Source organism: Dermochelys coriacea, chromosome 1 (genome assembly GCF_009764565.3).
Source record: "Dermochelys coriacea isolate rDerCor1 chromosome 1, rDerCor1.pri.v4, whole genome shotgun sequence".
NCBI classification, from domain to species: domain Eukaryota; kingdom Metazoa; phylum Chordata; order Testudines; family Dermochelyidae; genus Dermochelys; species Dermochelys coriacea.
Genome location: NC_050068.2, coordinates 4,024,433 through 4,095,744, shown reverse-complemented (window position 1 = coordinate 4,095,744; position 71,312 = coordinate 4,024,433). Strand labels below are relative to the sequence as shown.

Genomic DNA, 71,312 nt, shown 5'->3' with positions numbered 1-71,312 from the left:
CCGGGTAGAATTAGTGGGGGAAGCAAAAGTGGATGGGAATCTGGGAGGCAGTGACCATGAGTTGGTTGAGTTCAGGATCCTGACGCAGGGAAGAAAGGTAAGCAGCAGGATACGGACCCTGGACTTCAGGAAAGCAGACTTTGACTCCCTCAGGGAACAGATGGCCAGGATCCCCTGGGGGACTAACATGAAAGGGAAGGGAGTCCAGGAGAGCTGGCTGTATTTCAAGGAATCCCTGTTGAGGTTACAGGGACAAACCATCCCGATGAGTCGAAAGAATAGTAAATATGGCAGGCGACCAGCTTGGCTTAATGGTGAAATCCTAGCGGATCTTAAACATAAAAAAGAAGCTTACAAGAAGTGGAAGGTTGGACATATGACCAGGGAAGAGTATAAAAATATTGCTCGGGCATGTAGGAAAGATATCAGGAGGGCCAAATCGCACCTGGAGCTGCAGCTAGCAAGAGATGTCAAGAGTAACAAGAAGGGTTTCTTCAGGTATGTTGGCAACAAGAAGAAAGCCAAGGAAAGTGTGGGCCCCTTACTGAATGAGGGAGGCAAGCTAGTGACAGAGGATGTGGAAAAAGCTAATGTACTCAATGCTTTTTTTGCCTCTGTTTTCACTAACAAGGTCAGCTCCCAGACTGCTGTGCTGGGCATCACAAAATGGGGAAGAGATGGCCAGCCCTCTGTAGAGATAGAGGTGGTTAGGGACTATTTAGAAAAGCTGGACGTGCACAAGTCCATGGGGCCGGACGAATTGCATCCGAGAGTGCTGAAGGAATTGGCGGCTGTGATTGCAGAGCCCTTGGCCATTATCTTTGAAAACTCGTGGCGAACGGGGGAAGTCCCGGATGACTGGAAAAAGGCTAATGTAGTGCCCATCTTTAAAAAAGGGAAGAAGGAGGATCCTGGGAACTACAGGCCGGTCAGCCTCACCTCAGTCCCTGGAAAAATCATGGAGCAGGTCCTCAAAGAATCAATCCTGAAGCACTTAGAGGAGAGGAAAGTGATCAGGAACAGTCAGCATGGATTCACCAAGGGAAGGTCATGCCTGACTAATCTAATCGCCTTTTATGATGAGATTACTGGTTCTGTGGATGAAGGGAAAGCAGTGGATGTATTGTTTCTTGACTTTAGCAAAGCTTTTGACACGGTCTCCCACAGCATTCTTGTCAGCAAGTTAAGGAAGTATGGGCTGGATGAATGCACTATAAGGTGGGTAGAAAGCTGGCTAGATTGTCGGGCTCAACGGGTAGTGATCAATGGCTCCATGTCTAGTTGGCAGCCGGTGTCAAGTGGAGTGCCCCAGGGGTCGGTCCTGGGGCCCGTTTTGTTCAATATCTTCATAAATGATCTGGAAGATGGTGTGGATTGCACTCTCAGCAAATTTGCGGATGATACTAAACTGGGAGGAGTGGTAGATACGCTGGAGGGGAGGGATAGGATACAGAAGGACCTAGAAATTGGAGGATTGGGCCAAAAGAAATCTAATGAGGTTCAATAAGGATAAGTGCAGGGTCCTGCACTTAGGATGGAAGAATCCAATGCACCGCTACAGACTAGGGACCGAATGGCTCGGCAGCAGTTCTGCGGAAAAGGACCTAGGGGTGACAGTGGACGAGAAGCTGGATATGAGTCAGCAGTGTGCCCTTGTTGCCAAGAAGGCCAATGGCATTTTGGGATGTATAAGTAGGGGCATAGCGAGCAGATCGAGGGACGTGATCGTTCCCCTCTATTCGACACTGGTGAGGCCTCATCTGGAGTACTGTGTCCAGTTTTGGGCCCCACACTACAGGAAGGATGTGGATAAATTGGAAAGAGTACAGCGAAGGGCAACGAAAATGATTAGGGGTCTAGAGCACATGACTTATGAGGAGAGGCTGAGGGAGCTGGGATTGTTTAGTCTGCAGAAGAGAAGAATGAGGGGGGATTTGATAGCTGCTTTCAACTACCTGAAAGGGGGTTTCAAAGATGATGGCTCTAGACTGTTCTCAATGGTAGCAGATGACAGAACGAGGAGTAATGGTCTCAAGTTGCAATGGGGGAGGTTTAGATTGGATATTAGGAAAAACTTTTTCACTAAGAGGGTGGTGAAACACTGGAATGCGTTACCTAGGGAGGTGGTAGAATCTCCTTCCTTAGAGGTTTTTAAGGTCAGGCTTGACAAAGCCCTGGCTGGGATGATTTAACTGGGACTTGGTCCTGCTTTGAGCAGGGGGTTGGACTAGATGACCTTCTGGGGTCCCTTCCAACCCTGATATTCTATGATTCTATGATTCTATGAATTGTGGAGGGGGTCAGTTATTGGACTGAGTGACTTTGACAGCTGTGCTGCTGGGCTGGTGGTAGCCTTCTGCTGCTGTGGGGGGCCAGGGAAGAGGCGTGGAGCCCTCCCCCAGTCCCACTGCCCCCCGATACATCTTTCTTCACCACCACCACCACCCTTTTCTGCCACCGCCCCCTCCACCAACCCAGCTGACCATCCACACCTGCTGCTCGCCCCTCAACGGGGCTGCTTGCTTCTTCGATCACCACCATCCGGGACTGTTTCCAGCAGCGAGCAAGGACTGGAGTGAGCCCAAAAAGCACTCGTGGGTGCACTCCCCCCCTCTTTTGTTTGGACTTGGCCCTCCTCCCTCAGTTGCATTTGTGTGGGAGGCCTCCCTGCTACCCCCCAGCCCAGTTTTTTTCCTCCTTTCCTCCCATAGTTCCCCAGAAGAGTTTTCCCTGGTTGTTTGCCCTTCCCACCTTGACCCCATCCTAGGTTCCTGGGTTTGTTAGTGTGCCTGCCCCACCCCAACTCTTGCAAGTTTGTTACTTTGCCTGCCCTGCCCTTCCCCAGGAGTCAGGTTCCCACCCCTTTTGCTCTACTTGCCCCGCCCTCAGTTGTATGCTCTTTCCTCTGACTCCCACTGAGCCGTGCCCCACCCAACCAGTAGTTTGGTGTGCCCATGTCCCCTTTCGGAGCACTTGTGCCACCCCACTTTTTAAGTTGTTTATCCTGATCACTGCACTTCCCCGATGCAATTGTAGTCCTTCCCCATCCGAGTGCAGCCGGAGGAGCTGGTGCCCCGTCCTGCGCCCATGATTGTCCCCCTCTCCTTTGTTGTTCCCGTGTCCTCCTGCTATTAACACCCTCCTCCCCTGCCTGCAGTCTAGCGGCTACCACCAGCCCAGGAGGAGTGGTTGCTTCTTCCCTTCCCCCGGTGTCCCCCCTACAGTTCCCCCCTGCCCCAGCCCACACTGGTACACTCCTTCCTGCATACAGTCTAGCAGGGAGGAGTGGTTGGCCCTGTCCCACCTTCCCTATTCCCAATACCCAGTTTGCTGGACCCTCCTCCCCTTCCTGCCATCTAGTGGGGAGGAGCAGTTGTCCATTGTCCCACCCCCAATTTAGGGCTTCCTCCTGCCTCTTTCCACTGTGAAGGAGGATGATGACCCTGCCCCTGGCCCCACCCTTGCCCCTGCTCCTTACCTTACTGCTCCCATAGTTCCTTCCTTCCCCACCCCAGCGGCTACCCTCTTGGCCATCACTAGCCTAGACTCCGCCGCTGCCATGGCTGCCCCTTCCACTGGCAAAAAGGGCCAGGGGAATAAAAAGGGCAAGAAAACTACACCTCCCATTGGTAGGGCTGCCCTCCCTGCCGCGGCCCCAACATCTGCCACAGCCCCTTCCTCCCCAGCCGTTCTCTCCACTAGCTCTGGGGGCGCTTCACCTCTAGCCCCCATCGCGTACGCCCAAGTGGCTGCCACCCCCCCACATGTCACTGCACCATCTGCCCGAACTGCCGCCTCCAGCGCCATTCCTGGCAGCCAGGGCTCCTTCCCCTCGCTGACCAGGAGGCACGGCATTCTCTGCCTCCTGGTGTCCGCCTCGGCCCACGTGGAAAGGTACATGCAGGCGCTGGCAAGGGTGGTAGGGCCCAGGCCACCGTGGAGGCCTCCAAGATGTATGGGAAGGTTGTGTTCTTCCTAGCATTGGAGTCCTCCCCTCAGGAGGTGGTACAGAAGGGCACGGCGGTGGGGGGCATGTTCGTTCCCCTAGAACCTCTGGAGGACATGGGCATATGGGTGGTATTGACCTCTGTCCCGCCCTTCCTGCCCAATTTTTCCCTGTTCCCTGTCCTTTCCACCCTGGGGAAACCCATCTCCATCATCAGCCCTCTCCCGCTGGGCTGCAAGAACTCCGCCCTCTGCCACGTTCTGTCCTTCCGCCAGCAGGTGGAGATTCAAGTGCCGCCGGCGACATGTGGTGGGGTGGCGCTCAAGGGTGCCCTATCAGGGGGCCCATTACCAGGTCCATTATTCAACAGAGAAGGCCCTGTGCTTTCTCTGCTGGGCAACGGGGCATGTCCAGAAGGACTGCCCCCGATCCGGCCTGGAGGAGCGTCCGGGACCCCCGACACCCGGGATTGTTCTGGCCCTGTCACCGACGGTGACCTTGGCATCCCGGCTGCCATTACCGCTGCCCCTCCTCCTGTGTAGGAGAGGGTGGCAAGACCTCTGCCGGTTGAGGGAGAGGGCCCACCCCAGGGGGAGGTTTCCCTTCCTCTCATTGTCCCGCCCTTGCCGCTCCAAGCCCCCAAACAATTGTTCTTGCCCCTGGCCCTGCCCTTGCTGACCAGCCCTCCACCTCCACTTCGGAGGGCTGGGTACTCATCCGGGGGAAGCGTGGCACCCGTAAATCACGTGCTCGATCCCTCTCCTCCAATGAAGAGGGAGAGGAGCCGCCTGAAAAATGCTCCTGGGGGCTGATGATATTACATATTCTGCTGCGCCCCCGGATGGAGCTCAGCAGGAGACACCGGTTATGGCACCCATGGCAGCGGACGGAGATGCCACCGACCCTCTTGTTGAGTCCCCTCCCAAGGAGGCCTCTGTAGGAGTTCCCCCGGCCCCTTTGCCATCTGTGCCCCCCCGCCGCTGCTGATAGCGGGGTATTACTGCCACGGTTCCTGGCGGGGAGGAGTCTGGGGCCATGGGGACAGAATTTAATTCCATATTCGAGGAGATGGAGGCCCTGGGTCTGACCCCGGTCACCCAGTGGGAGGATGACCCCCCACCAGCAGCCAGCGGGCCTCGATCTGGGTGGTGGCTCAGTTCCACCACCCCCTCCTCCTTCTCCCTGCCCCTCACTCCCAACTGTAGCACCTGCTCTGGTCCTGGGGGCACCCCTGGCTCTCCCTATTTGCCCAGCCGCGGATGGCCCGTAACCTGAGGCTGCCGAGCCCGCAGAGGCGACGGCCGATGCTGAATGGTCGGGTGCTAAGCCTGTGGGCAAACCCTCTACTACCCAGATGGAGCAGTTGGCTTCCCCTCCGGAGGGGGGCCCCACTGAAGTTTCTGTAGTGCCTGATGCCGTGGCTGCAGGTGACGTGTTTCTCACAGCTCCCATGCCCGGCATCAGTGTTAGCCCCTCTCTAACCCTGGTCCCTTTGTCCCCCAATCCTGGCCAAGAGGAGCTGCACCCCGATAGCCTAGCTGTCAGGGACCGTGAATCCATCAGTGTCCCCTCTCCTGTTCCTACCCCTGCTTCCGGCCCCTTTCCTGCCCCTGTCCCAATGTTGGCCCTCGTCCCTGATCCTGCCCCTTCTTCTGTCCTCGTGCCTGGTCCCACCCCCACCCTGATCCTATTTCCGTCCCCAATGAGTCTCTCGCCCCTTTCCCCGCCACTGCCCATGTTATTTACACCCCCGAGGTTGTCTCATTCCCTCTGTCTACAGACAATTCTGAGGGGGAGGTTTTCATGTCCCCTCTTCCCAACATTATGGGGGGCTGCACTATTCCCTCTGCCACCCCCTCCTGTGCCAGGGAAGGGGACGGGCTGCCAGGCGCAACTGCACCGGGGTTCTGCTCCATGCTTGCCCATCTCTGCAGGCTGCGGAGATCTTTTAGGGGCCTCATCAGAGGACGGCAGCAGGTTAGCTGCCGTATCCCCCTCTGCGCTGAGGGAAGAGCTGCGTCCATTTCCTGCTGAACACCCGTGGCTCAAAGGGCAAGGTGCAGCTCGCCCTCCAGCGCTGGGGGAACTTCGATCGCATCCTCCGGGCCATGAAGAGCCTTTTGGGGGAGGGGAGAGGGACCAGGAGGCAGGGCCTTGTGGCCTACAGGTGGACCCATAGGTTCCACGACTGCCTGATGACCTTTGGGGTCAAACATGGGTTTTTGCAGGGACCGCTGGAGGCCGTCAATTCCCTTGCCCATGAGCATTCACCCCAGCACTCCCTATGAAGGATACAATCTTTGCTACAGTTTGCCTGGGGCTGTAGTGTGGGTCTCTGCAGGAGCCAGGTGCTCTCCTTCCTTTGGGAGTGGGGGTACTCTGTGATCTTCGTGCAGGAGACCCACATGGCTCCAGCTGTCGAGGCTAGCTGGAGGCTGGAGTGGGGGGACGAGGTTTACTTTAGCCACCTCGGTGCCCATTCAGCTGGGGTGGCCACCCTGTTCTCCCTCGAGCTATGGCCCGAGGTGCTGGGGGTAGCCGGGTCACCTATTGCATGTCTGGGCCTGCGTGGGGGGGCTGAGATTAAACCTGGTCAACGTTTACACCCCAAACACGGGCCCAGAACGAGTGTGTTTCTATCAACAGGCGTCGGCCTTCCTCTACACTCTGGATCCTCACGAGTGCCTGGTCCTGGGCGGAGACTTCAACACCACCCTTGAGGACCGGGATCGCTCAGGAGTCGAGACATCCCAGGCAGTCACGGGCATTCTCATCGAGATTGTGGATCATCACTCTCGTGGTGGACGTCTGGCGCGACCACCACTTGGTCGATGATGTTACCTTTACTTATGTCCGGGTGGATGGGGATCGGTCGCACCACTCCAGTTGGACCACATTTATATCTCGCGTTTGCATCTGGCACAAGCCCATGCCTCCGGCATCCGGCCGGCCCCATTCTCAGATCACCACGTGGTGACCGTGACAGCCTCTCTCACTCCCGAGAGGCCGGGGCCGGCTTATTGGCATTTTAATAACAGCTTGCTGGAGGACATGGGCTTCGTGGCATCTTTCCAGAAGTTCTGGCTGGCCTGGCGGGGGCAGCAGCGAGCCTTTCCCTTGGTGAGGAGGTGGTGGGATGTGGAGAAGGTATGCGCATGGCTCTTCTGCCGTGACTATACCAGGGGCGCCACCCGGCGGAGGGATGTGGTGATAGGCAGTTGGAGCTGGAGATTTTAGAGCTAGAGAGGCATCTTACCTCCGGCCTCGAGGATCCACCCCTCCACGCAGCGTACTGGGAGAAGGGGGAGGAGCTCCGGGCCCTGGAGGACCATCGAGCCTGAGGCGCTTTTGTTCGATCCCGCATCCACCTCCTTCGGGAGATGGATCACGGCTCCCGCTTCTTCTATGCCCTGGAGAAAAGGAGGGGGTCCAAAAAGCATGTCACCTGCCTCCTGGCGGAGGATGGGACCCCCCTCACGAATCCGGAGGAGATGCCTGGAAGGGCCAGGGCCTCCTACACTAACCTCTTCTCCACCGATCCGACTGACGCCGGTGCCCACAGGTTGCTCTGAACTGAACTCCCGACGGTCAGCATGGGTGACCGAGAATGGCTGGAGCTACCTCTCTCTCTGGCTGAGCTCTCGGAAGCCCTCCATCGTATGCCAACTAATAAATCTCTGGCATGGACGGGCTGACTGTGGAGTTCCACCATGTGTTCTGAGACATTCTCGGCCCGGACCTGTCATTGTCTGGGCTGAGTCCACGCAAAGCGGGTTCCTCCCTCTCTCATGCAGGTGAGCCGTACTTGCCTTATTGCCGAAGAAGGGGGTGTCTGCGACTTACGGAATTGGCGTCCTGTCTAGCCCCTCAGCACGGACTACAAGGTCATAGCGAAGGCCATCTCCCTGTGGCTGGCATCTGTGCTGGCGGACGTGGTCCATCCCGACCAGACCTACACCATCCCAGGCTAGACTATCTTTGACAACTTGTATTTGGTACGGGACCTCTTGGAGCTGGAGCATAGGGATGGTCTGTCATTTGCCCTCCTGTCCCTGGACAAGGAAAAGGCATTCGACAGGGTGGACCATGTGTATCTCTTGGGCACCCTGCGGGCATTCGGCTTTGGGCCCCACTTTGTGGGCTTTCTCCAGGTGCTGTGTGTCGACGCGGAGTGTCTGGTCAGGCTGAACTGGACCCTGACTGAGCTGGTCAGCTTCGGACAGGGAGTGCGGCAGGGGTGCCCCCTCTTGGGCTAGCTGTATGCTCTGGCGATCGAGCCCTTCTTCCATCTTTTCCACCGGAGGTTGATGGGGTTGGCGCTTCGGGAGCCGGAGCTGCGGCTGGTCCTGTCGGTGTACGCCAACGACATGCTTCTCATGGTCCAGGACCCCGATCTCCTCCGCCCGTGTCAACTTGGATATTAGGAAAAACTTTTTCACTAAGAGGGTGGTGAAACACTGGAATGCGTTACCTAGGGAGGTGGTAGAATCTCCTTCCTTAGAGGTTTTTAAGGTCAGGCTTGACAAAGCCCTGGCTAGGATGATTTAACTGGGACTTGGTCCTGCTTTGAGCAGGGGGTTGGACTAGATGACCTTCTGGGGTCCCTTCCAACCCTGATATTCTATGATTCTATGATTCTATGAACTTGGTCAAGAGCTCTGGCCTGGTGGTTGGGGACGGGTGGCAGGAAAGTTCCCTCCCACTCACGCTTCAAGTCATCCGGTGGAGCACGGGTCCGCTGCTCTATCTTGTCATTTATCTATTCACCACACATCCTTCGCTGCCGGAGAACTGGCAGGATTTGGAAGCCAGGGTGGGTGAGTGGCTGAGGGGATGGATAGGACTGTTCTGGTGTCTCTTCCTGCAAGGAAGGGTGCTAGTGCTGAACCCATTGGTCCTGTTCATGCTCTGGCACCGACTCAAGACCCTGAGACCGACCCCAAGGATCCTGGCCAGGCTCCAAAGGATGGCTCTGGAGTTCTTCTGGCCGAGACTGCACTGGGTCTCTGCAGGGCTCTGAGTCTTTCCCTGGAGGAGGGGGGAAAGGGTGTGGTTTGCTTGAGCAGCCAGGTCCATGTCTTCCACCTCCAGGCCCTTCAGAGGCTCCTTTACAGTGCAGGTAGTCCGGCGTGAAGAACGTTGGTGCACTCCTTCTTCTGCCGCCTCCGAGGGCTCCGATATGACTGGCAGCTGTTTTTTCTCCATCCGAGAGGCCTTTCACAAGACCTCTCTGAGCTGCCGGTCTTTTACCAGGACCTCCTCCAGACCTGGAAGCTTTTTTCGGTGACCAGGTCATTTGTGGCCACTGAGGGAGCGGACCTCCTCGTAGAGCCCCTGCTATCTCCGTGTGGAGGTGGTGGGGTCTCCCTCGGTGTGTCGGAGGTTGGTCCTGGCAGAAACCATCAGAGTCAGAGACCTCCTGGACTACGAAAGGGGGGATTGGGTGGAGCCCCGCGTGCTGAGATGACGAATGGGGTTTTCCACCCTTCTGACCCCTAGGCGCGTACTTCAGATGATGAAGGCTGCCTTGTTGCCCAATTCTCTCACTTTCCTGCCGAGAGACCTGTAAGAGGGCGTTCCCTGTCCACCCCTCATCCTTGGCCCTCCACACATTTTTCTTTGGCCCCTATTCTGCGAGACCCCCGGCCTCCCCGCCCCCTCACTCCGAACTGGCTGTGTACCCTGCAGCCAGTCCATTTCGAACCGCGCCCAGAAACCATCTGTACATTGCATTTCCTCACCCTCGTGTCCCACCCCGACACCAAATGTCGGAACTATCTTCCACCTAAAGAGGGTGAAGAGCCCCAATAGGACAACCTTTATTCCAACTTGGTCCCACAGCCCGCCGGGGACATTAGTTGGTGGCTCCTTCATGGAGCTGTGAGCATGGGCGTGCACCTGGCATGGTTCACCCCTACACCTGAGGCCTGCCCCTTTTGTGGCATGAGGGAAAACCTGGTGCACACCTATTGTGAATGCACCAGGTTGCAGCCCTTATTCCAGCTCCTCCAGAACTTTTTATTGAGGTTCTGGCTGCATTTCTCACCAAACTTGTTGCTCTTTGCACACCTTATCCGTGGCCGCACGAAGTCGCGAGACCTCCTCGTCAACCTCCTCCTGGCTCTGGCCAAAGTTTCCATCTATAATACCAGGAGGAGGATGTTAAATGAGGGGGTGTTTTTACCTGTTTTTCATTAGTTGTTCCCCACAATCAGTTGGTCCGTGGGTCCAGTGGACTCTTCCGCTAGGCTGGGGGAGTGGCCTTTAGCAGTGGGTGAGCTTGCACCCGCCCATCTCCTGGGTTTTTCCAATATGAGCTGGAGCTCTCCCTCTCCCTCTTCCTCTCTGGCTGCCCTGTGCTGTTGTTGCGGCTGGAGCTATCTCCTTCCCTGGAGGACTGCTGCGGCTGCTGCCACTGCTGCTGAGTGAGAGGGGGGCCTACCACCATCTCCCATCACCTCTGGGGGAAAAAGCCAGGACCCCACTACTGCCACCTGTGAGGAGTCCTTCGTGCCTGGCAGCCAGGGCTGCTGGAGCTGCTGCTGTTGCGTTTGTCCTGGGGAACTGCTGGTGCCTGGTGCAGAAAGAGGACTAGTAGGACGATTGGCTGCTGGGGGAGCGCACGAGACTGGGACCAGTGTGGAGGGGGTCACTGAGGACTGAGTGATTATCGAACTGTACTTTTGTGGTGGGGGACCTGACTGTGTTTTAGGGGACATAGAGTGTGTGGCATGGAGCCTGCCCCCGGTCCATCTTTGTCCAGCCCGAACCCCACCACCACCGTTGCCCCCTCCACTACCCCCACAAGCGACATACCATCTGCCTCAAGCTCCTGCCTCCAGGACTCAGCTACTTGCTTGGCCTGCCATGCCCGTTTCCACCATTTGGGCCTACAGCAGCAGGCCGGTGACTTTTCACAAGCACACCTGGGTGCATGTGCCCCCCTTTTTGGATTACAGCCCCTTGCCCCCCCCAGCTTCTTTGCCTAAGCCCTTTGCAAGCCCAGTTTGTTTGCCTGCTCACCTTTTTTCTTCTGAGGTTTGATTTGTTTGTCCCACCCCAGCCCTACAGCTAACCCCTTGGTTCCCTACCCCACCCCCAGCCTGGGTGCTTCCTTTTCTTGCGGCCCCCCTTGCCCTGATTGGCCCTCCCTTTGTATGCCCATGCCCCCTCCCATGTGCTTGGGCCCCCCCATTTTGGTTGATCACTGCACCCCCCTGATGTTATTGTGACCTTCCCTCCCCTAGCACAGCTAGAGGAGCTGGACTTCCATCCTATGTTGCTGACTGACCACCCCCCAGTCCTTGATAGCCCCCCTAATTGCCCCCCACCCATTTTGGTGCCATTCTCCCCTCCCTGTGTAAAGGGATTGTTGCCCCCTTACTAACATTCAGTGGGGGTGTTTTACTGGCTAGCTCCCAGTATTCAAAGGGGAAGCGTCGATGGGGAATCAGGACCCTGACACTGACAGCTCCCAGGAACAATGGGGAGAGGCCAGTGCTCCAGGTCTGCCTGAATGACAGGGTGAGCAGGCTGATCAGCGAGTCAGGAAGCCAGAGAGGTCCCGTCCTCTGTGCGAGCTGGATTTGCCTGGGTCAGACAGAGTGGGGCCGAGCTAAGGAGAAAGCAGGGAACCGAGCTGAGCTGGGGAGCAGAGCTGTGCCAGATCAAGAGAGAGCAGACCCTGTCCTGGGAGCAGAGCTGCAGCTCCAAAGCCAGAGGCACAGCCCAGAGAGCAGACTTGTGCTGGGAGCAGAGCTGCAGCAACCAGAGCCAGAGGGGCCAGGGAAGCAGCCCAGGGAGCTGGAGGCAGAGCAGCAGCAGCAGTGCAGAGACCGAGTGGTGGAGCTGGGGCTGGAGCAGTCTGGAGCTGTGTGCGGTGAGCAGCTTGGGAGAGCTCAGGCTCAGCACAGGGAAACACCTCAGCTAAGAGGCTCTGTAGGCCAGGATTCGATCGTAACCCCAACAGGGCGGGGGCGACACTGGGAAGAAGGGTCCTACCACTTAGAGCCTGAGAGCCTGTGGCCATCACCAGAGCAAGTGTCCAACCCACAGCATCCCTGCAGCACAGTCAGGGCCTGAGCAGGAGGCCTGGGACTTACAAGGAACAGACTGTGAACTGTTCGGTCGTTCCAGAGACACTGTTGGTGATGTTCCCTGCCACAGAGCGGGCTGATGTGTTTCCTTTAACCTTTCCCATTTTTCCTTATTCTTTTTAAAATTAATTGTTGATAAAATAACTTGCATTTGCTTTAAATTGTATGTAATGGTCACTGGGTCAGAAAAGTGCCCAGTGAAGAGAGAGTACCCTGGAGTGGGGACACCCTAGTCCCTGTCCTAGGTGACCATAGCAGGATTGGGGGTCAAATCCCCCAGGAATCCTGAGCCCAGCCTTGTTGGTGTTACAAGGACTCTGCCAGACAGGAGAGTGGAAGGGGAGTGCTCAAGGGCAGGGAGGCCACTGGGTAAAGGAAGTGGGAGCGAGGACTCAGATCCTTTCGCCTGCCTACTTCACCAGGGAAGTGCAGAAGCCAGGAAAGTTCCCCACAATCGTAGGACTATTCCCCAGCTTACACCTGCAGCCTAGGCAGGGAGGAGTGGTTGACCTGCTTCCCCCTCACCCTTTTCTCCGGTGTTTTTCCCCTCCTTCCCCTCCCTCACAGCTCATCATGGCGGGAGACACAATGGGTGGTATCCTTGAGGCAGACCCTGCCCCCCCGCCTCCCTCCCATTGCCTCTCCCCAGCCTCTATTTCAATCGCCGCTGCCGAAACACCAGCTATCGCTCCGGCTGGGGCACCAGCAGCAGCAGGCAATGGGATGACCTCCGCTGCTGCCACGTATCTCACCCCCTCCGATTCTGAGGGAGCTCCCCAAGCTGGCGGGATGGGCCGGGGCAAAATGAAAGAAAAGCCTCACTAAAAACACTAGGCTCTCCATGTCAGGGGATGCCCCCACTGCTGCGGCCCCACCATCATCTGCAATGTCCCTCCCTGCTGCTCCCTCCACCAGCACCACGGGCACCTCCCCTCCGGCCACCAGAGCATATGACAAGGTGGCGGCGGCCCCCCGCGCCAATTACTACATCATCTCTCCCAGCCACCGCCACTGTTACCATCCCTAGCAGCCCTTCCCCACCTTGACCAGGAAGCACAGCTTCCGTTGCCTCCTAGTGCCCGCCTCACCCCACTATGTGCGGGCGTTGATGAGGGTGGTGGGGCCCACAGCCATTGTGGCAGTCTCCAAAATGTATGGCAAGGTCGTCTTCTTCCTTGCCTCAGAGGCAGCAGCCCATAGATGGTGGAGAAAAGCCAGGCAGTGGGGGGCATGTTTGTCCCCCTGGAGCCACTGGACGTCCTGGGTGCCCGAGTAGTTTTGAGTAGTTTTGCCCGAGTAGTTTTGACCTCCGTTCCTCCTTTCTGCCCCAGTGCTGCCCTGCTGCCCGCCCTCTCTACCCAGGGGAAACCAATATCTGTCATCAGCCCTGTCCTACTGGGCTGCAAAGACCCCGCCCTCCATCACGTCCTCTTAGAATCATAGAATATCAGGGTTGGAAGGGACCCCAGAAGGTCATCTAGTCCAACCCCCTGCTCAAAGCATCCAACCCCCTGCTCAAAGCTCTTCTTCCATTCTGGGCTGAGTTTTTGCAAAGCAGGGTCTTTGCTTGCGTTACTGCTGAAGAAGGGGGACCTCCGTGACTTACAGAACTGGCATCCCATCTCACTCCTCAGCATATATTACAAAATCATAGCGAAGGCCATCTCGCTGCAGCTGGGATCCGTGCTGGAGGACGTGATCCATCCAGAGCAGACCTACACCGTCCCAGGCCGTACCATCTTTGATAACCTGTATCTGGTCCGGGATATCTTGGAGCTGGTTGTAGCAATGGTCTGTCCCTGGATCAGGAGAAGGCTTTCGACAGGGTGGACCACGGGCATCTCCTGGGCACTCTCGAGTGTTAGTTGATTTGGATCCCAGTTTGTGGGTTTTCTCCAAATGCTGTACGCTTTCTCAGAGTGTCTGTTCAGGCTTAACTGACCCTTGGGGACCCTTAACTGACCCTTTGGGTGGGGAGTATGGCAGGGGTATCCCCTCTCAGGCCAGCTGTATGATCTGGTGATGGAGCCCTTCCTCAGTCTCCTCCGCAGGAGGTTGACAGGGTTGGTGCTTTGAGAGCCGGAGTTGCGGCTGGTCCTGTTGGCATATGCCGATGATGTGCTCCTCGTAGTCCAGGACCCAGGCAACTTGGCGCAGGTGGAGGCTTGCCAGGCCATCTACTCGGCAGCCTCCTACACCGGGGTCAACTGGGTCAAGAGCTCTGGTCTGGTGGTCGGGGATGGGAGGCAGGTGAGCTCCCTTCTACCCACTGTTTAGGCCATAGCATGGAGTGTGGGTCCGTTGCTTTATCTTGGCATTTACCATTCTGCCATGCGTCCGTCTCCACCAGAGAACTGGCACAGTTTATAGGACAGGGTGACGGAGCAGCTCCGGAGACGGACAGGACTACTCAGGTGCCTCTCCCATCAAGGGAGGGCACTGGTACTCGATCAACTAGTCCTGTCCATGCTCTGGTACCAGCTCAACACCCTAGTCCTGACCCAGGTTTCCTGGTCGACTTCCAGATGGTGCTTCTGGAATTTGTTTGGCCAGGAGTGCACTGGGTCTCTGCAGGGGTCCTCCATCTGCCCCTTGAGGAGGGAAGGCAGAGTTTGAAGTGCCTACGCACTCAGGCCCATGTCTTCCACATCCAGACCCTGAGGAGGCTCCTTTATGGTGCAGGTAGTTCGGTGTGAAGGGTACTGGCTCATGCCTTCCTGCACCGCTTCCGAGGGCTCCGATATGACTGGCAGCTCTGTTATCATGATCCGAGAGGTCTTCCTCAAGACCTCCCCATGCTACCGGTCTTCTACCAGGACCTCCTCCGGACCTGGAAACTTTTCTCGATGACAAGGTCCGGGGTGGCCACCGAGGGGGCAGATCTCTTCGCGGAGCCCCTGCTTCACAACCCCAATATCCGTGTGCAGGTGGCAGAGTCCCCTCGGTGTGCCAGAGGTTAATCTTGGCAGAAGTCACCAGAGTTGGAGACCTCCTGGATTATGACCAGGGAGACTGGCTGGATGCTTACTCAGCATATGGGGCTCTCCCAGTCTTGTACTCCTCGGCGCGTACTTCAGGAGGTGAGGGCGGCTTTGCCGTCCATTGCTTGCATTTACCTCGACCAGGTCCTGCATGAGGGCATACTCTATCCACCCGCCACTCCAGGCCTTCCGTACCTTTTCATCAGGTCTCTGCCCCGTGCACCCAAACGGTACCCCGCCCTTTCTCCATGAGCCGGCTGCATGACTTGCAGTTGGTTTGTTTCCAGACTAGACCAAGGAAACACCTATACATGCTCGTGCTCCACACCCTTTACTTCCTCACCCTTGTGTCCCACCCTGACACAAAGTGGTGGGACCTCCTGCCACCTCTATACTCCACACTGGTCCCAAGGCGCACCAAGGATATCAGCTGGAGGCTCCTTCATGGGGCCATGAGCACTGGCATATATTTGGTACAGTTTACCTCTATCCCAGACACCTGCCCCTTCTGCAGCATGATGGAGTCTCTACCACACGTTTACTTGGAGTGCGCCCGGTTGCAGTCTCTTTTCCGGCTCCTCACAAATATCCTGTTACGTTTCTGGCTGCACTTTTCCCCTCACCTCCTTCTCTATGCACTTCCTATCCCTGGCCCCACAAAGTCACGGGGCCTCCTGGTCATCCTCCTCCTGGCTCTGTCTAAAATGGCCATCTATAAAACCAGGGAGAGGAGGTTGGCTGATGGAGACTCCTTTGACTATGGGGCCTGTTTCCAATCTTCTATCTGTTCACGTATCCAGGCAGAGGTCCTCTGGGCAGCATCCAATGGTTCCCTTGACTCCTTTGAAGAGCAGTGGGTGCTGTCTGGCGTTCTCTGCTCGGTGTCCCCGTCAGGATCCCTTCTTTTGACCCTTTGACCACACTCCTTTCCCTGTTATTTCATCAGTTGTCCCATGGAATCATTTGGTTTCCAGGTCCTGTAGATCCTCCCTTTAGGCTGCGGGGTGTGGGGTCCTTAAGCAGTGGGCGGGCTTCCAATTGCCCACTTCCCAGAACCCAATAGGAACAATATGATACCAGTCTCTGGGAAGCAATCTTGTGCAGTGATGTTACATTCACCTTACGCAGAAAGTGTGCTCCCCAAAGTTACACTTTTCAGATTTTATTATTTATATGAAGTATTCACAACTTACACATCTCTTTACCCATCACTAAAATTCAACCCATATGTTTGTCCCAGTTCCCTAATGGAAGTGGGGAACTATTGTGGGGAACTTTCCTGGCTTCTGCATTACCCCAGGGGAATTCGCTAAGGACAGGCTATGAGTCAAAACTCACACTCCATTTTCTCACAGGTCTACCTGACATCAAGGACTCCCCTTCCATTCTCCTATGTGGCAGAATCCTCATAATAGTGACATGGCTCTGCCCAGGATTCCTGAGGGGCTGAACCCAAAGTCTCATCATGGTCTCTTAGGATAGGAGCTAGAGTGAACCCACTCCAGGGTACTCCCTTCACATTGGATGCTTCTTTGATCCCCTGATCACTATATTAAGTTCAATCCAAATATAATTTATTAAACAGCAACTGTAAGAAGAATAAACTAACAAATGGGAAAGGTTCATGGAAACAAGAAACCCTGCTCGGTGTGCATGGGGATATCACAAAGAGCCCTCTCTAGGATGCAAGGAAACTTCATAGTCTGTTCCACTCCAAAATTGACTCCAAAAACAACTGCACAGAGCAGTACATTATTTTAACTCAAAGGTGATGTCATTGTTAAATACACAGTCCAGTTCTCAAAAACACAACGTTTCCTAACTCTCACCAGTAAGCTCTATTAGAATGTCCTCAATTTCTGTAGCATCTTTCCTATATTAGGACTTTCCCACTGAAACATTAGCATTATCCTCCAGGATTTGTGATGGATACAACATAGAAAAATCAGGTACATTTTGCTCAGCGAATCACTGTCCATATGATAAAGAACTTCAGCATTGCTGTTTCTTTCTTTTTCTCTTTGGCTATCTGAAAGTGTAACTTCTGTTTGTAAAACTGGACAAGAACAATTACCACAGAGGGACTAATGGAAAACGACTTTGCATCAAAATGCTACAGTGTCTTATCGTAGTCTTAGGGCATATCTACAATACGGCTGTGATCAATGATCTGAAATCAGTCCACCTGCAGTCGATTTAGTGGGTCTAGTAAAGACCCGCCAACTCAACTGCAGATCTCTCTGCAGATGACCCCCAACAAGAAGAGTAACATAAGTCAATGGGAGATTTTCTCCATCGACAGCCTCTCCCCCCGCTTCCCCACAATGTAGAACCCTCTGTAACTTGACCTAAGGAACATCGATTTCAGGTGCCTTATTCATATAGCTGGAGTTGCATAGAGTAGGTTGACAGGACTAGAATAGGTTGACACCGTGGTAGTGTAGACATAGCCTTAGAGTCATGGAAAGGCTAAGTAACAGGGTTTGTGGGGAGGGAGACAGATGGGTGACAATGAAGAGGTCAAGTGATGGTCAGGGAGAGGTAACTCAGCAGTGGAAAGAGCAGTGCTTAGTGATGGACTGATAAGTTATTGGTTGGGAGGAAATTCTCAGACTGTGAACTTCCACAATGTTTAGCTCAACCAAACTGGGACAGTGCACCCTTGATTCATGGGGAGATATGCTTTTCTCCTCTTGTCACACAGGTTTCAAGTCAGTGGCCCCAGGTAATCACCTTTTGGCAGGTGTATTTGCCTATTTTATCACGAAGCTCTTTGGTTTTGATCCCATAAATGATAGGGTTGAGCATGGGAGGGATGAGGAGATAGAGGTCAGCCAAAATGATGTGAACATGTTGAATGATGCCTTCACCAAAGTGGTTTGTGACAATGGAGAAGAAGCCTGGGGTATAATATGTCAGCATCACAAAGATGTGGGCTGTGCAAGTGTTAAGGGCTTTCCGGTTGGTATTCTTAGAGGAGATTCTGAAGACGGCCCTGATGATCAGACCGTAGGACAGGGCAATGAGTGTCAGGTCAAACCCATTGATTACAAACATTAGCCACAAGCCATAAATCCTGGACACTGTGATGTCCCCACACACCATCTTCACCACAGCTCTGTACTCGCATTGCGTGTGGGGGATAATGCGGTTGGCACAGTACGGCTGCTGATTCAGGAGCAGGGGTAGGGGCAGAATGAAGAGAACAGCTCTTATCAAACCTAAAAGCCCTAGCTTAGCTAGTTGTGCATTGCTGAGGATGGTGCCATATCTCAGAGGGTTACATATAGCAACATAGCGATCAAAGGCCATTGTGACGAGAGTGGATGAGTGCATAACAGAAACCATGTGGAGGAAGAACATCTGGGTGAGGCAGCCAGCCACAGTAATGCCTTTCAAATTGAACCAAAATATGCCCAGTGCCTTTGGCACGACGGAGGTAGGTGTGGCAATGTCTGTAAGTGCCAGTATGCAGAGCAGCAGGTACATTGGCTTCTGCAGAGTTTGCTCCTTAACTACAACAGACAGAAGCGTGAAATTTCCCAACAGGCTGATAATGTAGAATGTAAAGAAAGGGATGGAAATCCAGATGTGGGCAGCCTCCAGCCCAGGGATTCCTGTTAGGATGAAAGTTGAAGCATCTGAATTGGTGAAGTTGAAAGCTGCCATGAGGCAGTTGATGTGTCTATCTGACTCAGAAATGTTGAAGGTGCCTGTAAAGGGAGAGAAACAGAGCAAGGGGGTTTCATGCTTTGTAACAAATAATATGGTAAATATCAGAATAGCTATCAGAGAACATAGGTAACACAATACAGCACAAAATTTGTAAAAGCCAGTTTTTTGGATTTTTTAACTCTTGGGTGTAAAGTTCGTTAAAAACAGAGAGGTTAAGATGACAGAACTCAAGGCAGAAAAGCCAAAGAGGCTGCCCACAGGAGAGGAATGGAGGCAAAGAAAAAAGAAATTGAGATAAAGGAAAAAGAGAGGAAGCATACACTGGAGATGGAGAAGGCAAAGGCTCAGCAGAATATATCAAGAAACCCTAGCAATCCCTCTCCAGGTACCACTTCACATCCCAGGAATTTCCCCACCAACAAGGCAGGCGATGATACCGAGGCCTTCTTAGAAAACATTGAAAGGGCCTGCCTTGGGTACAGCATCTCTACAGACCAATACATGGTAAAGCTGAAGCTGCAGTTCAGTGGACGCTTAGCAGAGGTGGCTGCTGAAATGCCTAAGGAACACATGAACCAGTATGAACTGTTTAAAACCAAGGCGAGAGTCAGAATGGTGCTAAAACCTAAGCATTCCCATCAGTGGTTTAGAGCCCTAAGGCGGAAACCAGACGTGTCATTTACCCCACATGCCTACCACATTGTGAAACATTGGGATGCCTGGATATCGGGAGCAAGTGTTAAATCTCCAGAAGAATTGCCCTTCCTAATGCAAATGGAGCAGTTCTTAGAGGGTGTTCCTGTGGAAATAGAAAGATACTTCCTTGATGGGAAGCCCAAAACAGTAATCGAAGCGGGGGAGATTGGAGCCAAATGAGTGGAGATTGCAGAGAGAAAAAAACTGGTTGCAGTTGGAGCGGATACCAAAAGGGATAACCTCAGACCACACCCTACTACCGGAGGCAGCCCAAGGCCCCAGCTACACACCAAAGAACACTCCAGACACCTTATTGTCCCGCCACACCATTCTCCAGCAATCCACCTCACCGCAGTGACCTGACAGCTGGATGATGTTTTAAATGTAATGAGCCGGGGCATGTGGGGGCCAACTGCCCCAAGAACCCCAACAGATTACAGTTCATTGCACCGGAATTACACCAGAGGTCCTCAGGCCTGGATGCCTCCCAGATACCCTCAGAGCGGAGAGAAACTGTGAGTGTGGGCGGGAAGAAGGTCGCCGCGTGGAGGGACACTGCAGTGCAGGTGTCGGCTATCCATGCTTCCTTAGTTGACCCCAATTTAATCAGCCAAGAGATCCAAGTAACAGTTCAAACCTTCAAATCCAACTCTTTCAATTTGCCTACAGCCAAGTTGCCTGTCCAGTTCAAGGGCTGGTCAGGAACGTGGACTTTTGCAGTCTATGATGATTATCCCATCCCCATGCTGTTGGGGGAAGACTTGGCCAATCATGTGAAGCTAGCCAAGAGGGTGGGAAGGGTCACCACAGCCAGGCTAAGCAAGCTGTCACGCCTAGATCTCTTCTGGAAACTTCTACCAGGACCCAGTCAGAGGTGATGGAACCAGACTCCATGCCAACATCTGCAACAACAGCAGTGGATCCAGTCAAGAGACCCAGACAGAGACAGTCTAAAGGACCGGAACCGGCAGAACAACCAGCACCAGACCCATTGCCAACACTGAATCCAGTACTTGCAACGCCAACACCAGAGGGCCCAACCAAGCTTGCACTGGCAGCAGCTGATAACCCTACAAAAGAGGCTCAGGCGGAGCCTGAACCCCAACATAGTGCACCAGCGGAGAGCGGTTCACAGTCAAAAGAAACAGCCCCATCACCCACATTGCTTCCAGAGACACCAAGCCCAGATTCACAATCCAATGAAGAACTGATGTCTCAAACCTCAAGGGAAAAGTTTCAGACCGAACAGGAAGCAGATGAAAGCCTCCAAAAAGCTTGGACGGTGGCATGGAGTAACCCACCACCTCTCAGCTTTTCTAATCAATCCAAGTTTGTTGTAGAAAGAGGACTGTTATACAAGGAAACTCTTTCTGGTGGACACCAGGACGACTGACATCCTCAGAGACAGTTGGTAGTTCCAACTAAGTACCAGGTCAAGCTATTGAGCTTAGTCCACAATCATCCTAGTGGCCATGCTGGGGTGAACAGGAGCAGAGAAAGTTTGGAGAGGTCATTCCACTTGGAGGGAATGGGCAAGGATGTTTCTACCTATGTCCGGTCTTGTGAGGTATGACAAAGAATGGGAAAACCCCAAGACCAGGTTAAAGCCCCTCTCCAGCCACTCCCCATCATTGAGGTTCCATTTCAGAAAGTAGCTGTGGATATTCTGGGTCCTTTTCCAAAAAAGACCCCCAGAGAAATGCAATACATACTGACTTTCGTGGATTTTGCCACCCGATGGCCAGAAGCAGTAGCTCTAAGCAACACCAGGGCTAAAAGTCTGTACCAAACATTAACAGACATTTTTGCCAGGGTAGGTTGGCCCTCGAACATCCTCACAGATGCAGGAACTAATTTCCTGGCAGGAACTATGGAAAGCCTTTGGGAAGCTCATGGGGTAAATCACTTGCTTGCCACTTCTTACCACCATCAAACAAATGGCCTGGTGGAGAAGTTTAATGGAACTTTGGGGGCCATGATACGAAAATTCATAAATGAACACTCCAATGATTGGGACCTACAGTGGCAGCCATTGCTCTTTGCCTACAGAGCTGTACCACATCCCAGTTTAGGGTTTTCACCATTTGAACTTGTATATGGCCACGAGGTGAAGGGGCCATTACAGTCCAAGAGTGCCTGGGAGCTGTTAATTATCTCCTAGCATTCCCCAGCTCCAACAGAAAGTCTAAGGTATACCATATTCATTCTCTTAAGCCCTTTTATTCCAGATAATTAATGGTTTGTCAGTTTACAGCCCAGGGAGGAGATGACGCTGAGTGGCCTGAAGGTGTCTACTATGAATGGAAAAGTGCTGGTGGCGTGGAAGAGGTGAAACTCTCCATGACCCTTGGGCGTATGAAGCAACAGCAGATCAAGGAGCTGTGCACTAGCTACATGCCGACGTTCTCAGCCACCCCAGGACTGACTGAATGGGCATAACACTCCATTGACTCAAGTAATGCTCACCCAATTAAAGTCCAACCTTACCAGGTGTCTCCTCAAGCTCAAACTGCTATAGAATGGGAGATCCAGGATATGCTACAGATGGGTGTAATCTGCCTCTCTGGCAGTGCATGGACATCTCCAGTGGTTCTAGTTCCCAAACCAGATGGGGAGATACTTTTTTGCATGGACTACCGTAAGCTAAATGCTGTAACTCACCCAGACGACTATCCTATGCTATGCACAGATGAACTATTGGAGAAACTGGGATGGGCCCAGTTCATCTCTACCTTGGACTTAACCAATTGGTACTGGCAGGTACTGCTCAATAAATCCACCAAGGAAAGGTCAGCCTTCACCTCACATGTCGGGCTGTATGAATTTAATGTGCTCCCTTTTGGGCTGCAGAAAGCACCCGCCACATTCCAAAGACTTGTAGATGGTCTCCTAGCGGGATTGGGAGAATATGCAGTCGCATACCTTGAGGATGTGGCCATATTTTCAGATTTCTGTGCAGAACACCTGGAATCTACAACAAGTCTTCGACCGCATAAGTGAGGCAGGACTAACTGTTAAAGCTAAGAAGTGTCAAATAGGCTGAAACAGAGTGACTTACCTTGGACACCAGGTGGGTCAAGGAATTATCAACCCCCTACAGGCCAAAGTGGATGCTATCTAAAAGTGGCCTGTCCCAAAGTCAAAGAAACAGGTTCAATCCTTCTTAGGCTTGGCCGGATATTACATGCGATTTGTACCTCAATACAGCCAAATTGCCACACCACTGATAGACCTAACCAAAAAGAAACAGCCAAATGCCGTTCAGTGAACTGAAGAGTGTCGGAAGGCCTTTAACCAGGTTAAGGCGACTCTCATTTCTGACCCTGTACAAAGGGCCCCAGATTTTGACAAACCGTTCCTAGTAACCACAGATGCATCCAAGTGTGGTGTGGGAGCAGTATTAATGCAGGAAGGACTGGATCAAGAATTACCCCCTGTAGTGTTTCTCAGCAAGAAGCTGTCTGAGAGGGAAAGCAATTGGTCAGTCATTGAAAAAGAATGTTATGCTATTGTCTACGCTCTGGAAAAGCTACGCCATACGTTTGGGGATGGCATATCCACCTGCAAACTGTGAAAGTTTCCCAGAATCAACTGGTTAAAATCGTCCTTGAGATGTGGAAAATATCGTTAGTCTTAATATAATTGGTAGTATATTTAGATGTCCTTGTGTCTTATTAATTCTGTTTTCTCCCAGAGCTCCAGGAAGAAATCATAGCCAGTATTTCACCCTATCTGTGACTTGGGGAGAGTGTCATAAATATAAAGGGAAGGGTAACCACTTTTTTGCATACAGAACTATAAAATCCCTCCTGGCCAGAGGCAAAACCCCTTCACCTGTAAAGGTTTAAGAACCTAAGATAACCTCGCTGGAACCTGACCAAAATGACCAATGAGGAGTCAAGATACTTTCAAAGCTGGAGGGGGATGGAACAAAGGGTTTGTCTGTCTCTGTGATGCTTTTGCCGGGAACAGAACAGTAATGGAATATTAGAACTTGTTAGTAAATTATCTAGCTAGAAATGCGTTAGATTTCCTTTTGTTTAAATGGCTGGTAAAATAGCTCTGCTGAATGGAATGTATGTTCCTGATTTTGTATCTTTTTTGTCTCGTAAGGTTTTGCCTAGAGGGATTCTCTATATTTTGAATCTGATTACCCTGTAAGGTATTTACCATCCTGATTATACAGAGGTGATTCTTTTACTTTTTCTAAATGGAAATTCTTCTTTTAAGATCCTGATTGCTTTTACCTTGTTCTTAAGATCCAAGGCTTTGGGACTGTGTTCACCTATGCAAGTTGGTGCAGATTTTTTATCAAGCCTTCCCCAGGAAAGGGGGTGTAGGGCTTGGGGGGATATTTTGGGGGGTAGACATCTCCAAGTGGGCTCTTTCCTGTTCCTTGTTTAACACTCTTGATGGTGACAGCATAGGGTTCAAGGAAAAGGCAACATTTGTACCTTGAGGAAGTTTTAAACCTAAGTTGGTAAAAATAAGCTAGGGGGTCTTTCATGCAGGTCCCCACATCTGTACCCTAGAGTTCAAAGTGGGGAAGGAACCTTGACACGCACAGTCTAAGCTCTCAACTCTATTAAACTGGGCCCTCAGTCCATGTGCTTGGGGGGCAGAACTCCAGGCATGTTTGGGGGGCACTGCTGAGTCTCTCCAATTAAGGTTGACCAATTCCCTTTATGGGCCTCATTGCATTGGAGCTCCCTTGCTGGACAATGGCTGTTGATGGGCTCTTTGACACCCTGCGCAGGGACTGGTCACTTTCCTTGCTGTTGCCTCTAATATCTGGCTGATTCCCCAACTTCCAGCATCTTTTAGTGACCACCATACAACACCATTCTCATAACTCCATATACATTGATGATACACAAGTATGGAGAGAGACATGACTTTCAGCTGATCATAACCATTTCCCGATACCTTACAAGGCATGCTTTATATGTAAAATCATGTTTATATGAAAATGAGGACTATGGCTGTTACAGTACGCTCCCCGATGATAGAGAATGTCTCACCTCCCCCCTTAGTTTGCTGCAAGAGGGTTAGTTACTGACTAGCTCAAAGGCAGTGTGTGTTATAGTTCTCTTGGCACCCAGCCATCAAGGCCATGAGGCGGTGTGCCTCAGTTTCACCCATTCAGGGTGAAAGCAGATTCCTCATACCACTAAATAAAATCCATGTATTGTGGGAAGGTTTGGAAAGTTTTGACTGTGGAGTAATGGAACACCTCTTAGTCGACCTGCTCCGTGGTCATGTTTTTTTCTGTGTAGCTCAGCTTAAAGTATTTGCCTGCCACAGGAGGGAGTTTTATGCTGGGAGCCCTGAAGGAAAGGGTAAGATCTCAGGAACTGCTGAGAGAATTGGAGACTGTCTCCTTGATTCTTCTTCAGTAGGGGGAAACCACATGTTTCCAGGTAGAAGGGTGGCTGAGACCAACTCCTGCACATCACATCAGGAAGGGATGGGGTGTAATAAATGCCAGGGAGATATCTGTCCAAGTTGTTAGCTTCCAGCAGGTCACAGCTGAACCAGAGACAAACTCTAGGGAGCATAGAGAAATGTGTCCCAGAGGAGAGCCTAGAGAAGGGGCAGGGAATCTCAGAAACCACTGAGGTGAGTGAGGATTCCTGTCACTCTGTAAGAGAGGGAAGCAGGGTGCTTCCAAGTATGGGAGGGGGCTGAGACTACGCAACATGTCCTCAGGTGCAGAGGTAGGGGAGATGTTGTCAGTGAGTAAGGAAATTGTCCCAGTTGTTAGCTGGCAGAGTTTTGCAGCTGAACAAAAGAAAGAGCCCTTCCTATGGAGCACAGAGAAATGTGCCTTAGGAGGGGGCCAAGAGGAGGAAACTGGGGAAGGAATAGTGGGGATACAGGAATGTATGCCCACTAGTCAACTGGGGCATGATGCCGAGGACACTAGAAGGAAGGCTGCATCAGCATCTGTGAACTCAGGTATTTAGCCTGTGTCATAAATATAAAGGGAAGGGTTAGAACCTTTATGTATGTGGTAACATAAAATCCCTCCTGTCCAGAGGTACAGAATCACTTTACCTGTAAGGGGTTAAGAACCTCCAATAACCTGGTTGGCACCTGGAGAACAAGTCCAATAAGGAAAGAAGATACTTTCAAAGCTAGGGTGGCGGGGGGGAAGAGGTTTTTTTTGTGCTCTTTGTGTATTCCCTCTCTGGACACAGAGAGAGAGAAAGACCAAGCTGGTAAACAAGCTCCTGAAAAGATACCTGAAATGATATATCTAAAATTACAGAAATTGTAAGTCAAGACAAGGAAATGACTTTGTTGTCTTTTGTTTTAGCTTGACAATTTTCCATGTGCTATGAGGGAGTTTTATTCCTGTTTTTTGTAACTTTGAAGCTGAGCCCAGACCGGAATCCTCTGTGTTTTAATTTTTTTATTTACTCTGTAAAGTTTCCTTCCATCCTGATTTTGCAGGTGTGATTCTTTTACTTTTTTTTTTAAATAAAGCTCTTCTTTTAAGAACCTGATTGATTTTCAGGGTCCTAAAACCCCAGGGGTTTGGTCTGTGCTCCCTTTGTAACCAATTGATTAGTATATTATTTTCAAGCCTCCCCAGGAAAGGAGGTGAAGGGGTTTCTGGGGAATATTTTGGGGAAACAAGAACTCCAAGTGGCCCTTTTTCCTGGATTTTTGCCTAAATCACTTGGTGGTGGCAGCAACACTGTCCAAGGACAAGGAAATGATTTGTACCTTGGGAATTTTTCACCTATGCTGGTAGAAATAAGCTTAGGGGGTGTTTCAGGTGGGACCTCACATCTGTACCCCAGAGCTCAGACTGGGGAGGGAACCCTGACAGCCTGTGACCCAGGTTTTGAGAGGGAACTGTGTAACTGACATCCTGGAGGGGAGCAGTCAGACAGCTGACTTCATAGGGACAGAAAAGGGGGTGGCAGAGGGTACCATAATCCAGGTCCCAGTTTTTCAGGATGCTATTTTTGATAAGTTTTTTTTTTTTGAAAGTATCTGTGTCTCTTTATGGCTAGATGCAGTTCCAAAGTCTGTGATAATGGAGGAATTGAGACCAGGAAGTTGCCAGGTGGTAGTTTGTGAGAATACAGATGGCCTACTGACAGAGAAGGGGATGTCTTCTCCCATGTTGGTGAGACACAGAAAGCAGTCATGAGAAAGCTGCTGGGAACAAGGTGTATCTGATCAAAGGGTAAACACACATAGCCCACAGAGCTCAGATCATAGTCCTCTAAGAACAGGAGGCAAAGGGCCAGCCAGTGTGCAGGATCCCCCTGAAAAACTATCTTGCCAGACCCTGAGGCATCAAAATTCCAGAAAGATGATTAAATTAAGAGCCCACACATAAGGGAACACTGGAAGAAAAGACAAGCCATTGACTGATTACTTGGGAGAGAGTCCAAGGACACCATGAGTAATGAACAAACTAACCTAAAGCTACAGTATCTGAACAGAGGGCATGGTAGCGTAAAGATACTTCTAAACTCCTTTCTGTGATTAAAAAAAATTGGTATTAATGTAAAGTTTTGGGATAAGAATTTTATTGCTGATGTTAAACCTTATGGTAAGTCTAGTTCATAGTTAATAGCTGTAAAAAGATTTAAATCTGATCACAGCAGAGAAACCTGGTTTACAGTGTCTGAATGGGGAAACTGAGGCACACCGCCTCATGGCCTTGATGGCTGGGTGGCAAGAGAACTATAACACACACTGCCTTTGAGCTAGTCAGTAACTAACCCTCTTGCAGCAAACTAAGGGGGGAGGTGAGACATTCTCTATCTTCGGGGAGCGTACTGTAACCATCATAGTCCTCATTTTCATATAAACATGCTTTCACCCAACCCCACAATCAGGTAGCATACTGGCCTTTGGGACCACACTCTGCTTAATCAGAGAGATTTGGGCCCCTGTATCCCTCTGCCCCTAAAACTTCCTGCCATCAATTTGGAGAGCCTTAACATGCTCCGTATCTGGTTCTGCGGAGGCTAATCTCACAAAACCAATATGTTAGGTTTCGATTGCTTTGGGAGTTTCTGTGGTGAGGACAGGAGAACTAACATGAACTATTGGTTGCCTGCTTCCTTCTAGCACAGGGCACTTATTCCTCAGGTGATCAATGGAATTACACTGATAGCACCTTTGAGCTCTTCTGCTTTTACAGGAGATTTGGGATGGGGGTTAGAGGAATGTTTTTGGGTAAGAGAATGTTTAGACTCCCATCCCCCTACTGTCAGCTAAAAAAGCCATCTCATCCACAGACTCTATCTTTGTCCACAGACTCCACAGTCTATCTTTGTCCCATAGACACTGCTTTACTTCAGCCGTACATATGCTTAGGAAATGCTCTTCAGCAACAAGTCCAACCATTCCTTCAAAACTTGCCACATATTTACCCCTCACCCGTTTTCCCAACAAATCTCTGATCTTGTTTACATATTCCCCATTATTCATCCCAATATCCCTCTTAAGATTCCTAAATTTAACTCTATATGTTTCAGGGGTAATCTAAAAAATTCGTAAAACAGTATCTTTAAATTTACAATAGTCTCTAAAGCATCTTCGATAGGCATTCCATTGAACACATATTTAGCTTTCCCAGTGAATTTCGCAATCAGGGTAGGAGCTCTCTTACCAGCAGGGATCTCATGTATCACACACGGCCTGTCGAAGGCAGTCAGATATTCAGCAATACCGTCCTCCTCACTGTATGCAGGACATGAGTGTTCCCATTTGGGGATTTTTGGAGTGATGGGAGTCAGTGGGGTCAGGGGCCCCTGGTTCTGCTTCTCTATCGAGTCCATTGGTGTTTGCACTTTCTCTTTCTTCCTGCCCTGTTTCTCTCTCTGTCTCTCTTTTGCTCTTTTTCTTCCATAGCCCTGCTGTGTGCAGCCTCCTCCCTGGCTGCCTCTTCCGCCATAGCCCTTTGGTCTGCAGCCTCCTCTTTGAGCCTCATTTGAAACTCATGGTACTTTCCCTTCTCTGCTGCTTCCAAACTGGCCAGCTCTAGTTTTCTAGCTCCCCTCACTGGTTGTCACTATTCTGCTTTCTTGTGCCTATGTCCCTCAACCAAAATAAACAAACAGAAAATAACATAACGGTGACCTCCTCCTGACTTTTCTTAGCCACTGCACTTAAGACTCACCTAAAATCACAAATATCAGTGATTAAAGTGTGAACTACACTTGGAGTAAGAAGCTGCACATATTTCAGGTTTCAGAGTAGTAGCCGTGTTAGTCTGTATCCGCAAAAAGAACAGGAGTACTTGTGGCACCTTAGAGGTTAACAAATTTATTTGAGCATAAACTTTCGTGGGTACAGCCCACTTCAGCGGATGCAAAGAATGGAAGGTATAGTAAGAAGATACATATATACATACAGCGAGCATGAAAAGCTGCACATACACCACGTTCTCTGCGCCACTGTGATGTTCCCCTTGTGTTATCTGGACCCATGATCTGCTAGGTCACTTTCCTTTCTGTTGCCTCCGGGGAGCTAATATCTGGCTGATTTCTCAACTTCTAGCATGTTTTAGTGACCACCGTACAACACAATTCTCGTAACTTCATATGCATTAATGATCACCAATATGGATAGAGACATGACTTTCAGCAGATCATAACCTTTCCCCTGATACTTTACAAGGCATGCTCTATATGTATGGTCAGGATTATATGAAAATGAGGAAAATGGGGGTTACAGTACGCTCCCCCAAGGTATAGAGTGTCACAGGACCCACAAATCCTTAGTCTGTCACTGTACATCCCCTGCCTGCCTCCACAACGCTCAGCAGTGCCCACTTCTCTGTGTACACCCCCTTCCTGCCCCCACAGCCTCCACAACAGCCAGCCTGCCTGTGTACACCCTGCTCCCTGCCCCACAACACCTGGTGGTGGTTACCTGTCCATGTAGGTCCCCCACCTTCCATCCCTGCCACAGAGGGATACCCCTCATCCAGGACCAAAACCAGGTGCCACACAACACAGGGACATCTCACAGAAATATCTCCTCAGACTAGGTTACACTCAGTGTCTGCCTGCCTCAGAGAAAAGGGGGAGATGAGACTGAACAGCCTTTCTGGGGGCAAAGGAAACCAAAGCAGCAGCTCAGCCTGTGCAGGGAAGGAGAGGGGGACAGACTGGCAGGAGGGAGAGAGGATGTGGAGGCTAAAAGGAGAGAGTATGAATAACTCTTTGTCAAAATGAGACAAAGCTTTGATGTATTGCAGCCAGTTAGAAACCTCGATGCACCTTCCTTAGGCTGCTTTTCCATGCTGGTGATTGCTGACATTGCCTTGAAACTGTAGTGGGATTTCTCACAGGATGAAGGATGGTCCGGATGGGGGACAGTGTCAGAGACAATCTGTTACAGCGTGGTCCACTTTACATTCCAGTCTGAGACACCTCCCGGATCCAGGAGGCCTCATGATGCCTTTTGGTCTGTGCATTGGGGAGGACGTCCATTCCCCATTTTGTATAGTTTCAAGACTCTGAGTCACTCTGATCTGGATACTGCATGTCATAGAATATCGGGGTTGGAAGGGACCTCAGGAGGTCATCTAGTCCACAGTGTCCCACTGTCCCACCCCCAGCCTCCCACACACTGTGTGTTACTGGACCTCCCCCGGTGACATTTGCAACACTACCTCTAAGCCAGAAATATTCTTTTAATTTACTGTCTTTTGTGTTTCTCATCCTCTCCAGAAACAGAGATCCAGGAGCTCAGAGAGAGCCAACCCCTCTTCCCCCTTGAAAAAAAATGTTATCCTCTTTGTTTTGAAGGTTTAAGCCTGTGATATTGAGATATCAGCAACTTTCCTGTCAGTTCTTCTTGGGTCCTAAGAAGCTCACCCATCCTTAGAGGCTACAGGAAAACTCCACATGAAGTCACTGGAGACTCAGTGCCGATTTAAATCAGGGCATTTATTTAAATCACTACATGTGGATTTAGGGGGAACTCCTGGATCTGTTGGGAATTTGGCCTTTGATCTGCAAGGGGACCAGATTCACCCTGAGTGTTTAACTTTTGGCTCCCGGCAGTGAAAATCACGGCTTTGGGTCCTGCTGCAGAAAGTGCTATTCTGTTAGGGTGCTGAAAGAGTCTGAGGGAAACCCCCAGTTCATGTGGTGTTCTGAGACTGGGAATGAAAGTTGGGAATTTCAAAACACAGGGGCCCTGATTTTACTCTCAGAGAAGCCAGTGTCAATCTGGAGTGACCCACTGAAGATAAAATGTGAGAGCACAATATTGCCAGTGTGTGGCCCATTCTTGTTGTGAACCCCCTGGTAACACAGATACCCACTGCAGAGTCTTTGGCTGAATTTCCTAACAGGGCAGTGACGTTGCTAAACTGAAAAACTTGAGCAAACCAGAGGAAAAACCACACAGCACAAAAAAAGGAGGTTACTGAGACAGAGAGAAGGACACAGTAAGAGACAAGAAACTAAATTTAAAAACAAATATTGTCTAAACTATTTCCAATACATTTGTAGTTCCAATTTTATCAGGTAAATCCCTTGGTCTTTCTGAGAGCATTAAACAATTCAAGTCACCCTGGTGGCCCTGGATCCCTTCCTGAGCCATCAGCATTAACTTTAATTCAGAAACAGGCAACTCACCGAAATCCCGCTCAGCAGAGAAAGGAAATCTCCTTACTGCTACTGCAAGGCTGAGTCTTGAGAATCAGTGTGTGAATGTCACATGTCTGACACTTCACATGCTGCACAGCGACTTTTATGATCCCCCTGAGCACTCCCCAGGTTGGCCAGTACCTGTGCAGAATTCCCTGGGCTCTGTGAGCAGCAGGAAAAGCAGAAAATAGACCCTAGAGAACTTCAGCCTGAGAGCCCCCCCGGGAGTGAAGAAATGATTTGCCAATAACAGGGGCTCAGATTTACAGAGCAAAACTGTTCAGTGCAGCAAATGATAGATTTCTTTCCTGTGTGTAGTGCACTGCCACCTGCACTCTGTGGGAATGCTGCCACAAGATTTGGGGCCAAAAACAAATTTCCGTTGACGGTAGTATTGTACCGCTGCATACCACCCATGCAGTTGTAATAGCCATTCCATTCGCCTCTGAAAAATGAGGGCCACCCTGCAGAGCCCAAATTACATGATCCTGAATTTCTGCAAGCTGAAATGCATGTAAAAGGCTTTCTTCTCACGGGATTCTGACATCAATGGTGTTTGTCAGTGGCCTTTGGGAGGTGTTAATTTGTTTATATAGCTGACAGCTACCAACTGTTTTAATGGTTAATCTACTCTCTGCATCAGGGAGGCATCACATTTCAATTTTGTGTTTTTAATTTTTTACAGATTGGTGCAGAAACAAGTTATGATATCCTGGGTCAGAGCTAGTACAATGGGACTTCTCCACTGACTGTGTGATTCCTTCCTCTCTTCCCATGCTAAAATGGCCCGGAATTCATCTCACAAGTTTCCCACATTTTAAGAGAGAACAGCCATGGAATTTGCTTGATCTATTGCCCAGGGGCTATTGGAGTGTGTAGGGTTGGTTAGGAACTCAGGAGGTCATCTAGTGTAAACCCCTGCTCAAAGGTCAGTCAGTAGGTGTGCCCTGCTTGGGTGAGATTAACAAAGTGGCTGATGCACTCTGCCCTGAAAGTTTCCCAGCATCAACTGGTTAAAATCGTCCTTGAGATGTGGAAAATATTGTTAGTCTTATACTTGGTAGTATATTTAGAGGTGCATATGTCTTATTAACTCTGTTTTTTCCTAGAGCTCCAGGAAGAAATTCCAGCCAGCGTTTCACCCTATCTGTGATGGGGGGGGGCGTGTCATAAATATAAAGGGAAGGGTAAACACCTTTAAAATCCCTCCTGGCCAGAGGAAAAACCCTTTCACCTGTAAAGGGTTAAGAAGCTAGGATAACCTCGCTGGCACCTGACCAAAATGACCAACGAGGAGACAAGATACTTTCAAAGCTGGAGGGAGGGAGAAACAAAGGGTCTGTCTGTCTGTCTGGGTGATGCTTTTGCCGGGGACAGAACAGGAATGGAGTCTTAGAACTTAGTAAGTAATCGAGCTAGAGATGCGTTAGATTCTGATTTCTTTAAATGGCGGAGAAATTAGACTGTGCTGAATACAATGAATATTCTTGTCTTTGTTTCTTTCTTGTAACTTAAGGTTTTGCCTAGAGGGAGTCTCTATGTTTTGAATCCAATTACCGTGTAAGGTATTTACCATCCTGATTTTACAGAGCTGATTCTTTTTACCTTTTCTTCTATTAAAATTCTTCTTGTAAGAAATTGAATGCTTTTTTCATTGTTCTTAAGATCCAAGGGTTTGGGTCTGTGGCCACCTATGAAATTGCTGAGGATTTTTATCAAGCCTTCTCCAGACGCGGGTGCAAGGTTTTGGTGAGGATTTTGGGGGGAAAGACGTTTCCAAACAACGCTTTCTCAAAAATAAACCAAGATGTTTGGTGGTGGCAGTGGAAGTCCAAGGGCAAAGGGTAAGATAGTTTGTACCTTGGGGAAGTTTTAACCTAAGCTGGTAAAAGTAAGCTTAGGAGGTTTTCATGCAGGTCCCCACATCTGTACCCTAGAGTTCAGAGTGGGGAAGGAGCCTTGACAATACATGTAAAGGTTTATTTCACCACTGCGGCGCCTGCTCCTGGTTGTTGGGAATTAATGCCTCCAGCCTCCAGAGCACCCTCTGCAGGCCAGTGATCTGCTTTACCACCGGCCCCCATGTCCCTACCAGGACCCGGTGCCCCTTTCTCTGGGGTGCTGTCCCCTGGCAGGACCCCCACACTCTCAGCTTCTGGGTCTCCCCACTCAGGGGAACCCCCAGCCTCTAACCCCACCGCACTGCAGTCTGGACTACTGCCAGTCCCCACTTAGTCCCTTGTATCGGGGGCAGACTGCAGTGTATATGCCACTCAGCACCAGCAAGGGGGGTTTGCAGAGGGAGACTGACTGGGCTCCTGGCTCACAGCCTCTTATAGGGGCCAGCTGGACGTGATGGAGCCTGGGCTTTTCCCCACAGCCCCAGCCCTCTCCCTGGGCCAGCCTCAGTCTGTTAGGGTTGCCCTGCTGGCTGGAGCTCTCTCCCTCCCTGGACTGCTGCTGTTAGGCTGGAGCTCTCTGCCTCCCGCCCCGGAGGGCCGCTGCTGGCTAGGACCCCTTCTGGGAGCCACTGCTGCTGTTGCTGTGGAGAGGGGGGGCCTTCCCGGCCTGCCCCCCCATCCCCACCCCTCTGGATGGAGGAGAAGCGAGAACCCCCCCAGCACCACCACCGTTGTCACCCCTTCTGCCTGGGTCCTCACCTGGCTGGCCACCACCTGCTTGCTGCTGCTCCTAAGCTTGCTGCCTCCTCGAGGAGGGGGAAGGCCGCTGCGATGAATTGTGGAGGGGGTCAGTTATTGGACTGAGTGACTTTAACAGCTGTGCTCCTTGGGTGGTGATAGCCTTTTGCTGCTGTGGGGGGGCTGGGGGAGAGACGTGGAGCCACATCTTCCTTCACCACCACCACCTCTTTTGCCACCGCCCCCTCCACCAACCCAGCTGACCCTCAACACCTGCTGCTCGCCCCTCAACGGGGCTGCTTGCTTCTTCGCCCACCACCATCCGGGACTGTTTCCAGCGGCGATCAAGGACTGGAGTAAGCTCCACAAGTGCTCGTGGGTGCACTCCCCCCCTCTTTTGTTTGGACTTGCCCCCCCTCCCTCAGTTGCATTTGGTTGGGAGGCGTCCCTGCTACTCCCCAGCCCGGTTTTTTCCTCCCGTAGCTCCCCGGAAGGTTTTTCCCTGGTTGTTTGCCTGACCCACCCTGGTCCCATCCTAGGTTCCTGGGTGTGTTAGTGTGCCTGCCCCACCCCAACTCTTGCAAGTTTTTTACTTTGCCTGCCCTGCCCTTCCCCAGGAGTTAGGTTCCCACCCACTTTGTGCTCTACTTGCCCCGTCCTCAGTTGTTTGCTGTTCCCCCTCACTCCCGTTGACCCGTGGCCTGTCCAACCCGCAGTTTGGTGTGCCCATGTCCCCTTTCAGAGGGCTTTTGCCCCCCCCTTTTAAGTTGTTTACCCTGATCACTGCACCTCCCCTGATGCTATGGGAGTCATTCCCCGAGTGCAGCTAGAGGAGCCGACGCCCCGCCCCACGCCCATGATTGCCCCATTTCCTTTGTTGTCCCGTATCCTTCTGTTGTTAGCATCCTCCTCCGCTGCCTGCAGCCTAGTCGAGAGGAGTGGTTGCTTCTTCCCTTCCCGTGGTGCCCCCCATAGTAATTCTCTCCCCGCTCACGCTGGAACCGTCCTTCCTGCTACAGTCGAGAGGGGAAGATTGGTTGGCCCTGTCCCACCTTCCCTATTCCCACCACCCTGTTTGCTGGACCCTCCTCCCCTGCCTGTCATCTAGTGGGGAAGAGCAGTTGTCCATTGTCCCACCCCCAATTTTGGGCCTCCTCTTGCCTCTTTCCACTATGGAGGAGGACCCTGCTCCTGTTTCTGTTCCTGGCCCTGCCCCTGCCCCTACTGCTCACATAGTTCCTCCCTTACCACCACCCTTGCCCACCCCAGCGGCTACCCTCTCGGCCACCACTAGCCTAGACTCTGCCGCTGCCATGGCTGCCCCTTTCACCAGCAAAAAGGGCCAGGGGAATAAAAAGGGCAAAGGCCTTGCCCAGAAAACAAAACCTCCCATCGGCAGGGCTGCCTTCCCTCTTGTGGTTACAACATCTGCCGTGGCCCCTTCCTCCCCAGCCGTTCCCTCCACCACCTCTGGGGGCGCTCCATCCCTAGCCCCCAGAGCTTACGCCCAGGTGGCCGCCGCCCCCCCGCATGGCGTCACGCCATCTGCCATGACTGCCACCTCCGGTGCCATTCCTGGTGTCCGGGGATCCTTCCCCTCGCTGATTAGGAGGCATGTGTCCACTGCCTCCTGGTGTCCGCCTTGCCCCACGTTTAAATGTACGTGCGGCTGCTGGCAAGGGTGATAGGACCCACAGTCATTGAGGCGGCCTCCAAGATGTATGGTAAGGTGTTCTTTCTAGCGTCAGAGGTTGCCAGTCAGAAGCAGTAGAGAAGGGCACGGCGGTGGGGGGGGGTGTTCGTTTCCCTAGAACCTCTGGAGGACTTGGGTGTACAGGTGGTATTGACCTCGGTCCTGCCCTTCCTGCCCAATGTTGCCGTGTTGCCTGCTCTCTCCATCCTGGGGAAACCCATCTCCATCATCAGCCCTCTCCCGCTGGGCTGCAAGGACCCCGCCTTCCACCACATTCTGTCTTTCTGCCGGCAGGTGCAGATTCAAATGCCACCTGCGATGGGTGGCGGGGTGGCGCTCGAGGGGTCCTTCTTGGTGCCCTATCAGGGGGCCCATTACCGGGTCGATTATTCAACAGAGAAGGCCCTGTGCTTTCTCTGCTGGGCAGTCCCTCCGGACATGCCCCCTGGCCCGGCCTGGAGGAGCGTCCGGGACCCCCGACACCCGGGATTGCGCCGCCCCGGTCACCGCCGATGACCCTGGCAGTCCGGCTGCCACTGCCGCTGCCCCTCCTCCCGTGAAGGAGAGAGTGGCAAGACCTCTGCCAGCTGAGGGAGAGGGTCTGCCCCAGGGGGAGGTTTTTCTTCCTCTCCTTGTCCTGCCCTTGCTGCCTCAAGCCCCAAAACAATCACCCTTGCCCCTTGGCCCTGCTCCTGCTGACCGGCCCTCCACCTCTACTTCGGAGGGCTGGGTGCTCGTCCGGGGGAAGCGCGGCATCCGTAAATCATGGGCTCGATCCCTCTCCTCCGACAAAGAGGGAGAGGAGGCCCCCCAAAAAATGCTGTGGGGGGCTGACCATGTTACATCTTCTGCCATACCCCTGGATGGAGCCCAGCAGGAGATGCCGGCTATGGCAGCCATGGCAGCAGACGGAGGTGTCACCGCCCCCCTTGTTAAGTCCCCTCCCGAGGAGGCCTCTGTAGGAGTTCCCCCAGCCACTTTGCCATCTGTGCCCCCCCGCCACTGTCGATAGCGGGGCTATTACTGCCCCGGCTCCTGGCAGGGAGGACTCTGGGGACGTGGGGACAGAATTTACCACCTCTTCTGCCTTCTCCCTGCCCTTCACTCCCTACTGTAGCCCCCGCTCTGGTCCTGGGGGTGCCCCTGGCTCTCCCTATTAGCCTGGCTGTGGATGGCGCCTCACTTGAGGCCACCGAGCCCATAGAGGTGACATCTGATGCCGAGCGGTCGGGCCCCAATCCTGTGGGTGTGCCCTCTACTACCCGGACGGAGCGGTTGGCTTCCCCTCCGGAGGGGGCCCCACTGAAGTTTCCATGGTGCCTGACGCCATGGCTGTGGGTGACGTGTTTCTCACAGCTCCCCTGCCTGGCATCAGTGAAGGCCCCTCTCTAGCCCTTGTCCATTTGTCCCCCAATCCTGGCTGAGAGGAGCCGCACCCCGATAGCCCGGTTGTCAGGGACCGTGAATTTATCAGTGTCTCTGTTCCTGTTACTACCCCTGCTCCCGGCCCCTTTCCTGCCCTGGTCCCAATGTTGGCTGTCGTCCCTGACCCTGCCTTTTCTTCTGTCCATGTCCCTCGTCCCGCCCTTGATTCTATTTCCATCCCCAATGAGTCATTCGCCTCTTCCCCCGCCACCATCCATGTTATTGCCCCCCCCGAGGCTGTCTCGTTTCCTCTGTCAGTGGACAATTCTCAGGGGGCAGTTTTCATGTCCCCTCTTCCCAGCATCATGGAAGCTGCACTGTTCCCTCGGCCGGCCCCTCCTGTGCTGGGGATGGGGACAGGCTGCCTGGCTCGATTGCGCCGGGGTTCCACTCCATGCCTGCCCTACTCTGCAGGCCGCAAAGATCTTTTAGGGGCCTCACCGCAGGACGGCAGTGGGTTGGCTGCCGCATCCCCCTCTGTGCTAAGGGAAGAGCTACTCCGTTTCCTGCTGGACACTCGTGACTCACAGGGCAAGGTGCAGCTCGCCCTCCAGTGCTGGGGGGACTTCCATCATGTCCTCCGGGCCATGAAGGGCCTTTTGGGGGAGGGGAGAGGGACCGGGAGCAGGGCCTCGCGGCCTACCGGCGGGCTCGTAAGTTCCGCGACTCCCTGATGACCTTTGGGGTCGAACACGGGTTGTTGCATGGCCTGCTAGAGGCCGTCGATTGCCCTGCCCGTGAGGATTTTCCCCAGCCCTACCTATGAAGGATACCATCTTTGCTACGCTGAACACCAGGGGCTGTAGTGTGGGTCTCCACAGAAGCCTGGTGCTCTCCTTCCTTCGGGAAGGGGGATACTCTATGATCTTCCTGCAGGAGACCCACACGTCTCCAGCCGTCAAGGCTAGCTCACGGTCGAAGTTGGGGAACAAGGTTTACTTTAGTCACCTCGGCGCCCGTTCGGCTGGGGTGGCCACCCTGTTCTCCCCTGAATTACGGCCCAAGGTGCTGGAGGTAGCCAAGGTGATGCCAGGTTGCCTGTTGCACGTCCAGGCCTGCGTGGGGGGCTGAGATTAAATCTGGTGAACATTTACACCCCGAACACAGGCCCAGAATGAGTGTGTTTCTATCGGCAGGCATCAGCCTTCCTCGGCACTCTGGATCCTCATGAGTGCCTAGTCCTGGACCGGGACTTCAACACCACCCTCGAGGACCGGGATTGCTCAGGAGTCGAGACATCCCAGGCAACCGCGGACATCCTCAGGGAGATCGTGGATCATCACTCCCTGGTGGATGTCTGGCACAACCACCACCCGGATGACAATGTTACCTTTACTTATGTCTGGGTGGAGGGGGATCGGTCGCGCCACTCCAGGTTGGACCGCATTTATATTTCACGTTTGCATCTGACACGAGCCTACACCTCCGGCATCCGGACGGCCCCATTCTCAGATCACCACTTGGTGACCGTGACAGCCTCTCAGTCCGGAGAGGCCGGGGGCGGCCTATTAGCATTTTAATAACAGCTTGCTGGAGGACATGGACTTCGTGGTGTCCTTCCAGGAGTTCTGGCTGGCCAGGCGGGGGCAGCGGCGAGCCTTTCCCACAGCGAGGCAGTGGTGGGATGTGGGGAAGGTGCGTGCATGGCTCTTCTGCTGTGACTACACACTGAGCGCCACCTGGCAGGATGCAGGGCAGTTGGAGCGGAAGGTTTTAAGGTAGAGAGGCATCTCGCCTCCGGCCCCGATGATCCACCCCTCCGCGCAGTGTACTGGGAGAAGCGGGAGAAGCTCCGGGCCCTGGAGGACCATCGACCCTGGGGTGCTTTTGTTTGATCCTGCATCCATCTCCTTTGGGAGATGGATTGCAGCTCCCGCTTCTTCCATGCCCTGGAGAAAAGGAGGGGGCCCAAAAAGCATGTCACCTGTCTACTGGCGGAGGACAGGACCACCCTCACAGATCCGGAGTCGATACATGGAAGGACCAGGACCTTCTATGCTAAACTTTTCTCCCCGGATCCGACTGACGCCGGTGCCCGCAGGGTGCTCTGGACTGAACTCCCGATGGTCAGCGCAGGTGACTGAGATTGGCTGGAGCTGCATCTCTCTCTGGCCGAGCTCTCGGAAGCCCTCCGTAGCATGCCCGCTAATAAATATCCGGGCATGGACGGGCTGACCATGGAGTTCTACCGCAAGTTCTGGGACGTCCTCAGCCCAGACTTTGTCATTGTCTGGGCTGAGTCCTTGCAAAGTGGTGTCCTCCTTCTCTCGTGCAGGCGAACTGTGCTCGCCTTACTGCCGAAGAAGGGGGACCTCCATGACTTACTAATTGGCGTCCTGTCGCTCTCCTCAGCATAGACTACAAGGTCGTAACAAAGGCCATCTTGCTTCTGCTGGGGTCCGTGCTGGTGGACGTGGTCAATCCCGACTAGACCAACGCCATCCCAGGGCGGACCATCTTTGACAACTTGTATTTGGTACGGGACTTCATGTAGCTGGGGCGTAGGGATGATGTGTCGTTCGCGCTCCTGTCTCTGGACCAGGAGAAGGCGATTGACAGGGTGGACTACGGGTATCTCCTGGGCACCCTGAGGATGTTCGGCTTCGGGCCAAAGTAGGTGGGCTTTCTCCAGGTGCTGTATGCTGATGTGGAGTGTCTGGTCAGGCTCAACTGGACCCTGACCAAACTGCTCAGCTTCAGGCAAGGAGTACGTCAAGGGTGCCCCCTCTCAGGCCAGCTGTATGCTCTGGCGATAGAGCCCTTCTTCCATCTCCTCCGCCGGAGGTTGATGGGGTTAGCGCTTTGGGAGCCAGAGCTCCGGCTGGTCCTTTCGGCGTATGCCGACGACGTGTAGCTCGTGGTCCAGGACCCGGACAACCTGGTGCGGGTGGAGGCCTGCCAGGCCGTTTACTCAGAAGCCTCCTTTGCCCGGGTCAACTGGTCAAAAGGTCTGGCCTGGTGGTTGGGGACGGGTGGCAGGAGAGCTCCCTCCCACTCACGCTTCAAGTCATCCGGTGGAGCACGGGTCCGCTGCTCTATCTTGTCATTTATCTATCCGCCATGCATCCTTCTCCACCAGATCATTGGCAGGATTTGGAGGCCAGGGTGGGTGAGCAGCTGCAGAAATGGACAGCACTCTTCCGGTGTCTCTCCCTGTGAGGAGACTTTATTCACGATTAATTATTCACGAAAGCTTATGCTCCAATAAATTTGTTAGTCTCTAAGGTGCCACAAGTACTCCTTTTCTTTTTGCGAATACAGACTAACACGGCTGTTACTCTGAAACCTAGTTCCCAGTGTATGTCGTTTCTGAAAGTTATCAAGTCACCCCTTAACCATCTTGATTAAACTACACAGATTCAGATTTTTGAGTCTATCACTATAAGGCCTGTTTTCTAATTTGTATTAATTATTGTTACACTTCTCTGAACCCTCTTCAGTGTATAAACATCCAGCTTTAACTGGAAGACCACAACTAGGATACAGAGGATTCAAGAAGCAGTCACACCAGTGCCAAATAAAAAGGTAAACTAACTTCTCTAACTCTCCTTGAGATTTCAGTGGTTATCATCCAATGATCACATTCGCTCTTTCGACCACAGGGTCACACTGGAAATTCATGTTTAGCTAATTATCCCTTCATACCCCCAAATCTACAAAATTGTTTTCTTCGATCTTATTTACCAACCAATACAGATTGCTCTGAATCAGTGCATTATTTACAATCCCCCAATTTTTTTTGTCATCTGCAAACGTCATTGATATTTAGGCATGAGAAGGGTTAGCAGCTGAGTTGCCGGCACCTGTTTCTTCTTACATTTGTCTGTTAACATCTGTAACTTATCCCTCAGACAAACCTGGGTGCCTGCAAGAAAGTGTCTCACCAAAAGAAACAAGGGAGGTGTCAGGGTTCCCTTGCCCCTCTGAACTCTAAGGTACAGATGCGGGGACCAGCATGAAAGCCCCCTAAACTATTCTTACCAGTTCAGGTTAAAACCTGGTAACCTGCCAATACCAAGCGATATAACAAAGAATCAGGGAAGAGAACACTTGAAGACGTCTTTCCCCAAAATATCCCCCCAAGTCCTTACACCCCTTTCCTGGGAGGCTTGAGAAGAAACAAGATGAGCACAAACCAGCCTTCATTTTTAGGACCCCAAAAACCCAATCAGATTCTTAAAAAAAGAACTTTATTAGAAGAAGAAAAACAGATAAGAGAACAACTCTGTAAGATCAGAAGGGAAGATAATCTTACAGACAGTCAGATTGAAAACATAGAGAATCCCTCTAGGCAAAACCTTAAGTTAAAAAAGACACAAAAACAGGAATACACATTTCGACCAGCACAGCAAATTTCACATGCCAAAACAAAGAAAACCAAACACATTTTCTAGGTAGATTATTTATTAACTTTACAGGAGTTGGAGGGCTTCCATCCTTGACCTATTCCCTGTAAAGGTATCACACAGACAGACCAAAGCCTTTCCCCCCGACTCCAAATTTGAAAGTATCTTGTCTCCTCATTGGTCATTTTGGGTCAGGTGCCAGCCAGCTTACCTGAGCTTCTTATACTGGAAGGTATAAGGACCTTCCTTTACAGGTAAAAGGACTTTGCCTCTGGCCAGGAAGGATTCTAGAGCACTGTCAGCAGAAAAGTGGGTACCCTTCCCTTTATATTTATGACAGGATGTAATAGAGGTGCAGACCTGTAGCCCTAAACACCAATAGCCTTGTGGCCTTCCTGCTCATTCTGTTGAGTACAAAGTCATAAAGATTATATCTTTTTTTTATGGGGGAAATGTGGCTCCTTTCCAACGTAGGAATAGCATTGTGGATCAGACCTCTGGTTCATCTAGTCCAATTTCCTCTCTCTGATAGTGAAAGCCCCAGGTGCTGCAGAAGAAGGGGTAAGACACCAAGCAATAGGTGGATAGGGGGATGACTTATCTGTCCTGACTCTGTCATCCTAATGCCTAACAGCTGGAGATAGGCTTATGCCCTAAAGCATGTTGGAGTATAGGCTTTCCAAAATATGTCTTTAGCTGTAACTATTGTAACTGGATACTTTCACTCTCAACGTAAATGTCCAAATCTTTCCTGATTCTCAGTTAGCCCATGGCCTCACCTACCTCTTTTTGCAACGAGTTCCTCAGTTTAATTAGGCATTGAGTCAAGAGAGCACTCTTTTTTAATTGGTTTTGAATTTGCCATGTTTCACTTTAATTGAATGTCTTCTTGATCTTGTATTAGGAGACATGGAGAACCCATTCTCAATCTACTCTCTACCAGTCAGTATGTTATAGATTTTCACATCTCCCCTCTAATTGATCTCCTTTGTAAGGTAACAATCCCACACTTTTTACGCTTTCTCCATATGAGAATTTCATAGAATCATAGAATCATAGAATATCAGGGTTGGAAGGGACCCCAGAAGGTCATCTAGTCCAACCCCCTGCTCAAAGCAGGACCAAGTCCCAGTTAAATCATCCTAGCCAGGGCTTTGTCAAGCCTGACCTTAAAAACCTCTAAGGAAGGAGATTCTACCACCTCCCTAGGTAATGCATTCCAGTGTTTCACCACCCTCTTAGTGAAAAAGTTTTTCCTAATATCCAATCTAAACCTCCCCCATTGCAACTTGAGACCATTACTCCTCGTTCTGTCATCTGCTACCATTGAGAACAGTCTAGAGCCATCCTCTTTGAAACCCCCTTTCAGGTAGTTGAAAGCAGCTATCAAATCCCCCCTCATTCTTCTCTTCTGCAGACTAAACAATCCCAGCTCCCTCAGCCTCTCCTCATAAGTCATGTGCTCTAGACCCCTAATCATTTTTGTTGCCCTTCGCTGTACTCTTTCCAATTTATCCACATCCTTCTTGTAGTGTGGGGCCCAAAACTGGACACAGTACTCCAGATGAGGCCTCACCAGTGTCGAATAGAGGGGAACGATCACGTCCCTCGATCTGCTTGCTATGCCCCTACTTATACATCCCAAAATGCCATTGGCCTTCTTGGCAGCAAGGGCACACTGCTGACTCATATCCAGCTTCTCGTCCACTGTCACCCCTAGGTCCTTTTCCGCAGAACTGCTGCCGAGCCATTCGGTCCCTAGTCTGTAGCGGTGCATTGGATTCTTCCATCCTAAGTGCAGGACCCTGCACTTATCCTTATTGAACCTCATTAGATTTCTTTTGGCCCAATCCTCCAATTTGTCTAGGTCCTTCTGTATCCTATCCCTCCCCTCCAGCGTATCTACCACTCCTCCCAGTTAGTATCATCCGCAAATTTGCTGAGAGTGCAATCCACACCATCCTCCAGATCATTTATGAAGATATTGAACAAAACGGGCCCCAGAACCGACCCCTGGGGCACTCCACTTGACACCGGCTGCCAACTAGACATGGAGCCATTGATCACTACCCGTTGAGCCCGACAATCTAGCCAGCTTTCTACCCACCTTATAGTGCATTCATCCAGCCCATACTTCCTTAACTTGCTGACAAGAATGCTGTGGGAGACCGTGTCAAAAGCTTTGCTAAAGTCAAGAAACAATACATCCACTGCTTTCCCTTCATCCACAGAACCAGTAATCTCATCATAAAAGGCGATTAGATTAGTCAGGCATGACCTTCCCTTGGTGAATCCATGCTGACTGTTCCTGATCACTTTCCTCTCCTCTAAGTGCTTCAGGATTGATTCTTTGAGGACCTGCTCCATGATTTTTCCAGGGACTGAGGTGAGGCTGACCGGCCTGTAGTTCCCAGGATCCTCCTTCTTCCCTTTTTTAAAGATGGGCACTACATTAGCCTTTTTCCAGTCATCCGGGACTTCCCCCGTTCGCCACGAGTTTTCAAAGATAATGGCCAAGGGCTCTGCAATCACAGCCGCCAATTCCCTCAGCACTCTCGGATGCAATTCGTCCGGCCCCATGGACTTGTGCACGTCCAGCTTTTCTAAATAGTCCCTAACCACCTCTATCTCTACAGAGGGATGGCCATCTCTTCCCCATTTTGTGATGCCCAGCACAGCAGTCTGGGAGCTGACCTTGTTAGTGAAAACAGAGGCAAAAAAAGCATTGAGTACATTAGCTTTTTCCACATCCTCTGTCACTAGCTTGCCTCCCTCATTCAGTAAGGGGCCCACACTTTCCTTGGCTTTCTTCTTGTTGCCAACATACCTGAAGAAACCCTTCTTGTTACTCTTGACATCTCTTGCTAGCTGCAGCTCCAGGTGCGATTTGGCCCTCCTGATATCTTTCCTACATGCCCGAGCAATATTTTTATACTCTTCCCTGGTCATATGTCCAACCTTCCACTTCTTGTAAGCTTCTTTTTTATGTTTAAGATCCGCTAGGATTTCACCATTAAGCCAAGCTGGTCGCCTGCCATATTTACTATTCTTTCGACTCATCGGGATGGTTTGTCCCTGTAACCTCAACAGGGATTCCTTGAAATACAGCCAGCTCTCCTGGACTCCCTTCCCTTTCATGTTAGTCCCCCAGGGGATCCTGGCCATCTGTTCCCTGAGGGAGTCAAAGTCTGCTTTCCTGAAGTCCAGGGTCCGTATCCTGCTGCTTACCTTTCTTCCCTGCGTCAGGATCCTGAACTCAACCAACTCATGGTCACTGCCTCCCAGATTCCCATCCACTTTTGCTTCCCCCACTAATTCTACCCGGTTTGTGAGCAGCAGGTCAAGACCTCTGCTCTGGCCCTTGAGCCTATTTATTGCCCTTTCCTGAACCCCTCTAGTTCTGCAATTTCCATGTGAGTATGGTTCCTAGCCCTACACAGAGGAGTCCAGAGGAGGGTGAAACATTGCCTGACTGATCTCATGGCATTGTATTTACTGTATGCTTTCCCATCCCTCTCCTCCTGGATGCCAATGTTTTTCTTAGACTTTAAAGTTCATCTGCCATTATGCTGCCCATTCATCTGGCTTGGTTAGCTCTCTCTGAGGACTTCTCTGGATTTGACTAGGACCTAAATAATCTTGTGCCATCTGCATACCTTGCGCCCTCACTGCTCAACACCCCCTTTTTAGATTGGTAATAAGTATAAAATATTTGCCATACAGTTTGTTATAAATTGTGTAACACCCGCACCCCCACCCACTTGCTGTCTTTCACGGGCACCTTGATCATTTCTGACCCTGATCGACACATGAACCACCTCATGGCAGTTTCCAACCTCACACACTTTGATGCTTCAGCATTCTTTCTAATGGGCATCCCTGACCTGGAAGCTGCTTATGTCTGGATTTCCAACCCTTTCTCTGTTTTCAACATTATGGGCCTGATAAAATGATACAAAATCTAATGTCAAGATTTTGCACCAATGAAAGAATGATTGCACTAGTTACTGCTGATATGTATGACTAGAAGCAGAAGCATTCTACTTTCACATCCCAGCTCTTGATAAGTGAGTTCTTGCCAGACAGGATGCTATCAAACTGAGTTTCCATTTACATCTTCTAGACACTTCCCTTTCTGGAGGCGATAGGCACTATCAGGACAGGATTGTATCCTAACAGCCCAATAGCACCTTATTTCAATGAGACAGATATATTAGCCAAAAGTTAAACAAAATCCCTGTTACCAGCAGAAGAAAATGGCAGCTGCTCCAGGTGATTTAAGACATCTGGGGCCAATTCAGAGCTTTCAAGAAGGCAGGGAGGACAACTAGGTTGATTGGGACACCTGACATCAATCAGGGACAGGCTGAAACTAATTAAAAGCCTGCCAGTTAGTCATGTGGGGGCAGGTATCAGGAGCTGTAAGAGGAAACCATGCTGCTGCAGAAACTGAGCAGTACAAACCATATCGGGCACAAGGAAGGAAACACTCAGGTATGGATGAAGAAGATATTGAGGAAGTGGGGGCTGCTGTGGGAAAGTGGCCCAGGGAATTGTATAAAGAAAAGGAGTACTTGTGGCAACTTAGAGACTAACAAATTTATTTGAGCATAAACTTTCGTGAGCTACAGCTCACTTCATTGGATGTATGTGTCCTGTTTCCACAAGTTAGCCACCATAGCTGACACTATTACGGTCTCTGGGCTGGAACCCGGAGTAGAGGGCCCAGCATCCCCTCTTCCCCCACAAATTAATCAGTGAGACTGGCAGACAACGGAGGTTCTGCAAGAGAGGCTAGCTTCTCCTCATCTCCCTTGCTGGCTTATGAAGAAAATATCTCAGTAGACTGTCACTCTTGCCTCTACAGAGAGAAGGGCTATATAGAGGGTCACAGTGAGCCTCTGAGGCTAGCAAAATCTTCCAGGAAGTGTGGGACCCATAGAAACAAGGTCAAAGCTTTGTTACAATGCTCAAAGTCTCTCCCCCTCCCACCTAGCTGCCAGGAAGCTTTCATTGAGACCATGAAGCTTTAAGCTTTAAGCATAAGCTTTCATTGAAGTGGATTTTTTTTCCCCACAAAAGCTTATGCCCATATAAATCTGTTAGTCCACAGGGTTCCACCAGAGTCCTCATTGTTATTGAGACCCTGCTTAAACATATATTTTGGATGTAATCAACACCAAGTTCCCTTTGGACTAATAAAGGAAATCTGGTGTGGAAACTTAGTTGTGCAAAACCTTAATAAACTCCCTCAGAAAATTATTCCAATATCTGCCTTTCTGGTCATACTGGGGAGGGACAGGAATCACATTGGTGAAGTCATAAAGAAACTGGGGAAACAGCTGACTGAGAAGATGGAAGCTGACAGCCCGGTGGGAGGATGAATAGAACTGACAGAGTTGATAGGAATAGGGGAGGACAAATATCGTCTCTTGTGTCTGCAGAACTTTGCATGCTATGTGAATCATACTAAGAAAACACACAAATCAATTTTCTGCCCATTCTTCACCAAACTGAACGCTTCAATAAATCTTCCGCAGGGTGGCTCTGACAGTCCCAAAAAACTGCTGAGGAGCATTCTCCTGGCGTTTTTTACAACAGATGCCTTTTTCCATCTGCATGCCCATCTTGGGTCACATAAATTAGACAATTCCATTTCACTCCAAGTGTTTTCTGGCCCTCTAAGTAAGCATAGTGTATGCCAGGCTTTGGCAAGATGATAAGCAAGCCCTCTAGAGTGTAAAAAACATCCTGTTGCTTTCCAGTTTACTTTTCAGGCTTCAACTAAAACCTAATATAATTTATGAACTATGCAGTGAGTATATATAGCAGTGGGGTGATCTTGCACCATTTTTGCTGTTCTCCACTTACATGACCTGCCACGACAGCCACGCCTTCATAACTCTCTGCTGCGACCGGCAAGTTTGCAGTCCTCGATACTTGTAAGAACTGCTTAATGTTGCGATAGATGGTGCCAGAATCCCCTTGCTCAGAGGAATCAACAAACGCTAGAGATCCTTCCTTTATTTCCCAGTTTTCTGTCTCATACACACTGTCATTTCTTCATGTTTAAAACTGAGTGCTGCATCAACAAGACCCATTCTCCTGAACGTTCTGAATGATTGTGCTTTTCATAATAGCAGCAGCAACTCATAAAAGCTTGTTTTGAGCTGAGTGGCTTGTAAGACTCAAATAATCACTGAAGGCTTTTTGTTTGTTTCTTGTTGGGTTTTTTTTGCAAATGCTTTATCATACTCGAAATCAAATTGCATAATTCTACAAACTTTCCATGTTTTGCAGAGTTTTCTCTCTCTTCCTGTCCCTGCATTGCAAATCCTTGCTTAGCCAGGTAAAGCATTGATGATTCTAGCAGCATAGCCACTGTTTTCATGTGATGCCAGCATTTGAGAATTTGACAACTCTGCCACTATGGAGCCAACTTCTTTTAACTGGTTTTTGTTTTGTTTTTTCAATGCCACTTTTCAGAACACTGCTTGTGTATGGCAGATTGTATAAGTTTTCTGAAGTTTTTTCCCTATATATTTCCTAACTCTTACTCCATTTTCAGTGACCGCAGGTTCTCTGAAAAAAACTGGAAAACTGTCTGCAAGGAAAGCAGAAAACTGTATCTGCCAGTTCACTGTACTCTTAAATTGAAGTATCTGGTAATATTTCGATGTAAATGAGAAAGATTGTGACACAATTTTGCTGATTCTAGTGTCCCCAATTCATTTTCTCTTCCTCTTTGGACTTTGCACCACTTAATCACTGATGGCATATCCATGCCTCTGGTCTTTGGTTGATGTCTAGCTCCTATACCTGGCCCAGCTGAGTGACTCCTCCTGCTGTTATGCCTTGAGATACTGGAGCAACTCAGTAAGGGGGCTGGAATATGGAGGGCCAGGAGGCCAGGGCCCATTTTGAAACGTGGTTCTGTTTTTCACTGGCTAACAGCAGGTGTAGGGGCCTCAGGGGCGGGGAGGTCGGTCTGTAGGGGAAGAGGACTCAGCAGGCGGTGGGCAAAGGGCCCTGGGGAAAGGAGAGTGGAGGAGAGGAGGGATTCAGTGAGCAGTAAGCAGGGAGTGGAGGAGAGGAAGGATTCAGCCAATGGCAGGTGTGGGGGGAATGGGGGAAGGGGATGGAGGACAGGAGGGACTCGGCGATCTGTGGGTAGTGGGGCCACGGAGGAGGGGGTGGTGGATAGGAGGGAGTCCAGACTAGAGCCAACACCGTGGGGAACGGAGGGCCCCACGGGGCGATGGAGAAGGGGAGAGGCTCGGTGAGTGGTGGGCTGCGGGGGCCTCTCGGGGGAAGAGAGGAAGGATTCAGCTATAAGCAAAGGGGGCCTCGGCAGGGGGTGGAGCAGGGATAAGAGGAGGTGGAGTGTGGGAGTCCATGGGGAAAAAGCGGGAGGGGGCATCGGGGTGGAGCGCAGGCCAGGGCCTAGGTGTCCCCTCTCCCAAAGGCGGCAGGTTGGGGGCTGCACAGCTGAGGGAGGTTTAGCCTCCCCTGGCCTATTATACCTGCTGCCTACCTGGGCCTCTTCCTACCACCTCCCTGCGAAGGTCCCAAGGTGTCCGTCTGGGGTAAAGCAACAGGACGGGTGTCTGCTCACCCCAAGGAACCTTCTGGCGGTGGCATGTAACAAGCTCTCACTCCTTTCTTCTCAGGCAGCAACTGCCTCTTCCTGTGACGTGGCCCAACCTCCCAGGGCCAGCTCAGTCCCAGGGCTCTCCCCTGCTGGGGTAGCCCCAAGAGCAAATAAAGGGGATCAGTCAAGTCCAGCATTCATGTGAGAGACGACTGCTTCCCTCCCGGGGTGTCCCTGCAGCAGGCCCTCCCTTCCCTCAGGGAGGGATCTTTGGGCCGTTGTTCAGGGGCAGATTCTGCCTTCCCTCCGATCCTCTCCCCTGCACCTGCCTGTAGCAGGTGTGCTCTGCTCCCTGGTCTGCCACAAGCATATATCCTGTAGACTGTGATGTCCCCAAACACCATCTTCTCCACAGCTATGTACTCATATTGCGATTGGGGAATAATGCAGTTGGCAGAGAATGGCTGCTGACTCAGGAGCAGGGGTAGGGGCAGAATGAAGAGAAGAGCTCTTATCAAACCTACAAGCCCTAGCTTAGCTATTTGTGCATTGCTGAGGATGGTGCCATATCTCAGAGGGTTACATATGGCAATGTAGTGATAAAAGACTATTGTCACGAGGGTGGATGAGTGCATAACAGAAACCGTGTGGCGGAAGAACATCTGGGTGAGGCAGCCAGCCACAGTAATGCCTTTCAAATAGAACCAAAATATGCCCAGTGCCTTTGGCATGACGAAGGTCGGTGTGGCAATGTCTGTAAGTGTCAGTATGCAGAGGAGCATACAACAGCTTCTGCAGAGTCTGCTCCTTACCTACAAGAGACAGAAGCGTGAAATTTCCCAACAGGCTGATAATATAGAATGTAAAGAAAGGGATGGAAATCCAGATGTGGGCAGCCTCCAGCCCAGGGATTCCCGTGAGGATGAAAGTTGAAGCATCAGAGTTGGTGAAGTTGAAACCTGCCATGAGGCGGTTGATGCATCTATACGACTCAGAAATGCTGAGGTTGCCTGTAAAGGGAGCGAAGCACACCAAGGGGGTTACATGCTTTATAACAAATAATATGGTGAATATGTTATAGTTATTAACATTCTCGGAGTCTTCTAGAGTGAGGAGTGAAGAAGCACCGAGGATGTCACTCCCTGCTTTCTATAGCTTTAGCATATGGCAGGAACCCGTCGTTTCAAAACTTGGTTTCCTGACTACTTTGTGGGAAAATTACAGACTCCACAAAACGGAGTGCAGAGTTATGTGGCTTGGTCACATGGCCTTGTAGAGTCAGAGCATCCACTACATATAGGCTGTCTGAAGCATTCTCAGGGAGGCTCACCAGGTAGGAGATAAGTTTCTCTTCAGACCTATTGTTTCGGCCAATGTCTCCTTGCCTTGAATAGGCCCTTCCCAACTAGCTATCTAGACTGAAACCAAGTTCCCTAGTGGGCGTTACCCAGTTTTAACTACATTTGAAATGCAGAGAAGTAGTCAATATTCTGAACTTTACTGTGCTCAGGCACTGCACATTCTCAGAGGATGAAGGATGGTCCAGACGGGGACGGGGTCAGAGACAATCTGCGTCAGTGTGTCCACTTTTCATTCCAGTCTGTGACACCTCTCGGACACAGGAGGCCTCATGATGCCTCTTTGGTCTGTTCATTGGGGAGGACGTCCATTCCCCATTTTGCATAATTTCAGGACTCCAAGTCACTCTGATCTGATCTCAGAGAGAGCAGACCCCTCTCCCACCTTGAATAAAATGTTATCTAATTGTTTTGAAGGTTTAAGCTTGTGAGTTTGAGATATCAGCAATTTTCCTGTCAGTTCTTCTTGGGTCCTAAGAAGCTCACCCATTCTCAGAGGCCACAGGAGAACTCCATATGAAGTCAGTGGAGACTCAGTGCCGATTTAAATCAGGGCATTTATTTAAGTCACTACATGTGGATTTAGGGGGAACTCCTGGATCTTTTGGGAATTTGGCCTTTGATCTCCAAGGGGACCAGATTCACCCTGAGTGTTTAATTTTTAGCTCCCGGCAGTGAAAATCATGACTTTGGGTCCTGCCGCAGCAAGTGCTATTCTGTTAGGGTGCTGAAAGAGTCCAAGGAAAACCCCCAGTTCATGTGGTTTTCTGAGAACGGGAATAAAAGTTGGGAATTTCAAAACGCAGGGGCCCTGATTTTTCTCTCAGAGAGGCCAGTGTCAATCTGGAGTGACCCACTGAAGACAGAATGTGAGAGCAGAATATTGCCAGTATGCAAACTGTTCAGTGCAACAAATGATGATAGATTTATTTCCTGTGTGTAGTGCACTGCCACCTGCACTCTGTGGGAATGCTGCCACAAGATTCAGGGCCAAAAACAAATTTCAGTTGATGGTAATATTGTACCGCTGCATACCACCCATGCAGTTGTTATAGCCATTCCATTCGCCTCTGCAAAATCAGGGCCACCCTGCAGAGCCCAAATTACATGATCCTGAATTTCTTCAAGCTGAAATGCATGTAAAAGGCTTTCTTCTCCCAGGATTCTGACTTCAATGGTATTTGCCTGTGGCCCTTGGGAGGTGTTAACTTGTTTATATAGCTGACAGCTACCAACTGTTTTAATGGTTAATCTACTCTCTGCATCAGGGAGGCATCACATTTCAATTCTTTGTTTATCTGTCACAGATTTGTGCAGAAATGCGTTATGATATCCTGGGTCAGAGCTAGTACAATGGGACTTCTCCACTAATTGTGTGATTCCTTCCTCTCTTCCCATGCTAAAATGACCCAGAATTCATCTCACATGATATCCACATTTTCAAGTGAACAGCCATTTAATTTGCCTGATCTATTGCCGGGGGCTATTTGAGTGTGCTGGTATTTTCACAGAATCATAGAATATCAGGGTTGGTTAAGATCTCAGGAGGTCATCTAGTGTACATGGTGGTACAGGAGTCTTTTGAAAGCCTAGGCGGGGATCCTCCTTATAAACTCTCTGGAACACTGCCCCCCATATTCTTCATATTTGTATGATTTTGATATAATTCTGGCATATATGATACATTTTGTACAAATATGTCTTGAGAGTTATCCCACCGAGTGAGCCTTTCTGAGAACTCTCCATAGAGACTATGGATAATGGCTGCTATGAGTCAGCAGGGCAGTCAAGGTTGTGTGACCAGAGCAAGTGAGACTGAATTCCATTTTGGGTACCTGTATTTTTCCACAAGCTGGTCTGGGAACTGATTTGGAAGACAGGATACCTATCATGGATTAAAGCTATATAAGGTGGGGTGTGACATCATCTAGTGGCCTCACTCCCCACACAAGAGAACTCTTGGAAATACGTAAGACAAAAAGATTGAACTGGGAACATGTCACACTCAAAACTCTCTTGTGCCCAAATTAGGCCCCCAGGCACCTGTGATGCAAGGATGGAGGAGAGACTGTAGTCTGAGCAAAGATCAAGATGTAGCAGTTGTTTGATTCCTTTACCACCGTGTTCATATCCAGCAGGGCACACCTACCTAAAATACCACCACCCTGAAATGTCCCCAGGGCAACAGATCAGGCAAACTCTCTGGCTTTTTCCTTGTATAATGTGGGATACCGTGTGAGGGAATATCAGGTCATTTTTGCCCTGCTGTGGTGAAGGAATCATACAGCGAGTGGAGATGTCCCATTCTACTAATGCTGATGCAGGATAGCAGATCCCATTTCTGAACTGATTTCTGAAGGATCAACACAGTATTGAAATTTGATGCTTACCGAATGTATAGAGTAGATGAAGTATTAGAACAATTGGGAGCTGCCAGATATATATTCACTTTTGACCTCATAAATGGATACTGACCAAACCAAATAAGCTTGGTACCAAAATGCTGGGAGAAAAAAGCATTTTCCAAACCTTTGGCTTCCATGAATTCAGGATCTGATCATTTGGCCTCCGCAGTGTAGCAGTGACATTTCAGATGATAATAGAGTGGATATTATAAATGCAATCATCCATTAAAAGTGGTTTTTAGTCCCTTCCCATGTGCCAGCATTCCCAAACATAATGCAGATGGCAGTACATTACACACAGGGAAAAAAGGCCATTGTCAATTGTTAGGTTGCACAGTCTGAAAGACTCAGTTTGCACTGATAATCTGAGACAATGGTATCGGCAAATCATTTCTTTACTCCTAGGGGAGGCTCGCAACCTGAAGTTCTCCAGAGTCTATTTTCTGCTCTTTCCACTGCTCACAGAGCCAAGGGAATTGTCTGTGAATCCTGGCCGACCTGTGAGTCCACAGGCAATGTACAGGGGAATCAAAAAGATTGGTGTCCAGCCCCCTGAGTGCAAGGCATGTCAGATTTATACACTGATTCTCAGGGCTCTGCCTTCCTGCCGCAGTAAGGAGATTTACTCTCTCTCTGCTGAGTGGGATTTTGGTGAGTTGCCTCTTTCTCCGTTAAAGTTAGTGCTGAGGGCTCAGGAAGTGTTCCTGGGTTCAAATCAGGAACCATCAGGGCAGGAGTTCACCAACGCCACAACTTGAACTGTTTAGTATTATCAGAAACACCAAGGGATTTACCGGGTAAAATGGGAACTACAACTATGCTGGAAATAGTTTAGACAAATATTTGTTTTTAAGATGAGTTTGTTGTTTCTTACTGTGTCCTTCTATCAATCTCAATAGCTTCCTTTTTTGGGCTGTGTGGTTCTTCCTCTCATTCACTCAATTTTTTCAATTCAGCAACTTTATTGCCCTGTTAGGAAGTGCAGCCAGAGCCTCTGCAGTGGGTATCTGTGTGACCAGAGATTTCACAACAAGAATGGGTCACACACTGCTCAGATTCTGCTCTCATATTTTGCCTTCAGTGGGTAACTCCAGATTGACACTGGCCTCCCGGAGAGGAAAATCAGAGCCCCTGTGTTTTGCTATCCCTGTCTTTCATGCCCGGTCTCAGAACGCCACATAAACTGGGGGTTTCCTTTAGACTCTTTCATCACCCCCAACCGTGTAGCGCTCCCTGTAGCAGGACCTAAAGCCATGATTATCACTGCTCAGAGATGAAAGTTAAACAGGAAGAGTGATTTTTTTCCCCATTGAGATCAATGGGAAAACTCCCAAGGTGGCTAGGAGTTCACCCTAAATCTACATAGAGGGACTTAAATGAATGGCCTGACTTACACCAACCATGAGACTCCAGTGACTTCAACTGGCATTATCCTGTGGCCTTGAAGGATGGGTGATTTTGTGTAGACCAAAGAAGTACTGACAGGAGAGTAGCTGAAATATCCAACTCACAGGCTTACAGGGTCAAAATAATTAGGAAAAAAACTAAGAAGGGGAAGGAGTTTCTCTTTCTCTGAGCCCCTTCCTCCCAGCTTCTGGAGATGTGAAGAAACCCTAAAAGGCTGTAAAAAGAAAAGCAGGTTTCTGGCTTAGAGGAAACCAGGCGGTGTAGGAAATCTCACCCGGGGAGACCCAGGCCATATTGTGACTGCGTGTGTGCATGGTGGCAGGAGGGCGGGAAGTGCAGTATCCAGATCACAGTCATGCAGAGTCCTGAAACCAGCAGAAATAGCAATGCACATCCTGCCTAATGTACGTATGAAAGAGCTGTAATGAGGCCTCCTGGGGAAGCGGGGTGGCTCAAACAGTAATGTAACATGGACCACATTGTAGCAGTCTATCTCTGATACCATCCCAAATCTTGACCATCCCTCCTCCCATGAACAACCTCACTACAGCCTCGTGGCAATGTCAGAAATTGCCAACATGGAAAAGACACAGACAGGCGGGCAGAGCTGTGGATTGTGGGGGAGGGAGAGGGTGTACAGGAACTGCTGGGAAGCGCTGGAGGTTGCGGGGGTGCAGAGTGGCCTGTGGACAAACAGGTGGGAAGTGCTGCTGAAATTAAAGTTTTCTTTGTGCTTATTCGTTGGGACCTTTCTTGGCCCCGAATGAGTTTGGTCGGTTCTTATGGTCACTTTTCCCTGGCAAGCCACAGAATTGAAGCCTTGGTCTCACAACCTTTACTCGGTTTGGTTTCCAATTGTTGTTGAATGTTATTTACATAACTTCAGACTTTTCACTGGTGGAAAGAACCACTGATCTTTGCACCTCAGCTGCTTCAATCTCCCACCATATCCTGGACCCACTGTCTGAACTCTCCTTCCCCATCTCAGGCTGCCTTGGTTCCAACATCATGCTGGTTGCCGGTGTCTTCTCCATACTCCCCAGTCATCTGTGGCTCCCACAACCTCCAAACTGCCCCACGCTCCCCACAGCTCTTCCTCTGCAGGGGGTGAGATGCCTCCCATCACACCTGGTCCCTTGGCAGGGAGGAGGGATACACCGGTCAGAAATCTCACACAAATGCCAAGGAACCTATGCTTCTTCGCTTGTTACACCGATACACAGCACATGGTGCTTCAGGGACTGCTGCTCAGGAACAACTCACAAGCTGAGAATTAGGCACATTATATAATGAGAGCGGGCAACCCTGGCACATGTGAGGGTTTAGATCAATACAGCTGCCACATGCAGGAACCACTGGTAGCTGACTGAAACAGTGGGCCATTGTGACACAGATGTTAAACCCAGGATGGTCTGGGACGATTTTCTAGCCAGCTCTGTTACTCATGAATGGTGAGGGTTGTACGTTCATCCTTAGTGCAAAGATTTTATGGGGTGAAGTCATTATTTTTCGCACCTAAAACCTTCATGCATACAGCACCTTATGGGATCCCTCAGCTTCATGAAATACGTGTGATGAACACACAGAGACCATTTCTTCTGTCCCAGAGATGGCTGTTTGTGACCATGGGGTTCCTTGTTTCTTTGAACTTTCCTATTTATCCTTAATTTTCTTTCAGTTGCTGTTTAACACATTATAGTTGGTTTGAAGTTAATGCAGTGATCCCTGGGTCAGGGAAGAGTCCAGTGTGAAGAGCATACCTCAGAGTGGGAACACCCTACTCCCTGTCCCAAGTGACCATGATGAGACAGGGGATTCAGTCTTCGAGGAATCCTCGCCTCAGCCATGTCGTAATTATGAGGACTCTTCCACACAGGAGCGTGGAAGGGGAGTCCTTGAGGTCAGGCAGGCCTCTGGGAAAAGGGACTGGGGACTCGGACTCTTTCACTAGCCAATTCCCTTGGGGTGACGCAAAAGCCAGGAAAGATCCCAACAATAGTTCCCCACTTACATTAGGGAACTGTGAGAAAATGATGGGTTGGATTTTAGTGATATATAAACAGATGTGTAATTTGTGAAATCTTTCAAGAATTGATAAAAGCCAAAATGTGTAACTTTGGGGAGAACATAAGAACCTAAGAATGGCCATACTAGGTCAGACCAAAGGTTCATCCAGCCCAGTATGCTGTGTACTGACAATGGCCAATGCCAGGTGCAATGGAGTGTGTGAACCTAACGGAGAATGATCAAGTGATGTCTCTCCTGCCATCCATCTCCACGCTCTGACAAACAGAGGCTAGGGACACCATTCCTTACCCATCCTGGCTAATAGCCATTAATGGACTTAACCCCTCCTTAATTTATCCAGTTCTCTTTTTAACCCTGTTATAGTCCTAGCCTTCACAACCTCCTCAGGCAAGGAGTTCAACAGGTTGACTATGCGCTGAGTGAAGAACTTCCTTTTCTTTGTTTTAAACCTGTTGCCCATTAATTTTAGTTGGGGGACCCTAGTTTTTATATTATGGGAACAAGTAAATAACTTTTCCTTATTCACTTTTTCCACACCACTCATCATTTGATAGGATTCTATCTTACTCCTGCCCCCGCTTTAGTCTCCTCTTTTCCAAGCTGAAAAGTCCTAGCCTCTTTAATTTCTCCTCATATGGGAGCTGTTTCAAACCCCTAATTGTTTTAGTTGCCCTTCTCTGAACCTTTTCTAATGCCAGTATATCCTTTTTGCAATGAGGAGACCACATCTGTACGCAGTATTCAAGAATGGGCATACCATGGATTTATATAAGGGTAATAAGATATTCACCATCTTATTCTCTATCCCTTTTTAAATGATTCCTAACATCCTGTTTGCTTTTTTGACTGCCGCTGCACACTGTGTGGACGTCTTCAGAGAACTAGCCACGATGACTCCAAAATCTTTTTCCGGATCAGTTGTAGCTAAATTAGCCCCCATCATATTTTATGTATAGTTTGGGATATTTTTTCCAATGTGCATTACTTTACATTTATCCACATTAAATTTCATTTGTCATTTTGTTGCCCAGTCACTTAGTTTTGTGAAATCTTTTTGAAGTTCTTCACAGTCTGCTTTGGTCTGAACTATCTTGAGCAGTTTAGTATCTCCTTTCTCCATATCTTTTATGAATAAGTTGAATAGGATTGGTCCTCGGACTGACCCTTGGGGAACACCACTGGTTACCCCTCTCCATTCTAAAAATGTACCATTTATTCCTACCCTTTGGTCCCTGTCTTTTAACCAGTTCTCAATCCATGAAAGGATTTTCCCTCTTATCCCATGGCAACTTAATTTACGTAAGAGCCTTTGGTGGGGGACCTTTTCAAAGGCTTTCTGGAAATCTAAATACACTATGTCCACTGGATCCCCCTTATCCATGTGTTTGTTGACCCCTTCAAAGAACTCTAATAGATTGGTAAGACATGATTTCCCTTTTTACAGAAACCGTGTTGACTTTTGTGCAACAATTTATGTTCTTCTAGGTGCCTGACAATTTTATTCTTGACTATTGTATCAACTACTTTGCCTGGTAATAACATTAGACTTACTGGTCTGTAGTTGCCGGGATCCCCTTTAGAGCCCTTTTTAAATATTCATTAGCTATTTTCCAGTCATTCGGTACAGAATCTGGTTTAAAGGACAGGTTAGAAACCATAGTTAATAGTTCAGCAATTTTGAAATTTGAATTCTTTCAGAACTCTTGGGTGAATGCCAGCTGGTCCCAGTGACTTGTTCCAATTAAATTTATCAATTAATTCCACAACCTCCTCTAGTGATACTTCAATCTTTGACAATTCCTCAGATTTGTCATCTACAAAAGATGGCTCAGTTTTGAGAATCTCTCTAATGTCTTCAGCCATGAAGCCTGAAGTAAAGAATTCATTTAGTTTCTCCATGATGACTTTATCATTTTGAAGTGCTCCTTTTATATCTCGATCGTTCAGGGGTCCCACCAGTTGTCTAACAGGCTTCCTGTTGGGGCTCACATACCTGACAACCACAAACAGTCCCAGCCATTGAACCAGTAATTTGAAGAGCAAGCTTGGTTGTAACCATAACAGTCCATCACCCAGTCTGAACACTCACAGCTGGACCCCTTTGTTATCGGCCTTCTCTTCTACCTGCTGTGCATTTAGCATAATTATTCTAGCAAACACACCAAGTCTCGAGGCAATTTCTTAATTGAAGAATGTATTGGACTCCGTTGATTACCTGGGGACTTCCCAGACAACAGTTCAAAGGGAGAAAACTTGAAGGTTTGAAGTATCTCCCTGATTGGGTAAAGGAGGTGGGGGAAGAGTTGATCGCAATGTTTGTAATCTAAGGCTACAAAATTCATTAATGTCTCCAGAACAGTTCCTTGAAATCACTCTACCAGCCCATCGGTTTGGAGATGGTAGATCAACATTCTTCATGTCTTTACCCTCAGGAGTCCTTGATGTCTAAGGATTTATTGGGGTATTACCACCCAGGAAAGGACTTTCATAAGGTAATTCACTCATTTTGCTCATACCCAGAGTGATGGAACTATGCCTCAAGGGAAATAAACCTCTCTGGGTGCCTTTGTCATCGAACCAGGCCTGCGGTCTTTCTTTCTGAATAACATCAAGGTCTGCTGAATTAGTAGGTTGCCTTCCCTAACAATACTGATCATATTGGACCTCCAAGGAGAGAAGCACTGAACCGTGTTACAGAGGCAACAAGATTCTTGGTCTTACCAACAGCTAGATGAAACTCTGTGTCTAGGGATGAACAATTCTACTGTCTGGGGCAAGTCAGTGATTGTTTTGCCTCCTGCACATAGTATTGCCACTGTCTCAGTCACTAGGGTTCCACCACTTCCCTATTCACCACAGAGAGTTGTTTATAGACATGGCTCAGGATAAGATTAAGTCATGGAAGTCACAGATTCCTTGACTTTCAGAGACCTCTGTGACATTTACCACTTCAGCCCTGGGGCAGCGGGTGGAGGCTCCTGAGCTCTCAGCTGCCATGTGTGGCCAAGAAACCAGCAGCTTTCAGCCACCTCGGGCGGTGGAGCACTGGCATTGGGAGCCGTGGAGCTCTCTCACATGGGCTGCAGCAGGGGCTCCCACCTCTGAGGTGCTGGTGCTGCAGTGGGGGCCACAGAGCTGTTCTCTGCAGTGGCAGGAGGTGCTGGACCCTCACCCATCCTGAAGTCCTGCTCAGGCTCTCATACTCCAGATCAGGCTTTAATCTTCCCCATTTCAGTCTCTCCCCCACACCCCCATGACCTGTTGGTGACTATTACTAAAACTATCGGTGACAGAAAACCTTAGGTATGACTATTCAACTGGTCTGCCCCTCTTCCTGAAAAAAATTGTGTTGTGGCCTGGATATCCACTCCCCAGGTGAACGCCTTCTGGATGCTGTCGAGGGCTGTAGTCATTGCAGGCCCATGGATCTGGCTTGAAGTGTCCTCCACACCATCATATTTGTCCTCCCCTATTCCAACCAACTCTTTCAGTTCTATTCATCTTCCCACCAAGCTGTCAGCCTCTCACGTTCTCAGTCAGCTGTTTTCCCAAATTCTTTATGACTTCACCAAAGTGATTCCTGTCCCTCCCCAGTATGACCAGAAAGGCAGATATTGGAATAATTTCCCAAGGGAGTTTATTAAGGTTTTGCACAACTAAGTATCCACACCAGATTTCCTTTATTAGTCCAAAGGGAACTTGGTGTTGATTACATCCAAAATACAATTATAAGCAAGTGCAGACTTTGTATTATATCCTAGCAACAATACAGTTATATGGTTAAGCAGGATCTCAATAACAATGAGGACTCTGGTGGAACCTTATGGACTAACAGATTTTTTTTGGGCATGAGCTTTTGTGGAAAAAAAACCCGACTTCAATGAAGGCCTAGGTTTAAAGCTTAAAACTTAAAGCTTCAGACAACTCTGTAAGATCAGAATGGAAGATCATCTTACAGGCAGTCATTTTAAAACATAGAGAATCCCTCTAGGAAAAACCTTAAGTTACAAAATGATACAAAAAACAGGAATACATTTTTCCTCCAGCAAAACCAATTTCCAAGCAAAAACAAAGAAATCCGTATGCATTTTCTAGCTAGATTTCTTACTAACTGTATAGGAGTTGAAGGGCTTTCATCCTTGATCTCTTCCCAGCAATGGTATCACACAGACAGACAAAAACTTTTTCCCCCTTCCAGATTTGAAAGTACCTTGTCCCTCATTGATCATTTTGGGTCAGGTGCCAGCGAGGTTTCCTTAGCTTCTTAACTCTTTACAGGTGAAAGGATTTTGCCTCTGCCAGGACGGACAACTCGTAAGAACTACATAGTCAAGGAAGGCTGTTGTTTTTTTTTACAGGTTGTTTGTGAGCATACTCTTCCTCCATGCCAGGGGTAACTGGGGCACCATGACGCTCAGAGAATTTCTGGTCTTCCTCCCAAACCACATCCCACTTAGTGCTGGTTCACATACTCTCTGACAATTTGACAGTTCCCTTACGGACACTGCAGGCCTGAGAAAATATTGTTTCTTGTGTCTGCAGAACTTTGCGTGCTATGTGAATCATACTAAGAACACACACAAATCATTTTTCTGCCCATTCTTCACCAAACTGAACGCTTCAATAAATCTTCCGTAGTGTGGCTCTGACAGTCCCAACAAACTGCTGAGAGGCATTCTCGTGGCGTTTTTTACAACAGATGCCTTTTTCCATCTGCATGCACATCTTGTGTCTATAAAACTAGACAATTCCATTTCACTCCAAGTGTTTTCTGGCCCTCTAATTAAGCCTGGTGTATGCCAGGCTGTGGCAAGATGGTAAACAAGCCCTCTAGAGTATAAAAAAAATCCTATTGCTTTCCAGTTTACTTTGCAGGCTTCAACTAAAACCTAATAGAATTTATGAACTATGCAGTGTGTATATATAGCAGTGGGACGATCTTGCACCATTTTTGCTGTACTCCTCTTACATGACCTGCCATGACAGCCACCCCTTCAGAACACTCTGCTCGACCGGCAACTTTGCAGTCCTCGATGCTTGTAAGAACTGCTTAATGTTGCGATAGATGGTGCCAGCATCCCCTTGCTCAGAGGAATCAACAAATGCTAGAAATCGTTCCTTTATTTCCAGGTTTTCTGTCTGATACGCACTGTCATTTCTTCGTGTTTAAAACTGAGTGCTGCATCAACGAGAACAGTACAAAACCTATTTTCCTGAACTTTCTGAATGCATCTGATGAAGTGAGCTGTAGATCACAAAAGGTTATGCTCAAATACATTTGTTAGTCTCTAAGGTGCCATAAGTCCTCCTTTTCTTTTTGCGAATACAGACTAACATGGCAGCTACTATGAAACCTTTCTGAATGATTGTGCTTTTCACAATATCAGCAGCAACTCATAAAAGCTCGTTTTGAGTTGAGTGGCTTGTGAGATTGAAATAATCACTCAGGGTTTTTTTGCATGTTTTTTGTTGGGTTTTTTTTGCAAATGCTTCCTCATACTCTAAATCAAATTGCATAATTCCACAAAGTTTCCACGTTTTGCAGATATTACTCTCTCTTCCTGCCCCTGCAGTGCAATTCCTTGCTTAGCCAGGTAAAGCATTGATGATTCTAGCAGCATACTCTCTGTTTTCATGTAATGCCAGCTTTTGAGAGTTTGACAACTGTGACACTATAGAACCAACTCCTTTTAATTGTTTTTAAAAAATGCCACCTTTCAGAACACTGCGTGTGTATCGCAGATTGTATATGTTTCTGAAGTTTTTTCCCTATATATTTCCTAACTCTTACTCCATTTTCAGTGAACGGAGGGTCTCTGAAAAACCTGGAAAACTGTCTGCAAAGAAAGCAGAAAACTGTATCTGCCTGCTCACTGTACTCTTAAAATGAAAATATCTTGTAATATTTCAATATAAATGAGAAAGACCGTGACACAACTTTGTTGATTCTAGTGTCCTGAATTCACTTTCTCTCCTTCTTTGGACTTTGTACCACTTAATCACTTATGGCATTTGCATGCCTCGGGGCTTTCGTCGAAATCTGGCTCCTATACCTTCCTCAGCTGTGTGACTCCTTCTGCTGTTATGGAATGTTTAGTTCAACCAAACTGGGACACGGCACCTTGATTAAAGAGCAGATATGATTTCCCCCTGTTGCCACACAGGTTTAAAGTCAGTGGCCCAAGTTAATCATCTTCGGCAGGTGTATTTGCCTACTTTGTCTTGAAGCTCTTTGGTTTTGACCCCATAAATGATAGGGTTGAGCATGGGAGGGATAAGGAGATAGAGGTCAGCTAAGATGATATGAACATAGGGTGCGATGCCTTGACCGAAGTGGTGTGTGAGAATGGAGAAGAAGGTAGGGGTATAATATGTCAGCATCACACAGATGTGGGCTGTACAAGTGTTGAGGGCTTTCTGGTTGGCTTTCTTAGAAGAGATTCTGAGGACGGCCCTGATGATCAGACCATATGACAGGGCAATGAATGTCAGGTCAAACCCACTGATTACAAATGTTAGCACAAAGCCATATATCCTGCTGACTGTGATATCCCCACACACCGTCTTCACCACAGCTATGTGCTCACATTGTGTGTGGGGGATAATGCGGTTGGCACAGAACGACTGCTGACTCAGGAGAAGGGGTAGGGGCAGAATGAAGAGAACAGCTCTTATCAAACCTGCAAGCCCTAGCTTAGCTATTTGTGCATTGCTGAGGATGGTGCCATATCTCAGAGGGTTACATATGGCAACGTAGCGATCAAAGGCCATTGTGACGAGGGTGGATGAGTGCATAACAGAAACCGTGTGGAGGAAGAACATCTGGGTGAGGCAGCCAGCCACAGTAATGCCTTTCAAATTGAACCAAAATATGCCCAGTGCCTTTGGCACAACAAAGGTAGGTGTGGCAATGTCTGTAAGTGCCAGGATGCAGAGCAGCAGGTACATCGGCTTCCGTAGAGTCTGCTCCTTACCTACAACAGACAGAAGCGTGAAATTTCCCAACAGGCCGATAATGTAGAAGGTAAAGAAAGGGATGGAAATCCAGATGTGGGCAGCCTCCAAACCAGGGATGCCCATTAGGATGAAAGTTGAAGTGTCAAAGTGGGTGAAGTTGAAAGGGGCCATGAGGCGGTTAATACATCAATACGACTCAGAAATGCTTAAGGTGCCTGTAAAGGGTGAAGAGCACAGCAAGGGGGTTATTATTTGTAAGAAATAATTCAGTAAATAGTTATAGTTATTAACATTCTCAGAGTCTTCTTGAGTGAGGAGTGAAGAACCACCGACGATGTCACTCCCTGCTTTATATAGATTTAATATATGGACTGAACCAGTTGTTTCAAAACTAGATTTCCAGACTAGTTTGTGGGAAAATTACAGACTCCACAAAATGGAGTCCAGAGTTATGTGGCCTGGTCACATGGCCTTTTAGAGTAATAGCATCCATTATGTACAGGCTGTCTGAAGCATTCTCAGGGAGGCTCACCAGGTAGGAGATAAGTTTCTCTTCAGGCCTATTATTTCTGCCAATGTCCCCTTGCCCTGAATAGGCCCTTCCCAACCAGCTATCTAGACTGACACCAAGTTCCCTAGTGGGTGTTACTCACTTGTAACTACATTTGAAATACAGAGAAGTAGTCAATATTCAGCACAAAATTCATAAATGCATACAAATAGGATAACGATATTCAGAAAGTCATCACTTTTCCAATGACATCTTACATGACCCATCTTGCATAAACCATATCATAATTATGCTATAATCATATAATCATAATATCATTATAAACAATATGGGGTACATTGTTACAAAAATATTAATGGTGATTTCTTCCAGTCAAATGCCTGAAGTTACATAACAACAACAATTGGAAACCAAACTGAGTAAAACTTGTGACACCCAGATTGTAGTTCTGTGGCTTGCCAGGGCAAAGAGACCCTGAAAGTCCCCAAACGCACTCTGTACTGAGAAAGGTCCCAAAGCTGGCCTTGGACCAACAATCACAAAGAAAAAAATAATAATTTCAACAGCACTGCCCACCTGTCCACCTACATGCTGCTCTTCGACCCTCTGATGTTCCCCTCTGGTGTTATCTACACTGGTGATCTGTTAGGTCACCCCAATCCTTGACTCTGGGAGCCAGCCTTACCCTGCTCAGCTGTGAGAACCACCACTCCTGGGCTGTTCACGACAGTCTCTGGTGTGTAAACGGCTCTTTGGATTATGCAGCCGAATGACACTAGCCAATATCTCCTTTCCCAAACACAACCTTACTTTTACAGTGTCCAGGTGTGCCCACAGGGCACTGCAAGCTTATATGAGTTTGTCCATTGAAGAAAGAAATTGAGATACTCCAGGCTTTTTATCCCAAGGGGAGTCTCTTACATGCTTCAAACCAAACACACTGCTTCAGGTAGAATAAACAACAAATTAATTATCTACAAAGATAGAATTTCAGTGATATTTAGTGATAGGCAAAAAGTCAGAGTGGTTACAAAAAGAAAAGAAAATATAAGCACAAAGTGTAAACTCTTAATCCTATTAGACTGGGCAACATCTGGATTAAGCATTTTTCTCACCCCACTGGATACTGCAGTCATTAATATACAAGTTTGTTCCTTAAATCTGGGCCAATCTCCCCTGTTGGAGTCTTGTCTTCTTCCAGTGTCTCAGTTGCTTCCAGTGAATTGCGGGCAAGAGAAGGGCCCAGTAAAACTCTGTCTGTTTTATACCCTCAGTCCATGTGCTTGCGGGGCACAAGTCCAGTCATGTCTAGGGGGCATTGCTGAGTCTCTCCAAGCAAGGTTGAGCAATTCCCTTTGTGGGGCCTCATGCATGTGAGTCATTGCATTGGAGGTCCCTTACTGGAAAATGGCTGTTGATGGGTTGTTTGAAACCCTGCCCTGCTATTGATCACTTTCCTTGCTCTTGCCTCTGGGGAGCTAATACCCGGCTGATTCCTCAACTTCCAGCATGTTTTAGTGACACCACCATACAACACCATAATCATAACTCCATATTCATTAATGATACACATGTATGGACAGAGACATGACTTTCAGCACATCATAACCTTTCCTCCGATACCTTACAAGGCATGCTTTATATGTAAAATCATATTTATATGAAAAGGAGGACTATGGCGGTTACAGTACACTCCCTGATGATAGAGAATGTCTCACCTCCCCCCTTAGTTTGCTACAAGAGGGTTAGTCACCGACTAGCTAAAAGGCAGTTTGCTTTATAGTTCTCTTGGCATCCAGCCATCAAGGCCATGAGGCGATGTGCCTCAGTTTCTCCATTGAGACACTGCAAACCAGGTTGCTCTGCTGTGATTAGATTTAAATCTGCTTACAGCTATTAACTATGGAAGAGAGTTACCATAAGATTTAACATCAGTAATAAAATTCTTATCCCAAAACTTTACATGAATACCATGTTTTTTTATCACAGATGAGTGTTTACAAGTAGCTTTATGCTATCACACCCTCTGTTCAGATAGTGTAGGTTGAGGTTAGTTTGTTCATTACCCATGGAGTCCTTTGACTCTCTCCAATGTAATCAGTACATGGCTTGTCTTTCCCTCCAGTGTTCCCTTCTGTTTCGGCTCTTAAATTAATCATGTTTCTGGAATTTTGGTGCCTCAGGGTCTGGCAAGGTCCTGCACACTGGCTGGCCCTTTGCCCCCTTTTCCTAGAGGACTCTGATCTGTGCTCTGTTGGCTTGGTGTGTTTACCCTTTGATCTGATGCACCTTGCTCCCAGCAGCTTTCCCACGACTGCTTTCTGTGTCTCACCAGCTTGGGGGAAGACAACCCTTCTCTGTCATTTGTGCAATTTGTATTCTCAAAAACTACCACCTGGCAACCTCCTGTCTCACTTCCTCCGTTATCACAGGCGTTGGAGCTGCATCTAGCTGTAAAGAGACATAGATATTTTCCAAAAAAAGTATCAGAAATAGGGTCCTGAAAAACTAGGACCTGGATTAGGATAACATCTGCCATCCCTTACTCTGTCCTGAGAAGTCAGCGGTGGGACTGCTCCCCTCCAGGACATCAGTTACACAGTTCCCTCTCAAAACCTGGGTCACAGGCTGTCAGGGTTCCCTCCCCACTCTGCACTCTGAGGTACAGATGTGGGGTTCGGCATGAAACACCTCCTTAGCTTATTTCTACCAGCATAGGTAAAAACTTTCCCAAGGCACAAATCATTTCTTTGTCCTTAGACAATATTGCGGCTTCCACCAAGTGATTTAGACAACAATACAGGAAAGAGGGCCACTTGGAGTCCTTGTTTCCCCAAAATATTCCCCAGAAAACCCTTCACCCCCTTTCCTGGGGAGGCTTGAGAAAAATATGCTAACCAATTGGTTACAAAGTAACTACAGACCAACCCCTGGGTTTTTAGGACCCTGAAAATCAATCAGGTTCTTAAAAGAAGAACATTTTTCTTTAAAAAGGTAAAAGAATCACACCTGCAAAAAAGGATGGAAGGTAACTTTACAGAGGAAATAAAACATTTAAAACACAGAGGATTCCCATCTGGGCTCAGCTTCAAAGTTACAAAAAACAGAAATAAAACTCCCTCTTAGCATATGGAAAATTCACAAGCTAAAACAAAAGATAACAAAGGCATTTCCTTGCCTTTACTTACAATTTCTGTCCTTTTAGATGTATCATTTCAGGTATCTTTTCAGGAGATCTTTTACCAGCTTGGTCTCTCTCTCTGTCCAGAGAGAGAAAACACAGAGAGAGAACAACAAAAACTCCCCCCTGCCTGGAAGCATGTGGCTTCCCCCTGCTGCACAAGAATCAAGGACAGTCTCTCTCCCATTCTCTCAACAGTTACTGAGACCTTACCCTTTCCCTCAGGGGTCCCAGCTTAAAACTCCCTCCTGCGGCAGGCAAATACTTTAAGCTGAGCTATACAGAAAAAACATGACCATGGAGCAGGTCGACTAAGGGATGCTCCATTACTCCACAGTCCAAACACTTTCCAGACCTTCCCACACCAGAAGGATTTTACGTAGTGGTATGAGGAATCTGCTTTCGCCCACCCTCACAATCTCTGCCATTTGGCCAGGTAGCATACTGGCCTTTGGGACCACACTCTGCTAAACCAAAGAGATATGAGCTCCTGTATCCCTCTGCCTCAAGTCCTCCCTGCCATCAGTTCGGAGAGCCTTAACATGATCCATGCCTGGTTCTGCAGAGGCTAATCTCACAAAATCAATATGATCGGTTTCAGTTAATTGGGGAGTTTCTGTGGGGAGGACATGAACTATTGGTTGCCTGCTTCCTCCTAGCACAGGGCATTTATTCCTCTAGTGATCAGTGGAATTACACTGATAGCACCTTTTGAGCTTTTCTGCTTTTACAGGAGATTTGGGATGGGGGTTAGAGGAATGTTTCTGGGTCACAGAATGTTAAGGCTCCCATCCCCCTACTGTCTTCCCAGGGCAAAATGGGATCCTCCCTCCCACCAGTTGTAAACCCCTCTTTCTGTGATCTGCCTTCAGTAGACACCTCAGTCTCTTTGAAGGCATCAGCTAAAAAAGCCATCTCAGGCATCAGACTTTACATCTTTGTCCCATAGACACTGCTATACTTCAGCCTTACATATGCTGCACAAATGTTCTTGAGCAACAAGACTAAGCATTCCTTCAAAACTTACTACCTCTTTACCACTCACCCATTTTCCCAACAAATCTTTCACATTGTTTACATATTCCCCATTACTCATCCCAATATCTCTCTTAAGATTCCTAAATTTAACTCTATATGTTTCAGGGGTAATCTGAAAACTTCGCAAAACAGTATCTTTAAATTTACAGTACTCTAACGCATCTTCGACAGGCATTCCATTGAACACATTTGGAGTTTGCCAGTGAATTTTGCAATCAGGGTAGGAGCTCTCTTACCATCAGGGATTTCATGTATCACACACAGCCTGTCGAAGGCAGTCAGATATTCAGCAAAATCATCGTCTTCACTGTCGGCAGGACATGAGTGTTCCCATTTGTGGATTTTTGGAGTGATGGGAGCCATTGGGGTCAGGGGCCTCTGGTTCTGCTTCTCGATCAAGTCCAGTTGGTGTTTTCACTCTCTCTCTCTCTCTTTCTCTTTCTTCCTGCCCTCTCTCTCTCTCTCTTTATCTCATTCTCTCTGTTTTGCTCTTTTTATTCCACAGCCCTGCTGTGTGCAGCCTTCTCTTCTTTGAGCCTTATTTCTGCCTGTCACATTTGAAACTTGCAGTAGTTTCCCTTCTCTGCTGCTTCCAGTTTTGCCAGCTCTAGTTTTGTAGCTCCATCATTGGTAGTCCTTTTTCTGCTTTCTTGTGCTTATTTCCCTCATTGAAATGAAACAAACAGAAAATGACATAACAGTGACCTCCTCTTGACTGTCCTTAGCCACAGCACGTTCTCACAGGATGAAGGATGGTCCAGACGGGGACGGGGTCAGAGACAATCTGCTACAGTGTGTCCACTTGACATTCCAGTCTGAGACACCTCCCGGACGCAGGAGGCCTCATGACGCCTCTTTGGTCTGTGCATTGGGGAGGACGTCCATTCCCCATTTTGCATAATTTCAGGACTCCAAGTCACTCTGATTTGGATACTGCATGTCCAGCTGTCCCACCCCCAGACTCCCACACACTGTGTGTTTCTGGACCTCCCCCGGTGACATTTGCAACACCACCTCTAAGACAGAAACACGCTTTTAATTTTACTGCGTTTTGTGCTTTTCATCCTCTGCAGAAACAGAGAGGCAGGGGCTCAGAGAGAGCAGATCCCTCTCTCCCCTTGGAAAAAATGGTATCCTCATCGTTTTGAAGGTTTAAGCCTGTGAGTTTGAGATATCAGCACCTTTCCTGTCAGTTCTTCCTGGGTTCTGTCAAGGTTCCTTCCCCACTCTGAACTCTAGGGTACAGATGTGGGGACCTGCATGAAAACCTGCATGTTTGGAAACTTCTTTCTCCCCAAAATCCTCACCAAAACCTTGCAACCCACGCCTGGGGAAAGCTTGATAAAAATCCACACCAATTTGCATAGGTGACCACAGACCCAACCCCTTGGATCTTAACGACAATGAAAAAAGCATTCAATTTCTTACAAGAAGAATTTTAATATAAGAACATGTAAAAAGAATCACCTCTGTCAAATCAGGATAGTAAATACCTTACAGGGTAATCAGATTCAATACATAGAGCATCCCTCTAGGCAAAACCTTAAGTTACAAAAAGACACAAAGACAGGAATATCCATTCAATTCAGCACAGCCTATTTCCTTAGAAATTTAAAGAAATCATAATCTAACGCAGATCTAGCTAGATTACTTCCTAAATTCGAAGAGTCCATTCCTGTTCTGTCCTAAGCAAAAGCATCACACAGACAGACAGACCTTTGTTTCTCCCTCCCTCCAGCTTTGAAAGTATCTTGTCTCCTCATTGGTCATTGTGGTCAGGTGCCAGCGAGGTTATCCAGCTTCTTAGCCCTTTACAGATGAAAGGGTTTTTCCTCTGGCCAGGAGGGATTTTAAAGATGTTTACCCTTCACTTTATTTTTATGACAGGTCCTCAGAAACTCACCCATCCTTAGAGGCCACAGGAGAACTCCACATGAAGTCACTGGAGACTCAGTGCTGATTTAAATCAAGGAATTTTTTTTAAGTCACTACATGTGGATTTAGGAAGAACTCCTGGATCTGTTGGGAATTTGGCCTTTGATCGCAAAGGGGACCAGATTCAACCTGAGTGTTTAACTTTTGGCTCCCATCACTGAAAATCATGACTTTGGGTCCTGCTGCAGCAAGTGCTATTCTGTTAGGGTGCTGAAAGAGTCCGAGGAAAACCCCCAGTTCATGTGGTGTTCTGAGAACGGGAATGAAAGTTGGGAATTTCAAAACGCAGGGGCCCTGATTTTGCTCCAGAGAGGCCAGTGTCAATCTGGAGTGACCCACTGAAGACAGAATGTGAGAGCAGAATATTGCCAGTGTGTGGCCCATTCTTGTTGTGAACCACCTGGTAACACAGATACCCACTGCAGAGGCTTTGGCTGCATTTCCTAACAGGGCACTGACGTTGCTAAACTGAAATACTTGAGCAAACCAGAGGAAAAACCACACAGCACAAAAACAGGAGGTTATGGAGACAAATAGAAGGACACAGCTGCAAGCTGAAATGCATGTAAAAGGCTTTCTTCTCCCAGGATTCTGACATCAATGGTATTTTCCAGTGGCCCTTGGGAGGTGTTAACTTGTTTATATAGCTGACAGCTACCAACTGTTTTAATAGTTAATCTACTCTCTGCATCAGGGAGTCATCACATTTCAATTCTTTGTTGATCTGTCACAGATTTGTGCAGAAATGCGTTATGATATCCTGGGTCAGAGCTAGTCCAACTGGACTTCTCCACTGATTGTGTGATTCCTTCCTCTCTTCCTATGCTAAAATGACCCGGAATTCATCTCACATGATATCCCACCTTTTACGAGAGAACAGCCATGGAATTTGCCTGATCTATTGCCGGGGGCTATTTGAGTGTGCTGGTATTTTCATAGAACCATAGAATATCAGGGTTAGTTAGGACCTCAGGAGGTCATCTAGTGTAACCCCCTGCTCAGAGTTGGTTGTTATGTGTGCCCTGTTTGGGTGAGAACATGGTGGTCCAGGAGTCAAATAACTGCTACATCTAGATCTCCAGTCTGGGCTACTGTCTTTACCCCCATACTTGTGTCATAGGTGCCTTGCGGCCAAATTTGGGGTCCAGAGGGTATAAGACGGATGGGTTGTCACCCCTGAGGTGCAGTCTGGGAGCTATGAGAACTGCTGCACCCCTCTAACCACCCAACTGGGCTGGGCCTGTTTCACACTGCTTTGCTTGTAATTCAACCTCTCCAGGACTTGTGATCACCAACACTACAGCAGATGGTGCCACACACTGAAACAGAGCTACCTGAGAGCTCAGCTAATCTCCTAAATATAAACAGCAGACACCAGCCAATTTCTCAGCTCCCAAGGCTCATATACTCCCACCCACTCCCGGAGTAGAACCCCAAAATTATACTTTCTTACACTGCACAGAGATCTGCACAATGTAAGTGTGATATTCCCCTCGGCTGTTATCTGGACTGGGGATCTGCTAGGCCTCTCCAATTATTGACACTGGGAGCCAGCATTACCCTGCTCTGCTGTAAGAACCCCCACTCCGTGGATGTTCACACACAGCCTCTGGCATGTAAGCTGCTACCAGCTATCTGCAAGCAAATGACTCTACCCAATATCTCCGGTCCTGTCTTCTGATAGGGGCCAATATTATGTGCTTCAGAGGGAACGAACAGAACAGGGCTATTATCGAAGGATCCATTTCTTTTCATCCAGTGCCATCAT

At 49.2% G+C, this 71,312-nt stretch overlaps 2 protein-coding genes and 1 long non-coding RNA gene across 3 annotated transcripts; all 3 read right to left on the bottom strand.

Annotated features, from left to right (window-relative positions):
• Window positions 1-17,735: 17,735 nt before the first annotated feature.
• On the bottom strand, window positions 17,736-18,692 carry LOC119845720 (olfactory receptor 52D1-like). Its single transcript, XM_038378388.1, has one exon. It carries the CDS (start codon window positions 18,690-18,692, stop codon window positions 17,736-17,738), a length of 957 nt encoding a protein of 318 aa, XP_038234316.1.
• A 21,309-nt stretch (window positions 18,693-40,001) lies between these two features.
• On the bottom strand, window positions 40,002-65,071 carry LOC122457522. The gene is made up of 3 exons (XR_006277076.1): window positions 64,940-65,071; window positions 57,109-57,112; window positions 40,002-40,027 (listed from the first exon to the last, which is right to left on the bottom strand). It is a non-coding gene; the product is annotated as an uncharacterized LOC122457522 (long non-coding RNA).
• LOC119844734 (olfactory receptor 52E2-like) lies at window positions 62,112-63,080 on the bottom strand. The gene has a single exon (XM_038376036.2). It carries the CDS (start codon window positions 63,048-63,050, stop codon window positions 62,112-62,114), a length of 939 nt encoding a protein of 312 aa, XP_038231964.1. The 5' UTR covers window positions 63,051-63,080.
• Window positions 65,072-71,312: the final 6,241 nt, after the last annotated feature.

What these genes read in the sequence shown, in the direction of transcription:
- LOC119845720 (XM_038378388.1), bottom strand. Translation starts at nt 18,692, where the DNA reads ATGGCAGCTTTCAACTTCACCAATTCAGATGCTTCAACTTTCATCCTA.
- LOC119844734 (XM_038376036.2), bottom strand. Translation starts at nt 63,050, where the DNA reads ATGGCCCCTTTCAACTTCACCCACTTTGACACTTCAACTTTCATCCTA.